The sequence below is a fragment of the Pan troglodytes genome, chromosome X, assembly GCF_028858775.2.
Source record: "Pan troglodytes isolate AG18354 chromosome X, NHGRI_mPanTro3-v2.0_pri, whole genome shotgun sequence".
Classification (NCBI taxonomy): domain Eukaryota; kingdom Metazoa; phylum Chordata; class Mammalia; order Primates; family Hominidae; genus Pan; species Pan troglodytes.
In genome coordinates, this window is record NC_072421.2 from 150,794,953 (window position 1) to 150,854,944 (window position 59,992).

Genomic DNA, 59,992 nt, shown 5'->3' on the forward strand with positions numbered 1-59,992 from the left:
GTGGTGGTGGTGGCGGTGGTGGTTTGTTGTCTTAGTAGACAACTAAACTAGCTAAACTCACATGAAGTCTCCTCTGTATTGGGTACCAACTGCAATCTCCAGACTCCGTTTCTTTGGTATTGGGCATCAGCTGAAACCTCTGCTCAGTTCTTTTCTTGGACTCAGCCCTGTGCATGCATGGCTCCAGGGTCAACCAGAGATTTGGGCAGAGTGTATAGGCCAAACATGGAGCTCCTCAACACAGTGCTTCTCTACTCCCAGGTATTGCCCCTCCTGCTTTCCCTCTGCCATGGCCACCCTAAAATCTGCTCTCTGGGTCTCTGAGTTTTAGCCACCCTGCACAGCATCCTCTGTGGCCCACACTCACATGCAGACAAGCAAGAAACTCACCTTTGCAGAGAGGAACAAGATTACAAATCTCACCGCAGTGCTCAGCAGTTCAGGCTCCCCTGTGGCTCCCACCAATGACTGGGCAGACATTGCAAGACTCGGGATGCTGCCAAGAGAACCATGGCTACCAGTGCTTCTCAGGGAATGGGTGGCACAATGCCTGCCACCAGCAGCCCAGCCTGAGTGAAATCTGTGGGGACCCTGCTTCTTCCCACCTCGGGCCTCAGACTCAGTGGATAGTAGGTTCATATGATTGGTGGAGCCTGAGTTAGGTGCCCATGCTGTAGCTACAAGAGAAGCTGGGAGAGTGAATACTAACCATCTTTGAGATCTAGAGTGGGAGGCAAACTCTACTTCATGGGATAGGGCAATGCCCCAAACAATGGTTAATATAAAAATGATTGTCATTGTCTACTTTATATGGTATTAAATGGACAGAAGAAAGAAGAGAAACACAGATTAAGAAACAAATAAAACACACTGATTACCAATATCAGGAATCAGGGTGGTGTTATCACTGCAGATAATAATAGAACATTGTGTACAATTTTATATTAATAAATTTGGCTACTTACATGAAATGGGCAAATTTCTTGAAAGATACAAATAGCAAAGCTCAGTCAAAAAGAAATAGATACAAGCATACCTCTGAGATAATATGCCTTCTGTTCCAGACCAGGGCAATAAAGCATATATCACAATAAGCCAGTTACCCAAATTTTTTGGTTTCCCAGTGCATACAAAAGCTATAGCCTGTTAAGTGTACAATAGTATTATGTCTGAAAAAAATGTACTCATCTTAATTTTAAAATATTTTATTGCTAAAAATGCTAATGATCATCTCAGAGTTTGGTGTGTGGTGAGGGCCTTCTTACCATGTCCTCATATGGTGGAAGGCAGATGCAAAACAGCAAGCTAACCAGATGCTGCATGAAGCCTCTTTTATAAGGGCCTTAATTCCATTCCGAGGGAGTAGCCCTCTGGTCTAATCACCTTTTAATAGATCTGGGTCTCTCCCTCTTCTTCCTTCTGTCCATTTAATACTATATAAAGTAGACAATGACAATGCCTCACCTCTTAATAATATCACATTGGCAACAGCTGAATTTTGGAAGGGATACATTCAAACCACAACATCCAGTCTCAGGCATTTTTTCATGGCAGTGCAAATGGACTAAGACAATTTCCAAATAATTTTGTTGAGTGAAAGGAACCAAACACAAAAGAAGACTTATTATAACATTTTATTATATAAAATTCTAGAAAATACCCTATAGTGACAGAAAGCAGATCATTGGTTGCCTGGGGACAGGAGAGGAGAAGAGAAAGGGATAGTCATGGGCATGAGGAAACTTTGAAGGTGATGGAAATCCTTATTGCCTTGATTGTGGTGATGGTTTCATACGTGTGTGTGTGTGTGTGTGTGTGTGTGAAAGCTTATCAAGTTGTTTAGCTGAAACATGACAAATTCACAGTTTATTGTCTGTCAAATATATCTCAGTGTAAACAGACAACCTACACAATGGGAGAAAATCACCTGACAAAGGTCTAATATCCAGAATATAACCCCATCAAAAAATGGGCAAAAGACGTGAACAGACACTTCTCAAAAGAAGACATACAAGTGGCCAAAAACATATGAAAAAAATGCTCTCATCACTAATCATCAGAGAAATGCAAATCAAAACCACAATGGGACACTATCTCACTCCAGTGAGAATGGCCATTATTTAAAAGTCAAAAAATAAGAGATCCTGGAGAGACTGTGGAGAAAAGGGGATACTTATACACTGCTGATGGGAATGTAAATTATTTCAGCCACTGTGGAAAGCAGTTTGGAGATTTCTCAAACAACTTATAACAGAGCTACCATTTGACCCAGCAATCCCAGTACTGGGTATATACTCAAAGGAAAATAAATCATTCTACCACCAAGACACATGCACCTGTATGGTCATCACAGCACTATTCACAATAGCAAAGATGTGGAATCAACCTAGGTGATCATCAGTGGTGGATTGGATAAAGAAAATGTGGTAGGCATTCACCACAGAATGCTATGCAGCCATAAAAAAAGAATGAAATCATGTCCTTTGCAGCGACATGGATGCAGCTAGAGGCTGTTATCCTAAGTGAATTAATGCAGGAACATAAAACCAAATGCCACACATTCTCATTTATAAGTGGGAGCTAAACATCGGGTACTCGTGCACATAAAGATGGGAACAACAGACAATGGGAACTACAAGAGGGGTCAGGGAGGGAGGGGTCAAGGGTTTAAAAACTAACTATTGGGTACTATGTTCAGTACTTGGATGACAGGGTCATTCGTACCCCAAACCTCAACATCACACACTATACCCAGGCAACAAACCTGCACATATACCCCCTAAATCTAAAATGAAAGTTGAAAACATAAAATTTCTCAGGAACTACATGTGTGTGTATATATATACACACATACACACACACATATATACACACACATTGCACATAATGGGCTAGCTTTCTCTTTTGTCTCTCTCTATATATATACACACACATATATATACATATATATATACTGCACATAACATTGGGCAAACTACTTGAACAGACACTTTACAAAGAAAGATATAGAAATGGCCAGTGAGCACATAAAAGCATACTCAACATAATTAGTCATCAGGGAGATGATAATTGAAATAACAATGAGATGCCACTTCCCACCCTTTCAAATGGCTAAAAATAAAGGCTGACAACCTCAAATGTTGATGAGGATGGGAAAGAAAAGGAGCTCGCATACATTTCTGGTGGGAATGTAAATTGCACAACCACTTTGGAATACATTCTGGCAGTTTCTTATAAAACATAAAACTATCCTGTGATGTGGCAATTCATCTCTTAGGTATTTGCCCAAGAAAAATGAAAGCATATGTCCACACAAAGATGTGTACATGAATATTCATAGTAGCCTTATTTATAATCGCCCAAACTGGAAACAGCCCAGATCATAACCTGGTGAATGAACAAACCAACTCTGATATATCCAAACAATAGCATACTACTCAGCGATAGCACATTCAACAACACAGATAAATCTTAAAAACATCACGTTGAATGAAAGAATCCAGACACACAATAGTACATACGATCTGATTCCATTCATACAGAATAGTGGCTTTCCAGTCTTCGCCCTCAGTTCCCGACCCTTCACTCCCCCCACCACCATCTTGAAGATGCCCAAGGGGGAGAGGTCCCTTCCATTCCTTCGTTCCTTCCTTCGTCTGCTGGTCGATTTGTTCGCTCGTTCATTCATTCATTCGCACGCTCATTCCACTCCTCCCCACCTCCACCCAAGCGTCCAGCCCGCGCGCGCCGCTCCCCCGCAGGCTGATCAGACTTGCCTGGCCAGTCCGCGCCCGCCCAAACCCCGCCCCCTTCCCTCCACGCCCCCTTCCCGGGCCAATCGGGGACGAGACTGGGGCCGGGGCGGGGCCTCGCTCCCTCAGAACCCCCGGCGGCGCTCACGGCTCCGGAAACGCGCCGCGGGGCTGTTAGCTCGGCTGGGCACGGGCGGCTCCGTGGCGCTTCCTGCCACGCCAGGCCTGCCTGGGCCGCGCCAGCGCCGCTCTACCGAGGGCCGCGCGTCGGCCGCCGCCGGGCCTGGGTGAGTGTGCGGGCCGCGGGAGGATGTGCGGGGGGCGCTGGAGGGGCCGCAGGGCGGAGGTGATCGTGGGGGCGGCAGGAGGACGTGTGGACCTGAGTGAGAGTGCAGGGCCGCGAGAGGATGTGCAGGGGGTGCAGGACCGTGTGCGGGGTTGGAGCGAGTGTGCGGGCCGCAGAAGAGTGCACGGTGGAGGGAGGGGGCGTCTCTGGGCAGTTGGAGAGCTGCTCGGCCTTGGGCGGGCCAGAGCAGGGAACGGGTCCCGGATGACGAGTACGAAGAGGCCGGAAGGCCTTCCCGAGGCGGGCGGGGGGCGGCGATCCCGGGTAGGAATCGCTAAAGTGTAGAGGCCTGCTCTGCTCTTTGGGGGACGCTAGGAGATGGGAACCGCTCAGGGGCGGAGAGAAAGGACCCCTGCCCCTAGCTCCTAGGAGCCCGATCTGGAGGGGGCATTGTAGGGGTGGGGGTTAAAGGACTTTTCCCTGGTCTAGGGGAGGGGCTGAGCCGCAGTCTGGGAGCTGGGAGGGTGGGCCAGGTGGGAACAGTTCCCGCTGGGGAGTCCCTCCTTTCCTTTTGAGTGGGTGGGAGTGGGGGGGCGGTTAAGCCTCAGCTTGGTGGGGAGAATGGGGGCCGGTAGGTAGCCTAGAGAGAGAGCTGTGGAGAGGCAGGGGAAAGGGGGAGGTGAGCCGAGCTCAAGGCCCTCTGTCTGAACCAGTCTTTTTCTGTCGCCCTGCTGGGGGCCGCCATCTCCCACTTCAGTGCCCCCGCCCCCTTAAACTCCTTTGCTGGCTCCTCCAGTCTATATTTGGGTGATTAATTATATATCTTTTCCACACACACCCCCCACTCGCCTGCCGCCCAAAGTCCATGGTCCCTTTCAAACAACCCCCTGCCCCCATTCCTGGCCCACTTCCCAGAGGTCCCACCCTGCCACCTTGTTCCAACTGAAGCCCTCCAGCCAGCCTTGACCTAGCTGGGCATGCGGCCCCCTCCAGTCTCCTTAGTCAATGAAACATTTCCTCTTCAACCTCAGCCCGACATTTTTCCTTTACAAGAGAATTTCAGATGGGATTGCTGGAACAGCACCTCCCCTAGGTACTAATGCTGCCTCAGCCCCTCCCCACCCTCACCTTCCCCCAACCCCGCAACATTGGACCTTCAAGTAGAAGCCACTTGCACAGTATCTGGCCCAGTTCAGTACATCCCCACAAAATGTTACTAGGGGGATGTACTGAACTGGGTCAGACACTGAGTTTTATATATAGAACCCTATTGAGCAGTGATTTGCAGCCTTCTGTCTGTGAGGGACCCCTTGGAAATCTACTAGAACATGTGAATTCTCTTCTAACCATCAGCACAGACTCAGAGATAGTGGGCTCCCATTTCAGCAGGTTCCTGGGCAGGAATCCTGTCAGTAACAGAGATTCTGAGAGTTGGAGAATCTGGGAACCTCCAGATTCTAGACAGGCCCAGTGTTAAGGAGGTGCAGCTCTGCATCATAATCTCCTGGGGTGCTTGTTGAAAAATGCAGACTCCTTGGTCTCTCCCAAACCTGCGAAACTCCCACATGAGTTCTTAGTGAACTCCACACCAACTTTCTCACCCAGTGATCCAGCCCTTACCCAAACCTGCCTGGGCTCCTTGGATGGCCCTGGGCTCTTTGCAATTTGCATAGCATCCCACCCCACCCCCAATTTCGAATCCTTTGTATCCAGGCGGTGTTACCTAAAGGAAGCTATACTTAAAATTTATTTCGATTTTTAGTAAGATGCCATGAATCTTCTTGGAGAAATGGGAACACAAAGCTTTCCTCAATTAAGTACAACAAACACTACAAAATCCCCTTCTGGTCTACCTTCTGGCTTTTTATAGAAAGGAAATAAGATAGAAACCCAAACAGAAAGAGACAGGTGCCCAGGCAAAGTGAGAGGAAACAGATGCCTTCCCACCCACACATACAGAAAAAGGCACACACAGACACAAATACCCCAAGAGAGACAGACTTTCCTGGTGAGACACCCTCTCTTTAGGCCCTTCAGGATTCTGCTACTTCGAGTAGCAGCCTGTTTGCTGCTTTGGGACGGGACGGGATGGGCCCACGTGGGGCCTTCACTTCCGCCTCCTGGCCTGTCAGGTGGAAAGAACATGAAGGCCAGGCTCAGCGTGGCCCAGGGCTTGGCTCAAGGGTTGCATCCTGGCCTGGCTAGGGTGGATCCAGATCGTGGCAGTATATATTCAGTTGAACCCTGTATCTGGCCCAGTTCAGTACATCCCCCAAAATGTGGGGGACATGTTCCTGGGAGGTGCACACAGGTCTGCTTCTGTTCACCTGAATTATTGCAATCCAACAGATGGGGCCTTACCTGCCAGGCTGATCCCTTGGAGTAGTTCTGAGGCATGATGAGTCATCCGTGTGTGTCTCTTTTGGGTAAGTCTGGGTGTTTATGCATGGTGTCTGCTGGCCTTGACGCTGGGCATGCTATCAGAAGACCCTATAGGTGGGGTTACAACATGGTGAGGAGTATCATTTTGGTTCCGGAAGCACTTATATTTTCATCTGTGCCACTGTTGCTGAACTGTCTTTGCCCAGAGACAGTTCTCTCAATCCAAGCAATACAACTCACAGGAGAAAAGATATTCAGGAAAGAGAATCTGGAGTCTAATCTCCCTTTTGGATGGGAGAGGGAGCTGAAGGCATCCATCTGAATTGGATCTCTTGTGAGTGGAAACCTTTGAAGACACCCGTTGCTCTGGCCTAGAACTGAGCAGAACACAAGCCACCTGTTGTCTTCTGGGTAAACTCAAGCTTTAGGGCCTGAGGACATTCTGCTCCAGGTCTTTATTTAGATGCTTCAGAGAGTCCAGGTGTTTCTGGCACCCCTTGGAAGCTTCTGGAACCTTCCAGAGGAGCCTTATTTGGGTGGTCTTGCTGCCTTTCCCCTGCCCAGGGAAGGACAGCGCACCTGTTAGGGAATGTTGCTTGGCTATTTGTGCGATAAAATCAGTTGAATGCTGGTCTTTAGGCTCAGAAGCTACCGTTAGCCAGTAGCCAAACATCCAGCAGTGAGGCAGGGATGTTCTTAATCCAAAGGCAACCAGAAAACATCTCATTATTACTACATTTTGTGACGTGGGTTGTTTTTTGTCTCTGTTGAGTTCAACTCTTCATTTCTGTTCTTCCACATCAAAGTGGAATGATTATTTTGAGACTCTTAGTGTTTTCTGCTTTCATGCAGTAAATTTGATTTAAATAAGTTGGTTAAAATTTACATTGTGATCTAAAGCACGTTAGCAGGAAGATTTGTTCACTCACATGAGCTTTCATGTTTTAGAAAGCATAATTTTTCAAATTATCAGGCAGTAGGTTGACATTGACATCACTATTTTCCATTTATTCTAGCAGATGTTTGTTAAACAGCTGCAGTGTAATGGCGCTTGCCTAGGTCCAGTGTGCAATTCACAGCTGACCTTGACAGGGCCTTTGCTTTCTGGGAGTTTATAGTCTTTAGACTATCTTCAGATCCCATTGAAAGAAGGAGAGTAATACCACTTACGTTAAGGGTTGGAAATGTGTTTTCCCACAGTATTTCTTTGAGCTTTCATATTTCCCAGTTGTATGTAGGAGTGCACCCTATGAGATTCAGGACATGCTTTTGTGCTGTGAGTGAAAGTGCCTCACTTCAGGGTCAGCATTACCCTGTGTGTCCATTGGGTGTGCATTACAATGATTTTCATGTTCTGTCTGGAATTCCTTCGACCTTGATTCCCCAAGATCCACTGTCAGAAGGCAGTGGACACCTGCGTTTGTCACTTTTGTCACAGCATCTAGCTTCTTTTCCTGATTAGTTCCACCATTTTAAAATAGAAGAGTTGTGCAACATGGACCCTAAATGATCCGATTGTCTCTAGGATTGATGATAATTTTATTTTGAACTGCAGTAGGGATTAATGTGTTATCTTTTTTTAATGATCTTCCTTTGCTTCTCATGCAGCTCTTTTACCTGATATACTTGATTGATTAATTATGCAGAGTTTTGTTTCCTTTTGTGGAAGCAGGGCCCACTTCTTTCCTCCCATTTTTATGAGTACCTTTTAAATGATCTCCGTGTCCAGGGCTCTGTCACTGTGGGTGGTGATCACGCAGCCACTGAGAGCTAAAGTACTCTCAGGCTAAGTCCCCTGTGTGAGCTGCTACAGGAAGGGGCACTCCTGTTGCTGCACAGGAAAGGATTATTAACAATTCATTTGGGGGTTGTGGCTCCAGGATTTCAACAGTTAATCATGCCAATTAAGTAAAAACACTTCAGTAGGATTTGCCCGATTAAGTTGAACACTTCAGGAGGATTCACTCAATTAAATGTGGGTGGCTTGGGAGGACTGTGTGTGTGTGTGTGTGTGTGTGTGTGTAAGAGACAGAGAGAGACGAAGAAAGAGAGAGAGGAATGGCATGTCTCGTTGTGCAGTGAGGGCATGTTAACAGGATGGTTTAAAGGCAGCACCCAAACACCCATATATACCATTAGGCCTAGATGACACTAAGCCTCACCCCCAGTCTGTCTTCTGGCTGTGGCGTGGTGTTATAGGTTGGATATTATTTCACTCTTTTCTGGTGTGGTTTGAAAAGTCTCAAATCTTGGGAGCTAGATATTAAGCAAGTTTACCTCTTGGAGCCCTGGTTTCCTTCTCTGTGAATGGAGGCGGTAATAACCCCAGGATGTGGTAAGTGAATTACAGGAAGGGAGATGCATGTCTCCAAACACGTGTAGTGCATGCTCCAGGGATGGAAGTGTGCTCCATTTAATATGCCCCTCCCCACACACATTGATTCAGTCACCCCGCAATTTATCACATACCCACTCAGGGCCAGGAGCTGCTGCAGACACTGGGGACTCAGGAGTGACCAAGAATGAGAAAGTGCCCCTGCGCTGTTGGAGCTCCATTTCTCCTGGGGACTGTCAGTTAGAAACAAGCAATTTCATTGGATAGTTTTTAGTTAGCAAAAGTGTTCCAAGTAGACTATGACGGGGACTAGAGAGTGAAGGCATTCTAAGGAGGTGACATTAGAGTTGAGGCCTGATGTGGGCCAGGCGCAGTGGCTCACACCTGTAGTCTCAGCATTCGGAGATTGAGGTGGGAAGATGGCTTGAGCCCAGAAGTTCGAGACAGTCTAGGCAGCATAGTGAGACTCCATCTCTACAATTTTTTTTTTAAGTTAAAATATTAGCTGGGCATGGTGGCACGCAGCTGTAGTCCCAGCTACTCAGGAGGCTGAGGCGGGAGGGTCACAAGCTTGGGAGGTTGAGGCTGCAGTGAGCTGTGATGGCACCACTACACTCCAGCCTGGGTGACAGAGTGAGACCCTGTCTCAGAAAAATAAAAATAGAGTTGGGGCCCGAATTCTCAGAAGGAGCCATCCATGAGAAGCCCTTGGTACTCTCAGCAGTTTCAGAGGCCTTGAAGGCCACAGTCTTGGCCTATCGAGGATTGAATGAAGGCCAGTGTGTCTGGATGTCACTGCGATGTGGCAGGGCAAGATAAGGAATTGGGGGGCTGGGCCAGGGCATTGTCAGAAGGCTAAGTTCTTAGGTCTCTGGCCTGAGGTCAGCGAGAAGAGGTCTCTAACAGGTCCTCTTTCTCAGAAGGTGTATCCACAATATCCCCCTCTACATTCCGTTTGGCAGCCAAACGTCAATGTCAATTGGAAGTGAATTTTTTTAAATGAATTGTGTAAGTAATTCATGACCAGTTCATTTTGTACTGGAAGCCAAAGTCAAATCAGACATCAAATGTATACCAGAGGAATCCAACGGACCAGCAGGGCCCTGCCCAGGTGACAGTGGGACAGAGAGGGTGTGGCTGCTGAGCACCCGAGGATGAACACGATCTCACACTGGGGAAGCCCCTGTGCCAGACAGCCAGTTAAAGATGGGAATGGGGCTGCCTTGGACTCTGGGGCTAGATGAGGCCTTCTGCCCGCACTTCTTAGGTGCTGATAGCTTGCAGGGAGGAGCCCAGGAAGTCACAACCCCATGGGCCTGTCTCTAGGCTTTCTGGTCATTTCCCTTCATGGACCGCCCATAGATTCCTGCCAGCCCTTCTCCCCTGCACTTGCCTTGCTGTGTAGGGATCCCAGGAAATGCTGGGTTTTTTACCCAAGCAGAAGGGCTGCTCCCCATTGACTCCTTGGCCTCAGCCCTTGGCTTCTCACATGCTGAGCAGCTTTCTTACTCAAAGTCTTTTAAAAGCAAAATATTTTACAATTGTTATGCTTTTCTGATACCAACAAAATTCAGCTTGGTTACTAAAAATTCTCACATTACAGAAAAAGAAAGCAGATCTTTCTAGACCTTGACTCTCCCCAACTCCAACCCCATGTGGTCACATACACATTAGAGATGTGCTTATTCTAGCTACAAGTCACTCTCACTTTTTTCCTTTTTTCTCCTAAAATGCAAATATATACTTAGCCATCTCCTCCCCTTCCCTTACCCTCTTTAGGTTTTCAAGGGAGAAGTAACTATGTCTGCCTGTATCATCTACGAAGGATTCACATTTTTGTCATCTGCAGCACATCATTCTACGTTGGCACCTGTTGGTTTTATATTGAAACCCTCCAGTTTTCTTCCTGCTGAGTTCTAGGACTCTGGTAGTGTCTCCAGAGCTCTTAGCCACATCTGTCATTCATTCTTTCCCCCACTTTTTTGTGACATTGGGATTTTTTAGACTCTTTCTGTTGGTTCTAGTATCATGTTTTCCATTCTCCATCTGTTTACTTTTAACTTATCTGTGTCTTTATATTTAAAGTTTCTTGTAGACAGTATGTCTTGTTTTTATTACAGCCTCACAATCTCTGCCTTTTGATCGAAGTGTTTAGTCCATTTACACTTACCTTAACTATCCACGTGGTTGGGTTTAAGTTTACCATCTTGCTATTTGTTTTTATTTGCCTCTTCCATTCTTTTTTCCCCTCTTTTTCTTTACCTTTCTTCTTTCAGATTATTTTTAGTACATATTTGATCTCTGCTGTTGGCTTATTAGCATGTATCAGAGTCTTGGAGGACTTGTCAGAACACACAATCGTATGTTTTACTTCTGATGTTATAAACCCCACACTACCTTTTTATTACTTTTGCTTTAAATGATTGATTAATTGTTTTTTAAAAGATTTAAAAGTGAGGTGGGTAAAAGCATTGTATATTTCCCCACATATTTACATTCCTGGTGTTCTTCAAGCCTTTGTGTAGATCCATCTTTCCACCTACTATCATTTTCCTTCAACCCGAAAGATTTCCTTTAGTATTTCCTATAATAGAGATCTGCTGGTGATGAATTCTCTTAGCTTTTGTCTGAAAACAAACTTTATTTTGCCTTCATTTTGGAAGGAAATTTTCCTTGAATATAGAATTCTAAGTTGACAGTTTTGTTTTTCTTTTAGCACTTTAAAAATGTCATGCACTGGTTTTCTGACTTGCACATTCTCTGATAAGAAGTTAGTAATTACTCTTTGCTCCTCTCCACGCAGCAACATCATTTCTTTCCTCTGGCTATTTGAAGACTTTCTCTTTATCACTGGTTTTTCAGCAGTCTGATTATTATGGGTCTTTTAAAGTTTTGCTAGGGGTTGATTGACTTTCTTGGACGTGTGAGCTTACAGTTTTCATCAAATTTGGAAAACTGTCCTGCCATTATTTCTTCAACTGTATTTTTCATCCCTCCCCCCACTTTTCCTCACCTTCTCAGGTTCCAGTTATGTAGGTGTTAGACCACTTTCTCTTACCCCAGGCCATTAAGATGCTGTTTGTTTTTAAAAACTCTTTTTCTCTCTGAGCTTCATTTGAGATCATTTCTATTGCTATGTCATCAAGTTCTCTAATTTTTTTGTGTGGTATCTAATCTGCTGTTAATCACATCTAGTAAAATTTTCACTTTAAATATCATAGTTCCCACCTCCAGAAGTTCCATTTGGTTCTTTTTATATCTTCTATTTCTCTCACTATATTCCTGTTTTTCTTTTAATGCTTGTACATCATTAAACTCGCTGTTATCCTTGTCTGTGAGTCGTCACTGGTCATTTCTGTGTGTTTTTATTAACTGATTATTCTCCTTGTCCTGGCCACATTTCTGTGCTTTTTGGCATTTCAGTAACTTCTGATTGGATGTTGGGTATTATAAAGATTATATTATTGAGTGTCTGGATTTGGGGTGGTAGTTACTTGTGGATCAGTATGATCCCTTTGAGGCCTATTTTTAAGCTTTCTTTGAGACAGGTCTTTTGTAGCTTTGGCTCTAGGAATAGATCAGCCCTACTACTAAGGCCTCTGGATTCTCTGCTGCATGTCCCAGGTGATCACAGAGGACTCTCTATACTGGTTGATCAGACCTTGAATGTCTCCCTACCTTTGTGTGTCCTGAGAATTATTCAGCTTACAGCTTCCTGGTCACCCTTTTCCTGGGCTTTTGGAGTTTCACTCTATGCATGCATGGGCCTAGTAGTCAGGAAAGACTCAAGGGGAGGCTTATACAGATTTTTTGAAGCTCTTTTTACTGCATAACTAACTCCTTTCTGGAACTCTGCTCTGCAACTTCCAGCTGCCTCAGCTGCTCTGAATGCTGGCCTGTGTCTCCTCAACTTGGCGAAGCCACTAAGCTCTATTTGGTTCTCGCCCACCCCAACACACAGTCTCGATCTGGAAATTGCCTCCAGGCAGAGAGCTGGGGCAATGATAGGGCTCCCGTCATCTGTTTCTCTTCTCTTGGGGATCATGATTCTGTGCTTCCTGCTGTCCAGTGTCTGAAAACTTGTTTCACATATATTTTCTCCATTTTTTTCTACTTATTTATGGCAGGATGTGAAATCTGTTCCTTGTTACTCCATCGCAGCCAAACATGGAAGTTTCTGTCCATTCTTTTTCACATAACATCTTTAATTTTATATAAGAGTCTTTCTGGAGTAGCTGGATTTTGTGGGCCTTGAGCCAGTGTAAGAGCCTTCCTTTTCACTGAATTATGAGTTGAATTGAATTGAATTGTCATCACAACAGGAACTGTGTAGCTGTTTCTTAGAATTCACTGAAGTGGGAGGCCTGTGATGCACGGATGCCGGTGGTTGAATCTTTCACATATTTTGCAATTTGGAAGAAGAAGATAATTTGTACAAATCATTCAGCTCTTTTATTTAACAATTTAGTGTTTGAAGATCTTTTCTTTGAGGCTTATTTTTCCAGCTGTTTTGTTCCACTTTTCATTTGGGTTGAACACGTTAGAGAACTGCTGTCATGTGTACCTGTCTCGCTGTCACCGGGCTCCTTGTGTCAGTGGGCTGTGGCTTTTAAGGGCCTCACTGCTGGTCTAGAAGCCCCCATTCCTGCTCTCTTCCCTCCGGCATCTTGATCCGGTTTTTTGTTGCCTCTACAAAGTTGGAAAGGGTCTCTCATTTCCTGGTTATTTCTTCTGATGATCTTGGTGTGCCTCCTTCCTGTGCAGCATCAGCATGGACTTCTAGGCTTGCCAGTCTCCCTGCCCTTGGCTTTCTGTCTAGGTCTGTCTTCTCCTAGCTGTGCCTGGGCTGGCATCTGCTGGTCTTGTCTTGGCTCCCTCTGGCCTGCCTCTGTTCATTCTTTGCCAGGCTACTTTCCCCATTGTTCAAGATGTGTTTTCTCAGGCATCTCCGTGTCCTGGCTCGTCATTCAGCCAGCATGTGAGAGAAGACTCAACAAGATCAGAAACCAAGGAAGAGGAAATCACCAGTCTCTTCCCAGGGGATCCAGGGACAGGGCTGTCGTCACTCATGGCCTTTTTCACTTTCTTTAGTTCCACCTACTCCCCAAGGTCTTACCCTCCCCAGGATGGAGCCCCAGGAAACCAGGTCCTGGCAGTCCCTCTTGAGATGCCAGAGGCCCAGGTGAGCTGTGCTTCCCTCTGCCTTGCTTGGGATTCTCTCACCGCTCCCTGAATCTGGCCTCAGCCTCTGTCTCTTGCCCCAGCATGACACACGGCAGAGTATGAACCCCAGCTGCTGCCTTCCTACCCTCCCTCTGCTTCTCTTCTGGAGGCTGCCAAGGATTGGATGTCCACTGGGCTTGGAGTTCCAATCATCCAGGTGGGGAAGCTGAGTTTCCATCCAGGAAAGTGATTGAATGGAGGTCCCTTGGAAAGACGAGAGGCCAGGTCCATGGCCCAGGGATCCTAGTGCTTGATCAGGTTCTCTTTTCAGGACTTCTTGGAGCTGTGGTTAGGCCTCCATGTTAGCAACAGACACCCACTCCAGACCCTCACCTCTTGTCCCTGGCATTACTGGCGCTGCCCCTGCCTCATTCTAAAATAGATGGAAAGACTGATTAGCCCTGGGAATTCTTTCAGGATTTGGTGACATTTGATGATGTGGCATGGTACCTCACCACAAGGGAGTGGTTTAAGCTGGACCCTGAACAGAGGGCACTGGAATATTATGGGAACGTGACCTCTGTGGGTAAGGATGTCCCAGCCCTTCCTCAAATTCACCACCTTCTTGGAGTGGGGCAGGGGGCACATGGCTACTCCCACAGAAGCTCACCTTCTCCCTGGGTTGTGGGGAAACACAATGGGTCTGCCACACCTGATATGTCAGAGTAGTATGAGCTCCCCCAACTCCTCTTGGCATGGAAAGAACCCCTCTCAGTCTTTTACTGGGAAAGAAATTAGAACACTGCCACTGTAATGTAGAATGCCCTTTTCATTTTAATACACAAATTATGCAAATTGCATGGCCATTTGGTTTGAGTTTATTTGTGAGAAAGGTTGACGTGATCAAGATCTTGTTCACCCATTAGGGGTCTGCATGTGCGCAGTGGGGAGGAGGTTTTAGGAGGAGAGACGTTGGGAGTCAGATTTGGGAGCTGTTGAAGTCCACGTGTCTGGGAAGAGCATGAAGTTAAATGTGTGAGCTCTGAGTGGGTGGACAGAGAGAAGACAGGGTGAAGATCACCTCCTCAGGGTGGCCACTTGATACTCCACAGAGCCTCCCCAAGGTGGGCCCAGAGGCTGCCTTCCTCAAGCTCCTGGAAGGAGCCTGACCTTGGGAAACACCTTTGAACTGAATGAATGACTTGCCTAAAGCCTGGTCTTTGAAGATTGAAGGGGGTTCCCCTTCAAAGGCCTTGCCTATGTTCCTCCACTATTCTCATGTCATCTCTGGCTGTCGCCATAACCAATCTCCTTTCCCATGAGCAGGCGTTCCTGTTTTAAATCCTGCCTTGGTCCCTCACCTGGCACAAGGACAAGTGCTACTGGTGTCAGACCCATCGCCCAACACTGATCCTGCTAAGTACTCTGGTGAGTGAAAAAGAAATGTGAGGAAATTGGGGGAGACCCAACCAAGCTGCTATGGGGCATGGGTTAGGGTTGGAGAGCCCAGCTGAGCTGTTAGGCTTCAGGTTAGGGTTGGGGGTCCCAGCTGAGCTCTTGGAATTGAGGTTAGGGTTTGGGGGCCCTGCTGAGCTCTTGGGCTTGAGGTTAGGGTTGAGAGAAACAACTGATCTCTCAGGGGTTTGGCTTAGGGTTAGGGGCCCAGCTGAGCTCTTGGGGTTGAGGTTAGGGTTGAGAGGATGAGCTGGCCTCTTAGAGGTTTTGAGTTAGAGTTGGGGGGTTCCAGCTGAGCTCTTGGGTTCGGGTTAGGGTTGAGGGACCCAGCTGAGCTCTTGGGGTTGAGGTTAGGGTTAGGGGATCCAGCTGAACTTCTGAGGTTGAGGTTAGGAGTAGAGGGGCCCATTTGGGCTCCTGGGGTTGAGGTTAGGATTGAGAGGATCAGCTGGGCTCTCTGGGCATTCAGGTTAAAGTTAGGACCCCAGCTGAGCTCTTGGGGTTGAGGTTAAGTTTGGGAGCCCTGCTGAGTTCTTGGGGTTGAAGTTAGGGTTGGGGGGCCCAGCTGAGCTCTTGGAGTTGAAGTTAAGGTTGGGAGGGCTCAGCTGAGCTTTTGGGGTTCTAGTTAGTGTTTGGGGCCCCAGCTGAGCTCTTGACAGTGAGGTTAGGGTTGAGAGGATCAGCAGGGCCCTTTGGAGATTCGGGTTATGTTTGGAGATCCCAGCTGAGCTCTTGGAGTTACAGTTAGGGTTGGGGGTCCCAGCTGAGCTTTTGGAGTTCTAGTTAGGGTTTGGGGCCCCAGCTGAGCTCTTGATGGTGAGGTTAGGTTGAGGATCAGCAGGGCCCTTTGGAGATTCAAGTTATGTTTGGGGATCCCAGCTGAGCTCTTGGGGTTGAGGTTAGGGTTGGGGGACCCAGCTGAGCCTTTGGGGACGTGTGTGGCTGCTCTCTGGTCACAGAAGGGGTGACCTCCTCAGCACCACTGTGGTAGAGAGTGTCCAGAATGAGGTCCCTCTGCCCCTGGCTTCTGCAGTCCTTGCTTCTGGTGGCTTCCGGGCCCAGGCCACGTGCTCAGTGGCTGTCTCAGAAAGAAAAAGATTCTTGACAAAGGAGAGGCCCTTCCCTCCTTCATCCTCTGCAGACTACACTGCCTTGTGTTTATCGTTTCAGAAAGCACCTCCGCGACCCGACACCAGATGAAGGGGGAAGATGCCCAGCCACAGGAGATGGCGTCCACAAGCTTCCCAAGGGCCAGTGGTCCCAGTCCTGAATTCAGACAGCACGGGGACTCTGACGGGAAGAGAGGGAGCCCACAGAATCTGCCCATAGAACATCATTTTGCTTGTAAAGAGTGTGGGGACACCTTTCGGCTTAAAGTCCTGCTTGTCCAGCACCAGAGAGTCCACAGTGAGGAGAAGGGCTGGGAATGTGGCGACTGCGGGAAGGTCTTTAGGGGGGTGGCGGAGTTTAATGAGCACAGGAAAAGCCACGTAGCTGCGGAGCCCCGGCCCGGCCCCAGTAGGGCCCTGGAGAATGCCGCGGAGAAGAGGGAGCAGATGGAGAGGGAGGCAAAGCCCTTCGAGTGCGAGGAGTGCGGAAAACGGTTTAAGAAGAATGCAGGCCTGAGTCAGCATCTGAGGGTCCACAGCAGAGAGAAGCCCTTTGATTGCGAGGAGTGCGGGCGGTCGTTCAAAGTCAACACCCACCTCTTCCGACATCAGAAACTTCACACTTCGGAAAAGCCTTTCGCCTGCAAGACGTGCAGCAGGGATTTCCTGGATCGCCAGGAGCTTCTCAAGCACCAGCGCATGCACACTGGCCACCTGCCCTTCGACTGCGACGACTGCGGCAAGTCCTTCCGAGGGGTCAACGGGCTGGCCGAGCACCAGCGCATCCACAGTGGGGCCAAGCCATACGGGTGTCCCCACTGCGGCAAGCTCTTCCGAAGGAGCTCAGAGCTCACCAAGCACCGGCGGATCCACACGGGCGAGAAGCCCTACGCCTGCGGCCAGTGCGGCAAGGCCTTCCGCCAGAGCTCCAGCCTCCTGGAGCACGCACGCATCCACAGTGGCGAGCGGCCCTACGCATGCGGCGAGTGCGGCAAGGCCTTCCGTGGGCCCTCTGACCTCATCAAGCACCGGCGCATCCACAGCGGACTGAAACCCTATGAGTGCGACAAATGCGGCAAGGCCTTCCGCCGGAGCTCTGGCCTCAGTCGCCACCGGCGGATCCACAGTGGGGCGCGGCGCTGCGAATGCAGCCAGTGTGGCCGCGTGTTCAAGAGGCGCTCGGCACTGCAGAAGCATCAGCCAACCCACCACGAGTAGAAACGCCCTGTGGTCCCGCGGGACAGGGACGGAGTCCCCAGAGGGGATGGCAGAGTCAAAGGAGATGAACAGTTTTGTAGCGCTTATATATTTTGTCTTCCAAAAGGTTGAGACCGATTTATACTGCCACCAGCAATTTATAAGTGTTACGTTATGCCCATCAAGAGTAGCTTGTACCATTTAACTTAGTTTGGCTAGTTTAACTGGTAGGAAGTACCATCAAGGTATTTCAGTCCACATGCCTTGAATCCAAGAATGAGAGACGACAAATCTGGATGTGGGGTAGGGAGGGGCTTAGAGGTCATCAACTCCAAGCTCCCCCCGCCCCAGAGAAACACACAGAGCTATTCCACGATGGCGTCCTCATAATGTGATCCCAGCTTTCCTGAAGAGAACGTTGCCCTCATGATTTTTGGCCTACTTGAATTTATAAATTTTTAGGGATGTAAATAGAACACTCAAATGTCTTAAAATATTTAATTTATTAATTTAGTTATACATACATACTGTAAATCACATATTATATAAAATAATATATTAATTTAGAAAATACCCCATTTTTGCCACCCTCCCTTTCACGAAATCATTTTACTCTGACTCCTCACCGTCTTCACCAACATGGGAACCCTGTTTGAGTCATCAGACAGTTTCAAGACACACCCAGTCACTTCCATCCGAGCTCTGCACGGTCGCTCAGTGACGATCCCTTCATGAGGCTCTCATTAGAAATTTTCTCCCAAGCCATAAGACCATATTTGCAGAACATTAGGACGATTTCTCTTGTCGTTTTTTAATCTGTCCTGTGACTGTACAATATAACCACTTAAGGTCATACTTTTTCAAACAACCTTTAAACGTCTTTTCTTTTAAAGCACCCAAAATGTCATTGTGAGGCCAAACGCCTAGTAACAGTTACTGAATCTGGGTTAAATGTCTGTATCTTTTTTTCTTAAACCATTTCAATTTGGTGTCCCCTATACATATCCAAAATTAGCATCGATTGGGGTTGTTTTGAACTAATGGGTCTTGTCCTCAAGCAGCGCTATTTTGTTCAAAATAAAATAGTTGAGAGCATGCCCCTAAGAAGAGATACATCTCAAGGACTCAAGTGCAGGGTGACGCCTCCTTTTGGAAACGAGCCTCTCCTGGTATCAGGCCTAGATGGTACTTCTCCAGCCTTCCGTTTCTTGTTCTATAAAACGGGGGTGATCACAGCACCTACCTCCGAAGGTTATCACGAGGACTGCCATCGTGGCTGCAGAGTGCCAGGACCACCAGCCTGGCATGGAGGTACACACTCAGTGAAGGCCATCTGCTGTCATTGTCATTGTCATAGTTATTGCCGTCATTCTGTGGCTTGTCAATTCCAGAACTGGGGATAGGCCCCAGGCCTCCTGACCACCAGTCTCATCTTTCTCTTATGCGATGACTTAAATGGTGTTTCTGTTTTTTGCATGCAAATGGTCCGTTCATCTCCTTTGACTAGTTATCAACTTACCTTCGGATATATTAACTTTATGTAGCAGTTCTTTCTATATTGATGGTGATGTTCTCTTTTCCAATTTTATTGCTTTGCTCTTTGTAGCAGTTTTATTACGTTTTTGTTGTGAAAGCTTTTAATTTTTACATATCCAAGCATTCATTTTTTGTCCACTCAGTCATAACTTTCATTGCTTCTGTAGCTAGATATGATGACATTTTCTCTAGAATTTTAATTACAAACAAAAAGCTGCAACCCCGGCCCATCAGAAGGTGAGTACACCAGGTGGGCAGGCTGGATGGAAATGGGCCAGAGAAGCAGGCTCTTTCCTCATCCGAGATGCGGACTCCGTGTCTATCTGTGGGCACCACTTGACTATCCAACCTGGCCACTGTGGCACACTGGAGATGCTCCCATCATAGATTAGCCAGAACTCTGTGACTGCTCATCATTATAGACCCCTCCAGCAGCAGCGGGGCTTGGCCTCACCTAGATCAATGGAGTGGTCCAAACTTGGTCTGGGAGCAAGCAGCCCAGCCATCCTTTGAGCTCCTGGGAGCCTTGGCAATGCTCCGAGTGGATTCAGTGACTGAGCAGCAGATTCACCCAAGAAACATCTCCTTGGACACAAGAAGACTTGCCTAGACCACATCCTCCTTTCAGCCGGTGACTCTAGAACTAGAAAGAGATTGGTTCATAGGCTTCTGCTGTGGGCAGCTAGGGGAAAATTCACCCATGTGTTCTGGCATCACTTCCTATAGCCACACCTAAGTGAGGGCAACAGAGCAGAGGCTCGGAGAGGAACCCTCCCCTCCGATGGCTTGTGCGTTATGCTGATAGAAGCTGGCAGCACTGCCCTGGGCTATGATTTGCAACAGCCATGCCCAGGAGGAGCACTAAAGCAAAGGTTTGGAGGGCAGTGGAACCCTTCTGAAACCCTGTGTGGCATAGAAGTAGAAGCTGGTCCTCCTGGGTCTGAGCTACCATTTCCAGCGGGCTCCCCCAAGAGGAACAGCAGCAAGGGCTAGCGAGGAACCTGCCCCTCCAGTGGCCCACAGAAGCCACAGATAGAAGCCAGCCCCACCAGGGCTGTGCTGTGACTTCCCAGCAGCTGTGGCTGGGGACAGGGACACTAGGAGGGCCTGGCAAGGAAGTGTGCCCTTCTCGTGGGCCCACCAAGGCTGAGGCAGAGCTTCCTAGCAGACACAACTTGGAAGGGCTTCTCAGGCACCCATCCTGGGAAGCAAGGTCCTACAATGACCCCTGTGACCTTGGCCAGAAGGTCCTCTCAAATGGACCCAGGCCACCACAATGGCACTATGCGACATCTCCACCCTGACCCCCAGGCTGGAGAGGAGCCAAAAGCACTTGTTACATAGTGATTCCTTTTGCCCTGTGGGCCTCAGTTCTTGCAGTAGTTGTGAATCTGTGTCTGAAATCACTACTTTCTTCTCGGATCCATTTTCTCTTTTCGAGTTGTTAGGATGTGTTTTGTACAGCTGTCATTTGATAAAGAAGGTTGACCTCTACCAGGGGCAAGTCTGGCACCTTTACCTAGAAGTACTCTGCCATGTCTTGCCCATTCATTTGTCGTTTGTTGGGTTTCATGAGGGATCCCATTGAAGTAGATCCCTTTTATGAAGGGATCCCATTGAATGCAGCATTAACTCAGAACGTAGCATAAAGTCGTCACTGCTCCCAGCTGGGACGTGGTGTCTTGGCATCCCTTCCTGCCGTCCTTGACTCTTTCCCATCTTCAGTTCTATAATTTTCTCCCAAACAAATGCTCTTTTAGAGTTAACACTAAAGATCTGGTCTTTGCCGTCAAGGTTGACGGAACAGCTGTTCATGGTGTTTGCGGTGAAACCCGTGTTCTCTTTCAATGCAGTCTGTGGCTTTAACGTGTGTCCTGTAATTTCGCCAAGTTCATTTCTTGCCTCTGGTAACTTGGGGGTGGATTTCCTTGGGCTCTCTAGGTGTACTGCTATGTCAGATGCAAAATGTCACCCAGCTTCCTGTCACATATCCTTGTCTGTGCATTCATGCATCTACCTCATTCCGGTTTTCTTTCTAATCTCATGTATTCCTGTTGTGAGGGAATGTGTTCTTTTCCCGATCCTTTTGTAGTTCATACACGTGACAATTGGGTTTCCACGCACGTGCATGAGATGTTCCTCCTTCAAACCTTGTTACTATGTCAGCACATTACCCGCCTGGCATGGAAAAAGAAAAAAAAAAGAAATATGTTCTTTTCCTACCATTTGAAAAAAATCCTCCATTGCTTTTATTAGAGTTTTGAATACTTGTGAAAATTTTCAAAAGAAAGTAATTGATTACCATTTTTGCTGCTTATTACGATGAGCTGTGTCCATTAGCTGTGTCACCCCACTCTTGCATTTCGAGAATAGTCCCTACCCAATTGCAGCGGGCATGTTTCTCGAGTGGTGTTGCATTCCATGTGCTTGATTTTGTCCTAGAACTGGCACAGCGCCTGCCCTACCTGCAGCCCTGGGTTGTGGCCCTGTTGCGTACCATGTGATTTGCCACCCCGCTTCTAGGCCATATTAATTCAGCCAGAACTGAACACCTGATCCAAGGGCAGCAAGCAATCATCAGAGCATAGAGCTGGCAGAACATGATGGACCACGGACACCACCAGGCCTTCCAGATCTGAAATGCAAACAAGGAAACAGAAGCTTCTAGGCATCAGAAGGTGTGGGGAGCAGCACAGTACTCAGAGGAGTGAGGAGCGTGGCGCCTGCTGGGAGGAAGGCCTGGCCATGGTATGTTCTTGGATTTCTGGCAGCAGCCCTCATTGGTCCACGTGCGTCCCCACTACAGACTCCTTGACTTGAGCCAGCTTGAGTGGGTCTCTACTCTTTTCTATTGTGTTTTGCCACTTGGCTGCTTCCTGGCCAAGTCGCACCTGACTGCATGAACACCTGTTCAAACATGTGTTCTCTGTTCTCTAAGATGGGTGAAAGTCGATGCCTTCTAGTCTCAGTGAATTTAACCTGTGATTTTATGTCTAGGTATATTGTTCCTTTACTGAACCCACCACGTGCGGGCCATAAAATGAGTGAAATCACAGTGCACCCTGTTCTCTTATTTTTGAAGTGTTTCACGATTTCCAGCATGTCCATCAGATGGGGGGATTGCTAACTTCTCACTTACTCATGTACTTACATTCTGTAGTTCTCATTGCATCACTTTGGATGTTTACTTTGAAAAGCAGAAACTGTCTCTTTAAACTTGGCCCTCAATGTCATTTGCATATCTCTGAGAACAATAGCTATGTCCCACCCCAGTTTGTATTTCCGTTGGTTGTTGGCACTTTTTTCTCATTCCCCCCATCTCATTACCTTGTCTGTTTTCTGGCACTCACTATAATCAGCCTTGCACTAGAGCTGTTTGTGGACTTGGCTTCACCCCCTCCTCCTCAGCCCTCCCCCACCCATTAAATTGTGAGCTCTTAGAAGACAGGGGTGGCCTTTCATGTCTGATCCCCTACCAAATCTAGCACAGTGCCTTGCATCAAGTAGATTTCAATAAATATATGTTAAATGGCATTGGTCTTCCTTGACGTCTTTTGTCAAAGCTTCATTTACCACTTTCCTTGCTCCTTTCTCCATGCCATGGGGTTCTATACTTGTCCTTGCACTTGGAAACTGCCCCCTCCTGGGGTCCAGGTGCTGTTGTGGCCCCTGCTGGGAACGGTTATTCCAGTGCTTGCTGGGCACTTGGAGGGAAGAGGAAGCACCCTGATGGGGAGGCTGGTTTGCCTGGAACTCTGAGCTCTCCCTTGGCAGAAAGGGGTCTTTCACTCAGCCTCCCCTCACCGCAGCTAGGGCTCCCCAAATCGGAATTCCAGGTGGGAGCAGAAGCCAAGGCCAGATCCTCAGCTCCTCCCTCAGGGACTGGGAATGGGATAACATGGCTTTGGGACTTGAGAATCATCCCTAGGCTGCATAGGGGTGGGAGCAGGAGTTCAGTCCTCTTGGTGGCCTGTGGCTGGCCCTCTGCCTGGTGACCACTGCCTCAGAGAAGTCAGGGGCAGGAGCAGGCCCCAGTTTCCTGGCCCTTCTAAATGCCAACGGCTCAGCTGTGGAGCCAGCAGCCCAACTGCAGAAGGACATCCCATCCCTCCGGCTCCGGGATGCACATCCCAATGGGAGCCAACAGGAGGAGACAACATGACTCTCTCCACTGCCCCAGTCTCCCTGGCTTCTGGCAGGGGCCCATGCTCATCACAGCTGTCGATTCTCCTACCCCAGGTGCAGCTCTGGGTGGGTGGAGCGATACCACCCCCCTTGACGGTTGCTTCCTACTTAGCAAGGCAGCCACCTCCCGGTGCGTCCACCCCCAGCCAATGCCTGCCCTGGCCTGGCCCAGCACTTGCCGCTTGCAAGTCACTTAGTTGCTGGAAAAGCATCATTATGTGCTTGTTACTGAGAATTCTACCTGTTTGTTTTTTCTTAAAACGTGTGCAAGCTGTTCTGGCAAGTCTCAGATGTGCATGGGTCCATTTGGACAGCTGACACTGCACCCAAGGCAGGAGGGGACAGCATGGGGTTTTCTCTGGGAATCCTATGAGCCCCTAGTAGAGGATTGAGAATATTCTCTCCTGCCCCTCTCCTAGTTCCCCTGCCTGCCTGAGCACTGTAGCTCTTCCAACACCACCCTCTATAGAACAAATGAGAAGGCATCTGAGGAAACGGGATGTGCCTTTTGGCTCTCCTCCCTGGTGGAACATTAAAAAATCCAAGATTGGTGGAAAGATCACATGCTACACCCTAGAAGTCTCTTGCTGGCCTGAGATTCACAGTCCCAAACCCCTAATCTCTGGGCCAGTGTCTGCAGCCCTGATTCCTCTAGCCCAAATTCCCCATCACAGCCCTCCGCCCCAGCCTACCTCTCATTACAGGAAGGACAGGCCAACAGGTAGAAATGGGGGCTTCTGCTTCCATGCCTACTGCATTTTAGCTTCTCCTCCCCAATACTCTCCCAGCTTATTTTCCTGAAGCTTCCAGAGCTGTGTCTTTGTCCACCCTCACTAGTCTCCAGTAGACGTGATGCACCTTCTGGGCTAAAATGCATTTCATTCAAAAGCTCACTGCATAATAAAAACATGGCCTGAAATCTTTTTCGGGCAAGATGTGTCAGAAAAACTCTCTGCTCTGTCATCCCTTTTCTGACCTTTATTCAACAAGTATTTATTGAGCACCTGCTCTGTGCTGGGCCCCAGAGATGTAAAAGCAAGTGACAAGGTCCTTGCCCTCAAGGACAGAGTGCCAGAGAGAAACAGACATGCAGCCAAAATGTCACCACAAGTGGGGCCTATGTAAATGTTCACCAAGCTGTGCTCCTGGGTAGGATTTGTGCACTTGAGTGGAGGCAGGTTACACAACAACTACCAAGCCAAATGCATACAACATTAGTGGATAAATCCCCCCACTCCCTCCTCAGATGCTATGGGGTTTTATTAATACATTCCTCTCTGGCACCTCTCCATCCCTGCCCCAGCCCCGCTCCATCAGCCTCACTGGCATCCCTGTCTCTTTGCCTTGCCTTGCCTTGCCTTTCTGGACCCAGTCCATGTTCCTCTCTGCACCTGTCGACCTCTAGGGGAGGAAGGCAGCTCCAAAGGGGTGGTCCTCACCCGAGCCCAGCAGGCCCCACCGTGCTACAGAGCGTTCTTTACTGTAAGGTCGGCCTGTCACCTCAGCACTTTCAAAGGTGGGTGGGGCCAGCACCTCAGGGTGCTGTAAGCTGGCTGGGCTACGTCACTCCTGGGATACTGTGCTGCTGGTTCTCTGTCCATCCCAGTCCTCTGCCCCATCTCCAACAAGCCAGCTTACCCCACAAGTTTAAGTCTGTTCATCCCTTTCTTCCCTATCGCAAATTCTGCAGTCCTGAGGTGTTTCCTCTGGGCCTCTACAGTCCAAGGGCTTCTGGCACCACCACCCCTTATTGAGCTGTTCGTCATTGGTGTCTACAGGTGTCTCCCTTCCCCCACAGAAGTCTCCTTCACCTTTGAACACCCACCTGCTGGATGCCACAGGGGCCCAGACAGAGAGGGCCCTAACCACACCCTGCCCCCAACCGGGAAGGGGCCCCTCCCTCCTCCCTGGGCTCCCTGTGCTGCCAGACCCTGACCCCACAGCCTGGGAGAGGCTGCAACCCCAGACTTGGAGCCCCCTAGGTAAGGTGGGGCAGATCTCCCTGGACCCCACCAGACACTGGGGCACTGGATGAAGATGTCTTTGGAATTCATGAGAGGAATCAGCTCTCCCACCCAGGGCCATGTCCTTGGGGATGGGACAGGTGGGACAGAATGTAGCCTAAGCCTGGGCCTCCCCTCACCTCCTGCACCCCCAGATGGAAGTGGTGGAGATGATGGATCAGATCATCCATGGGTGTGGGAGGACTCATCAGGACTGGGCCAGCCCCAGCTCCAGGGGGCCCCGGCCACAGAGCCCATGGCATTGTCCACGATGCTGCTGAACCTGGCAGAGCAGCTCAGGGAGGCAGACAAGGAACTGGCAGGCAAATACACAGAGCTGGGGAACTGGTGCACTTGGAGGATTCTGCAGCTCATGCAGGTTGGGGGGGCCTGGGGACCTGGGCAGCAGGGGGCCCTCCACTCCCCAACTCCCCAGGGTGTCCTCGGGCTTTACACACCTGAAGAGAGAGACATGGGGAGGTCCCCACCTGAGGAAGGTGGAGGGCTCAAGGGCTGGAGGGAGGGTGCAGAGCCCTAGGCAAGGCCTGACAGCAGGAGACCCTCCAGATCAAAGTCCCTCCCAGGCCTCTGGGTGGCCACTGCACAAAGGTGCTGACCTCCTGGTTGGAGGTAGCAGGTGAGTGGCAGGTGCCTGGAGAATGGGGATGGATGAGGCCTCCACCATGGCTCAGAAGGTCCCCAAGGTCAGGAGCTGCCAAATAGGAGGGTCCAAATGGTGGAGGTTGGGGGTGTTGCCCCTGAACCTCAAGAAGCCTCAGGGCACCAAGCCCACTTTGGAAGGGCAACAAATGCCAATGACCAAGGCCAAAGCCCAAATTTCACCATCGGGGAATGAACTTCCAAGATTCAGTAATAATTCTGAAATTTATCTCTGGTATGGTTTGGCTGTGTCCCCACCCAAATCTCGTCTTGAATTCCCACATGTTGTGGGAAGGACCCAGTGAGAGGTTCAATTCAATTACCATGGGGGCAGGTCTTTCCCATGCTGTTCTCAGGATAGTGAATAAGTCTCACAAGATCCGATGGTTTTTAAAAGGGGCGTTTCCCTGCACAAGCTCTCTTCTCTTGTTTGCTGCCATGTGAGATGTGCCTTTCACATTCCACCATGATTGTGAGGCCTCCCCAGCCACGTGGAACTGTAAGTCCATTAAACCTCCTTCTTTTGTAAATTGCCCGGTCTCGGGAATGTCTTTATTGGCAGCATGAAAACAGACTAAAACTAAATTGGTGCCAGTAGAGTGGGGTACTGCTGAAAAGATACCCGAAAATGTGTGTGGAGGAAAAGTTAAATATTAAATTTGAACTCAATTGAACATGGACACAAACAATGGTCACCAAGTCCCAGAACAGGTTGTGTGAGCCCCTTGAGACATTCGTCCACTGCTGTGTCAGAGAAATCTCCATTTCAATCTGTTCCTATACATTGAAAAACAATAGACAATCGCAAAAACAAGTTGACCTTTTTGTGTTCCTTGAGCCCAGTCGTGAAGGGCCCTCGTGACTAGGCCTCATGCCAAACAACTCGTTACAAAAAGAGCTAGGGTCCCAGACTGCACCAAAGCTTCATGAGACCTCTCCTTGTCTGTGCACAGATGAGTGACCAACTCTGGAGCCCAGGATGTTGCTTCCCAGTCTGGTGGTGAATCCTCCACAATCTGGTGAGTGTAAATATATATATTCCCTTCTCCCCTTCCCATTGCAATTTGCTTATTGTATCAATATGCTTATGATATCATTTGCTTATTATTATATCACTTGCTTATTATATCTGCATTGCCATTTACATGGGATAAAGGTTGTTTACCCGTAAAGGTATTGTGTGTGTATCTTTTCTTCTCCCTTCACGCACTTCCTGCACAGAACAATGTGGAAGTGACTTTGGAACTGGGTAAAAGGCAGAGGTTGGATTCCAAATTTTGAAGGGCTCAGAAGAGGACAGGAAAATGTGGGAAAGTTTGAAACTCCCTAGAGACTTGTTGAATTGCTTTGATCAAAATGCTGGTAATTATTATATGGACAATGAAATCCAGACTGAGGTGGTCTCAGATGGAGATGAGGAACTTGTTGGGAACTGGAGCAAAGGTGACTCTTGTTATGTTTTAGCAAAGAGACTGGCAGCATTTTGCCCCTGCCCTAGAGATTTGTGGAACTTTGAATTTGAGAGAGATGATTTAAGGTATCTGGTGGAAGAAATTGCTAAATAGCAAAGCATTCAAGATATGACTTGGGTGCTGTTAAAGGCATTCAGTTTTAAAAGGGAAACAGAGCATAAAAATTAGAAAAATTTGCAGCCTGTCAATGTGATAGAAAAGAAAATTCCCTTTTCTGAGGAGAAATTCAAGCTGGCTGCAGAAATTTGCATAAGTAACAAGAAGCCAAATGTTAATCACCAAGACAATGGGGAAAATGCTTCCAGGGTGTTTCAGAGACTTTTGCATCAGCCCTTCCCATCACAGGCCTGGAGGGCTAGAAGGAAAAAATGGTTTTGTGGGCCAGGCCCTGGGTCCCTCTGCTGTGTGCAGCCTAGGGACTTGGTGCCCTGTGCCCCAACCACTCCAGCTGTGACTAAAAGGGGCCAAAGTACAGCTCAGGCTATTGCTGCAGAGGGTGGAAGCCCCAAGCCTTGAGAGCTTCCATGTGGTGTTGAGCCTGCGAGTGCACAGAAGTCAAGAATTGAGGTTTGGGGCCAGGCATGGTGGCTCACACCTATAATCCCAACACTTTGGGAGGCCAAGGTGTTGAGGTCAGGAGTTCGAGACCAGCCTGGCCAACATGGAGAAACCCTGTTTCTACTAAAAATACAAAAGTTAGCTGGACATGGTGGTGCAAGCCTGTAATCCCAGCTACCCGGGAGGCTGAGGTTGGAGAATCACTTGAACCCAGAAGGTGGAGGTTGCAATGAGCCAAGATCATGCCACTGCACTCCAGCCTGGGTGACAGAGCAAGACACCATCTTAAAAAAATAACTGAGGTTTGGGAACCTCCACCTAGATTTCAGAGGATGTATGGAAATGCCTGGATGCCCAGGCAGAAGTTTGCTGCAGGAGTGGGGCCCTCATGGAGAACTCTGCTAGGGCAGTATGGAAGGGAAATGTGGGGTCAGAGCCCCCACACAGAGTCTCTACTGGGGCACCACCTAGTGGAGCTATGAGAAGAGGACCACCATCCTCCACACCCCAGAATACCCCAGAATGGTAGATCCACTGATGGCTTGCACTGTGCACCTGGAAAAGCTGCAGACACTCAACACCAGCCTGTGAAAGCAGCCAGGAGAGAAACTGTATCCTGCAAAGCCACAAGAGTGGAGCTGCCCAAGTCCGTGGGAGCCCACCTCTTGCATCAGCATGACCTAGACATGAGACATGGAGTCAAAGGAGATCATTTTGAAGTTTTAAGATTTGACTGCCCTGCTGGATTTCAGGCTTGCATGGGGCCTGTAGCCCCTTTGTTTTGGCCAATTTCTTTCATTTGGAACAGCTGTATTTACTCAATGCCTGTACCCCCATTGTATCTAGGAAGTAACTAATTTGCTTTTGATTTTACAGGCTCATAAGTGGAAGGAACTTGCCTTGTCTCAGATGAGACTTTGGACTGTGGACTTTTGAGTTAATGCTGAAATGAGTTAAGACTTTGGGGGACTGTTGGGAAGGCATGATTCATTTTGAAATGTGAGGACATGAGATTTGGGAGGGGAGAGGGCAGAATGCTATGGTTTGGCTGTTTCCCCACCCAAATCTCATCTTGAATTCCCACATGTTGTGGCAGGGACTCAGCGAGAGGTAATTATTCAATTACAATAGGGGCAGGTCTTTCCTGTGCTTTTCTTGTGATAGTGAATAAGTCTCACAAGATCTGATAGTTTTTAAAGAGGTGTTTCCCTGCACAAGCTCTCTTCTCTTGTCTGCTGCCATATGAGACATGGCTTTCACCTTGCACCATGATTGTGAGGCCTCCCTAGCCATGTGGAGCTGTAAGTCCATTAAACCTCCTCCTTTTGTACATTGCCCAGTCTTTGGTATGTCTTTATCAGCAGGGTGAAAACAGAGTATTACAATCTCCAAACCTAACTGTTATTATAATGTAATGATCCATTTTCATCCTCACTTTCAGAGCTGGCCCTCTGGTGCCCAAAGCAGACTCCTGGGGTCCCTGTATTGGGCACTTACCCACTTCCTGCTGGCCGCAGCATGACACCTGATGCTCCTAGAGCAGCCAACTGGATTCCAGAAGAAAGGCTTCAGCGGTGTGTCTTCCAGAAGGAACCTGGCTCCTAGGATTAACAGTTGGGTCAAATCTCAAAAACTCTTTGCCCTTAACTACTGAAAACTGCCAGCATCTATAGCAGTCATAGTCACAAGATTTCCTTTAAATTTTTGAGCAATTGTTTTCCTAAGGCATTCTGCAAAGTCTGGCTTGAAGTTTGTTTAGTTGAGATAAAAATGTGTTTGACTGCACTCCAGCCTGAGAGACAGAGTGACATACTGTCTCAAAAATAAATAAACAAATAAGTTTTTTAAAACATGTTTGAGAACCACATTTTTCTCCGATGCTTTATTTTTTTCTTTATATTTTTATATTCTTTATTTTTGGGGATTAGAGACAATTTATCAAAGACACAATTGTACACAGCTTTGGAGTTTTTCCTTCTGGAGATTCTTTTTTTTTCTTGCAAGATGAGAATTCCCCATGGTGCTCTTTCTGAAGACACTTATGACTTAAATGGAGTCAAACAAGTAAAAACTAAATTCCATTCTTAAAGTTCCTTCATTCAGTGCTGCAAACACTGGTGTGCCAAATCATCGAGTGAGATTTTTTATCCTGTTCTGTGTTATTATTAAAAATGTATGAACAGGCCGGGCACAGTGGCTCACTCCTGTAATGCTAACACTTTGAGAGCCTGAGGTGGGCAGATCACTTGAGCTCAGGAGTTTGAGACCAGCCTGGGCAACATGACAAAACCCCATCTCTACCAAAAATACAAAAAAAAAAAAAAAAATAGCTGGGCACGATGGCATGCACCCATAGTCCCAGCTACTCAGGAGGCTGAGGTGGGAGGATCACTTGAGCCTGAGAGGCAGAGGTTGCAGTGAGCTATGACTGCACCACTGCACTCCATCCTGAGTGGCAGAATGAGACTGTGTCTCAGAAAAAAAAAAAGACTATCGTCTATTTTATATTCATTTTAATTACACAAACAAAACATGAATATAATCTCATTTTAAAATATTAAACAAATACGAATAAAATAAAAACCCCGGTTAGTCACTGTCTGGCCCCTCCCAATCACACCCCCCTTTCTGAGAAGATCTGTCCTGATGTTTTTCTGCATATTTACCTGCATATATGTACACACACAATAGACAGTTTATCATGCCAGCTGTTTATCATGCAACTTACTTTCTTCACATAACTAAGCGTGGGAGAATGTTGTTGGGAGAGTGTTGTTAACTACAGGTCAGTATTTCATAGCATGAGCATAGTGAGGTTTATTTGACCCTTCCCCTTCTTGGTGAATATTCAGGTATTTTCCAGGGTTTTGCTAATAGAAACAATGCTGCAAGAGCCTTGCTCAGATCTCTTGTGCACAGGTGTGAGCTGTACAACAGATGCTGAGTTAGGTAGAGTGACACTACATTGCTTCAACAAAGAGATCTGCAATAAAGCAGTAGCTTAGAGAAAATTGAGGATCATTTCTCATGGAAGTATGAGCCATGTAGTCCTGGTTGTTGGGGCAGCTGTGCTCCACACAGTCACTCACAGACCCCAGCTCCTCACATTGCCTTTTTCCTCTCTTCTTTAGGACAGCACTTCTCAAACGGTCTATGGTGAAAAGCCAGTTTATTTCATTCAATTGTGGAGTGAAATATTTTTTAACTTGCAATAAAGATGCCATGGTGATATTCTGTTACTATAAAAGCCTTAATATCTGTACTAACCCAATGTAAACTAAAAATAAAATCCTAAGCCCCCAGCTGACTGAACGGACCCCCTCTTGGCCAGGGGGACATTAGAAAACCTTAAAAATGAGTTCACAGCCATGATGAGACAGCAGGTCAGACATGCCTCCCTTTTGGAGATTAAACACAACAACTAACCTGCATTGGTGTTAAAATAGAGATCATAAGACTGACAGAACACACTCTTGATGACAATTAGATGTGAAATTATAAACAGGACCTAAGGCCATGCCACGCAAAGGTTAAGTCCCATACCCCTACACTTACAGAATGAACTGTGCTCTCACTGCCACAAGTTTTTCTTTTTCTCTAGCAGCTAAACAAGCACTGGCCTTGAAATAAGCAAGATTATAAACAATTGCAGCTCAGCCAGCTTCAGACATGGACTAACTGAACCCCTGTTCCACCAGGCATAACTACAGCTTTGATTGGACAAGAGATTGATTTCAGTAACTTTCTCCTGATAAGACCAGCAGCCACATGCTTGTTCTTGCCAGTTTACAGAGATTTCATGCTTGAGTGACTTCATGTCCTGAAAAGACCTTTGGATGTATAGGACCTAACTGTAATACATTTAAATGTTAAGTCTCCACCCCAAAGTGAACATGGGTCATATGTTACATGCATGTTTGTTCAGTACACATGTGTCAGGACCCCCTTTATGAATATTCATAGCTCTTCCTGTAACCTGTTGAATATGTATGTTTAGCTAACCTGTCCAGCACCAAGATCCTAGCCCAACCCCTCCTCCTTCAAAGTGCCTGTCTCTTGTCTTGGCCAGAGGCACGCTTCCCAGCCTGCAGGATGACCACCTTGCAAGCTGTAACCCTTAAAAAGAAGTAAAGTCTCCTTTCTCCTTTACAAATTTATAGATTTGTTTAAAAGTTAATGCTGGTCATGGACCCACCACTAACAAACAATTTATGGGTGCACAGTGGTTCAGGGACCCTGCTATAGCAGCTCCACTTGAGGAGGAGCTTGAGTGGGGAGTGGGCACCACACTCACCCCAAGGGATGCTGGGCAATCTCGTCTCACTGAGCAGCCTAGCACCCATGAATAATAGCCCTTGGGCCAGAGAGACAATGAGCAGTCTCACCCACAGATCCCCAGAAGTGGCATTTACTGGGTTCAAAAGGTACAGGCATTTTAAAAGTAGATTCTGGCAACTTTCCCTCCAAAAAAGCCTGTACCAAGTGGCAAGAGTTCCCATGTCCCCCCACCCTAGCCAAAACCAATGGGCAAAAATGGCAGGTACTTCCTTATCATTTGCACTTCCCTGATTACTAGTGCAGTCAGGTTGAACATCTTTTTACTATTACAGATCATTCAATGGCATCTTCTGTAAACTGCTCTTTCATACTCTTTGCTGATTTCCCTATGGACATGCAGTTCTTTTTATATGCTTGATAGTAACCCTTTGTTATGTACATTGTAGATGCTTCTTCCGCAGTGTTTTTTTGTTTTTGTTTGTTTGCTTGTTTGTTTTTGTTTTTGTTTTTTTGAGACGGAGTCTCGCTCTGTTGCCCAGGCTGGAGTGCAGTGGCGCGCTATCGGCTCACTGCAAGCTCCACCTCCAGGGTTCATGCCATTCTCCTGCCTCAGCCTCCTGAGTAGCTGGGACTACAGGCACCTGCCACCACGCCCAGCTAATTTTTTGTATTTTTAGTAGAGACGGGGTTTCACCATGTTAGCCAGGATGGTCTCGATCTCCTGACCTCATGATCCGCCCGCCTTGGCCTCCCAAAGTGTTGGGATTACAAGCGTGAGCCACCGCGTCCGGCCCCACAGTTATTTTTAACTTAGTTAATGGCGCATTTATTGTCCTGTAGAAGTTATATTTTTCACAGTTATGTCCTCAAATGTATCAGGCTTTTCTTTTATGGTGTGTGCATTTTGTGCCTTACTTAATAACATCTTCTTTATCCTCTAGTCTTGTTTTTATAAATTTGCTTGTATAGTTTTCTTTTTTATAGTTTTGTTTTTTATGTTTAGACTTTTTATTAATCACTCAGGAATATTGTCTTTTCTATGATCTATAGTTAGAATCTATTATTTTGTTTTCCTTACATGAATAGCCAATTGTCCCAACACCATCCTTCCCCTGATTATTTGAAATGCCAAGTTCATCACGTAGAAAGTAAGCTCCATGCTTCCATGAGGGCAGAGGCTTTCTTTTCCTCACCCCTAAAATAATGTCTGGCACGTCATGATTTGTCAACTGAATGGATGGATGGATGAATGAATGAATGAACGAATGAATTCTAAATAGCCAAATTTTCCTGGGTGTGTTTCTGGAATTTCTGTTGTCCTATCAATTAATATGATGATTCTTGCTTCAATACTCTACTGTTTTAACTATTGATTTATAAGTTTTGATATCTAGTAGGTTCTTTCTTTTAAGATTTTTTGCCAATCTTGTACATTTCTCTTCCAAATTGATTTAAGATTTGCCTCACAGGTTCTATTGAAATCCTTTGAGGATTATTATTGGGGTTGCATTAAAGTTATAGATTAATTTCAGAAGAGCAGACGTCTTTCAAAGTTGAATCTTTCTATCCAATAACATGATATATCTTATCATTTATTCAGGCTACTTTTATGTCCTGTAGTGAGTTTTTATATTTTTCTTTATATCAGTCTTATGCATTTTTATACCTTTTAAGTTCAAATGATTTTATAGTTTGCGTTGTTCTGGGGATTACAAGGTTTTTAAAAATAGTATATTGGTTAATTGGTCATTGCTGGAAAGGTAGAGCCTGTGAAAACATCTCATATGAACACTAAAGATTTGTCAGGTGCTTCTTTTAGATTCTTTAGAAAATGAGCACAACATAGCTGAATAATTATAGTCTTTTCTCGTCCAACATTTATACTCTGTATTTCTTTCTTGTCTCGCATTGATCAGGCTGAGTCCATTACTAAAAGTTGGCAAGGATGCTGTAAATAGATGCTGAATTTTATCAAATGCTTTTCCTACATCAGTTGAGATAATATATTATGTTTTCCCTTTAACCAGTAATGAAGTGAATTACATTAATAACTGTGTTAATATTGATCTATCTTTGCATTATTTGAGGGAACCCGTACTTTGACATGATAAAGGATCCTTGTAATGTCCTCATGGATATGAGGTATCTTTGTGCTTTTGTTCATGAGGAAGATTGATCTACACAGTGCTTTTACTGTGCAATCTGATTCCAATTTTGGTATCAGGGTTATAATAGCCTCATAAAATGGGTTTGGATGCTTTCCATCTTTTTCAATGCAGAGAAGGGTTTGTACAATATGAGAATTACCTATTTCAATTCAGATTTAGCAGAATTTAACCATATAACCACCTGGGTCTGATGCAATATTGAAGCATAGATCTTTGACTATCTTTACATTTCTTCTACAGATATTGGTTTATTCTGATTTTCTACTTCTTGACCAATTATTATAATTTGTATTTTCCTAGAAAATTTTCTATTTTATCTATATTTTCTAATGTATTCATATAAAACTATATATAGTATTATTTTTGTGTGTGTGAGACAGAGTCTTGCTCTGTCACCCACACTGGAGTGCAGTAGCACAGTCTCAGCTCACTGCAACCTCCGCCTCCTGGGTTCAAGTGATTCTCCTGTCTCAGCCTCCTGAGTAGCTGGGATTACAGGCATGTGCCACCATGCCTGACTAATTTTTGTATTTTTAGTAGAGATGGGGTTTCTCCATGTTGCCCAGGCTGGTCTCTAACTCCTAACCTCAGGTGATCTGCCCACCTCAGTCTTCATTGCACCTGGCCTATATATAGTATTCTCTTACAAGTTTTAGAAAAATTGACTCTGCATCTGAAGTTTACTCCCTGTCCTGTTTCTTATTATATTTATTTGTTTTTTCACCTTCTTTTCTCCTGACCAATATCTCCATGAATTTGTGCATTTTTAAATATTGGTGTTTTCAACTATTCTGGGCTTTTTGCAATTTATTTATTTTATTAATCATTATTTTCAGTATTGGGGGCTTTCCTTTGGTTACTAATTTCTTATTTTAGTGTTTTGGATTCAATAAATATGATTTCTGCCTTTGAACTTGAGATTTTCTTTGTGACCAAATATGTAGTCAGTCTTGGATAATGTTTCATATACTTTTGAGAAGAAACTCTGCGTTATCTGATTGTCAGATGCAGTTATACACACTGTGCACCTCTTACGTCAAGCTCCTGACTTGCGTTATTCAGATCCTCTATATACTTATTTATTTTGTTGTTTCCTTGGTCTGTCAGTTCCTGAGAGAAGTATAGTAAGTCTCTTTCACTCTGACTACTAACTTGTCAATTTTTTCTGAACTTCTATCAAGTTTTTGTTTCACATGTTATGAAACTATATTGGGCACCAAGCCTTTAAGCTTGTGTCTTTTACATATAGGAATAGTCATATTTGTCCCTGATAAAGTTTTTTGCTTTGGGCTCCATTTTACATGATAGTAGTATTGTTCTACCTGCTTTCTCTCTGTTAGTATTTTCCCGGCATTTTTTAAATCCATTTATTTTGACTCTTCTCATTATTTGTTTTGTAAAAAGACCCTGAGTTTGTTGGGAGTAGTAGTGTTGCAAGTTTCAAATCTACATTTCCCATCCTTCCTTGCAGATAGGGGTGGCCAGTAAAATGAGAGTGAAAGTCACTGGGTGGAGCTTCTGGAAGGTTCCTGACAGTGGGCTGAATTACCAGGAGCTGCCCTGTTTGATCCCCACACTTTCTCTTTTTCCTAACCTAGAACACATATTTGATGGCTGGAGCTTCAGCAGCTATGTTGGTGTGGATAGAAAAAAAAAAGCCAAGAAAATCGTAAAGATCTCTCTTGACATCCTCAAGCAACTAACAAAAGCCAGCAACTGCCTACTTCCTTATGTCTCCATACGTGGAAAAAATAAACTCTTTTGTGTTTAATTCCCCATTGCTGGTTTTCTGTTACTCCATTGAACACAGTTCCTAATTAATACATTGCCTGTGGAGGCAACCAGTATTACCCAGTTTTTGTTTATTCTTCTAGAGATATTCTTTTTACTGTCATCACTTTAAGTATATTTTCAACTTTTTATAATGGGCAATTTCAGACATACACAATAAATAGCAAATGGTATAATGAACCTCCACGTACCCACCACCCAACTTCAACAATTATCCATTGACATTCTATGCATGTACATGCACACACACACACACACACACATTCCTATTTTATACAAATGCTAGCATGCTACTCACACTGTGCTTTACTTTTCTTTCTTAAATTAACAATGTGTGTTGGAGATGGTTTATATCAGCACCTAATTTCTTCATTCTCTTTAATGTCCATCTAGTATTCTTTTATCTTTTCACAAAAATATATCTGTAGAATCAATTCCTGCATGTGCAATTGCTGGGTCAAAAGGTACACAATTTGTAATTTTGATAGATGTTGCCAAATTACCCCCACAGAAGTCGTACCAGGTCCAACTCCCAAAAGTAACATAGGACAGTGCCTATTTGCCCACACTCTTGCCAACATTGGGTACTATCAAACTTTTCTACTTTTGCCAGTCTGATAAATGAAAGCAGGCAGTTTTGATTTGGATTTCTCTTATTTGGAAGTCATTTGTATTTCTCTCCCGTGAACCGTATTCCTAGTTTATGCCTGTTTTGCTATTGTGTTGCTGTCATTTTTCTTACTATTTTGTAGGAACTATTAAATAATAGGAAAACTAGCCTCCTTGTCTCTAACAGGAATTGCAAATAATTTTCCCGGTTTAACATTTGCCCTGGACTTTGCTGGCAGGAAGTTTCGTGTTGAAGAAACTTTTCGTTTTTATGTACTGAATTAATCAAGCTTCTCTGTTTTGGCTTCTGTCATACTTTAAAAGGGCTTCTCTCTTCCAACATATTTTAAATGTCCCATATTTTCTTCCAATATTTTTATAGCTTTATTTTTTTAATCTTTAAATCTGATCCATCCAGAATTTAGTTGGTTGCACATTATGAGGTGGGATTCAACTTCACATTTTTCCCAGATGGCCACCTACTTATCCCTACACCATTTATTGAATAACCCATCTTTCCCCAAGGAACTGAAATAACATTTCTATCATATTCTAAATCCTCGTTTGTATTTGGATGTATTTTAGACTTTCTGTTTTTTCTATTGTTCTGTCTTCTATTCATATATTAGTACTACACAGTTCTTTTAAATTACTCTCAATTTATGTTTTAATATAATAAGTATTATATTAAATATTACATCAAACATAATATTATGTTATAGTAAGTATTATATTAAATATTACCTCACACATATAAGTGTTGTATTAAATATTACATCAAACATATGTTATAAGTATTATACTAAATATTACATCAAACATATAAGTATTATATTAAATATTACATCAAACATATATTATTATAAGTATTATATTAAATATTACATCAAGCATTTATTATGTTATAAGTATTATATTAAATGTTATATCAAACATATATTATTATGTTATAGTATTATATTAAATATTACCTCACACGTTATAAGTGTTGTATTAAATATTACATCAAACATATATCATTATAAGTATTATATTAAATATTACATCAAACATGTTATAATAAGTATTATATTAAATATTACATCAAACATATATTGTTATAAGTATTATATTAAATATTACATCAAACATATATCGTTATAAGTATTATATTAAATATTACATCAAAATATTATGTTATAGTATTATATTAAATATTACCTCACACATGTAAGTATTGTATTAAATATTACATCAAACATTATGTTATAAGTATTATATTAAATATCACATCAAACATATATTATTATGTTATAATAAGCATTATATTGGTAGGACTAGTGCCCCTCTCATTAGTCTTCCTTTTCAGAATACTTCTGGCTAATTTTACTCCTTTAGTTTTCTACACCAATGTTAGAATCATCTTGACGAATTCCAAAATCTTCTGTGGTTGTGTGTGTGGGATCATCTTTAATTTAGAGATTGATGTAGGGAAATTTTGCTTCTTTATGAAGTTGACTTTTTCTATCTGAGAACATTATAGACCGTTCCATTCACTCAGGCCTTTTTTGATGGCCCTGAGGAACATTTTAAAATTTCTTTACATAGATCTTGCACATTTCTTGTTAAATTTATTTCAAGGTATTTTATTGTTTTTATTAAATGGCATCTTTTCTTTTATTGTATGTTCTAACTTATTGTTTGTCTCAATGATTTTGTACCCATACAACTTACTGAATTCCCCTTACTCTTCGTAACTTTTTTTTAAATTTGTTTTTGTTGCTGTTGTTGTTGTTGTTGTTTGTTTTGAGACGGAGTCTCACTCTGTCGCTCAGGCTGGAGTGCAGTGGTGCGATCTTGGCTCACTGCAAGCTCCGCCTCCCGGGTTCATGCCATTCTCCTGCCTCAGCCTCCCGAGTAGCTGGGATTACTGGCGTGTGCCACCACACCTGGCTAATTTTTTTGTATTATTAGTAGAGACGGGGTTTCACTGTGTTAGCCAGGATGGTCTCGATCTCCTGACCTTGTGATCCCCCCGCCTCAGCCTCCCAAAGTGCTGGGATTACAGGCGTGAGCCACCGTGCCGTGCCCGGCCCTACTCTTTGTAACTTTTTTAGTAGATTCCCTTAGATTTTTCCTGATGCAGAGACATATATATAATAGATAATCTGCAAATAATCATTGTTTGAATTCTGCTTTCTAATGTCCCAACTTTTCAGATTGTGAAATACAGCCTAGATACAGAGGACTGTGTAAATCATATATATTTTTTACATGCATTTTCTGCACTTTAAAACTCTACAGTTATAAAGTGAACATACTCGGCTAACCCCCTGGACCCCAGATCAAGGGCTAGAGCCTTGGCCGCCACCCCAGCCCAGAGTGCGTCCCTTGCAATCGCCTTCTTATTAAATTTTTCGTAATCTTTTCCTTGCTTTGCATCAGAGTTTTGCCACTGAAGCACACATCCATCCATAAATCATATGATTCCACTTTGCTGTTTTTGAACTTTACATAACTGTAACTGTAATGTATGTTTTTTGTGTGTCTTGCTTCTTTCATGCATCACTCTGTCTTTAAAATCCATCCTTACTTTAGCATACTTAGAGTGTATTCCTTTGCATCCCGGTAGAGTATTCCATTGTACAACATTACCATGATGTATTTATCCATCCCACCCCTGCTGAGTATTTGGTTTATTTTCAGCCACCAAATGCTGTGATGAACCATTGTACAATTTTCCTGTGGCTGCTGCAACAAAATACCACAAAGTGGTCGACTTACAATAACAAAAATGGATTCTCCCACAGTTCTGGAAGCTGGAAATCCAAGATCAAGGCATCAGCAGAGCCACACTTCCCCTGAGGGTTTGAGGAGAGATTCTCTTTCTTGCTTCTTCCTCCAGCTTCTGGTGCTCCAGGCTTGAGGCCACATCACTCCACTTTCTACTTCCATATTCACAAAGCCTCTCTCAAGTGGCCTCATGCCTTTCTCTTATAAGGACACTTCTCATTGGGTTTAGGGCCCACGTGGATAACCAAGGATGATGTAATCTCGAGATCCTTAACTTAATTACATCCACAAAGACCATTTTCCCAAATAAGATCCCATTCTTGGTGCCTAGGGATTAGGACGTGGGCATATATCATTTTTGTTGTGGAGTAGGAGGCACCATTCAATGTATTGCAACCGTCTACACTTGCTTTCTGGGGCCCACATACACAAGTGTCTCTAGGGTTTGTATACTTAGCAGTGGAACTGCTGGGTCATAGGGGAAGTGTGTCTTCAATATTACTACGGGATGCCAACCCTTTTCCCAACGCACACTCCCACCAGCAGTGTGGGAAGTTTCCATTGCTGCACAGCTTCGCCACCTTGCAACTGTGATACCTTTTGGTTTCTGCCAGTCGGGTGGGTGTGTAATGGTATCTCCCACTAACGTCAACTTATAGTTCTGAAATGACAAATGAGGTCGGGCACTTTTCATATGTTGTGAAGAATTGTCTGTTCAAGACTTTGGCCCATTTTTCTATTGTAGTCTATGTATTTTTCTTATTTTTTGTTCCTTCTATCTTCTAGTTACGAGAACTTAGTTACATGTTTGTTTCCCTTCTATTCTCCAAATCTCCCATCAGAATCTCTCATGTTGCCCATCTCACCAAAACCTATAAGAAAGGGAATTCTGGAAAACATAGTTCAGGCTAGCCAAGTTGACACATTACAAAGCCACCTCAATCCATTTCTTGAACTCTCCTCAAATTACTCAGTCTGCACGTGACAGTCATTTCCTGTCAGACAGCTGACTGTTACAGACGTGTAGCATGTTTTATCATTCAATAAAATATTTATTAATTCCCATGTTACTGTCCTTGAGCCCTGGATGATTTCAATGTGCATTTCTTCTTTTCTAAACACGTGGGGATTTTTCTAGTTATATACAGTGAGCTTCTTCCTCTCTGCAGTGAGGGAGATGTGAGCCATCTCAGAGAAAGTACGTTAGAAAAAAACCTATTAGATTTGGACTTTTGTGGGGTATTTTGAGGAGGGTCTGAGGAAGCCAGGGTTTGCTCTAAACACTGTCAGAGAGCGAGGACAAGTCTATGATTGGGTATCTTAGTAAATCTTTTCTCTGGGGAGGGCAGGCTAGAACAAAGCTAAAGCTGTAATTTGTAAAGAAGCAGCAGTCACCCACACTAGCCAAGCAGGAGGAGGACGTTTGGTATTTTGTGGGTTGCACGTTAACCTTGTTTTTATCTGCACTTAGACAAAATAATGAAGTGGCCTTGCTTTGTCTCATTTTCTCATGGTCTCCAAGTAACCTTGTCTGAGGTTAGTATTCTGGGAGATTGTTTATGTCCAATAGGAGAACAGCATGGCCTCCCTGCAAGGGCCAGGCCAGCTTCCAAATGTCAGGGTCTGCTGTTTATTTTCCCTTTCTCTTGGGTTTCTAGCTTAATGACACTGTGGTCAGAGATCACGCTCTGAATGATTTTAACCCTTTGAAACATGGTAAGATTTGCTTTAAGTTCCAGTTTGTGGTTGGTTTTTATAAATATTCCATGTGTGCCCAAGAGAATGTGCAGTCTGCAGTTGGGTGTGATGTTCCACATATGCCCATTAGGTTAAGCTGCCAGTTCCTGTTCAAAACCATATCCTAACTTGTATTTTGTTTGCTTGATTTACCAATTACCGACAGAGGTGTGTTAAAGTCTTCCAACACTACATATGAATTAGTCTTGGAAAAAAAAAATGAACTCACATCTGATTAACCTTCTGAATCCAACTACCAACACAGAAAATACAGAGTTTACTACCCTACAGGGCTGCAGCCATTAATATCCAGACTGTGGGGAATGCCACAGTATGAATAACACTGTTTTATTCAACAAATACATTGCAAGGGGAAAACAAGAAACAGAGGCAGAACCTGTAGATTAAAAGACACTTAAAACCAGGCCAGGCACAGTGGCTCACTCCTGTAATCCCAGAACTTTGGGAGACCAACACAGGAGGATCAGTTGAGCCCAGAAATTCAAGACCAGCCTGGGCAACATAGCGAGATTCCATCTCTAAAACAAAAAATTTTTTTAATTAGCCAGGTGTGGTGACACACACCTGTGGTCCCAGCTACTCAGGAGGTTGAGGTGGGAGGATGGCTTGAGCCTGGGAAATGAAGGCTGCAGTGAACCTGGATGACAGCCTGGGAAACAGAGCAAGACTCTATCAAAAAAACAAACAAACAAACAAACAAAAACATAAAACCACTATCAATCAATTTATGAACCTCAGATGGCTTCTTATCCAAACAAACTATAAAGGAAATATGTGACAATGGAGAGCTTGAATACCAACTGGCTATTTGACAATAATTAGAAATTATCACTAATTCTTAGTGTGATCATGTCATCATAGGATGTCTGGACTTTGCCTCAAAATACTTCAGGAAATTCTGGGAAGATGGCAGTGGCATAGCTCTCTAATCTCCCCAAATCCTTGCATAAAACAGAACCGGTGGCAGAATCAAAACTCCAAAGACAACATTTACAACAGTGCAAGCTGGAAAGGTCTTCCTAATGAGCTCCAAAATACAAGTCGGTGGGTGCAAACCACCAAGAGCCACAAAATCCACAGAGCAGCCTGAGTGCAGGGTTCTGTTTTATGTGAGGATTTGGGGAGATTAAAGATTCATGCCACCGCCATCTTCCCAGAATTTCTTGAATTATTTTGAAGCAAAGTCCAGACATCCTATGATTTCTCTCATAGATTGTAAGTGTGGGCCTATAAAACATACTCTATTAACATAACTACAATGCCAAGATCATATTAAGCCCAGGGAACAAAAGGACAGGTGACTGACTTGAGAACAGGGGACACCAAAGTAGTCAACAGGTGCTCATTGGAAAACCAGGCAGGCCAATTTGAGAACAGCAGCTCAATCTGGGAGGGGTTTTGCTGAAGGCAATGGCAAGTGAACAAAAGGGGCCCTCAGTAAGGTCTGGCCTCTGTGAGTACCTGAAACCTGCCAGACAGTGCTCCCTTCTAGGATAGAGCCCCACACTGGGGGAAACTGCTGGAGAGAAGCTGAAATCAAGGAAAACACAGAGAGCAGAGCCAAAAGAAAGAGGAGATCTAGCTCAAGGTCAGCTGGAGGAATTGAGCCAGAAGTTTCAGAAGGCACACCACCACATTTTTGATCATTAAAAGAAAACAATGAAAGAAAGAGGGAGATGGGTGAAGTTAGAAAAGCTATCCTGAACCATGCCTCCTTCTAAAAGTTAAAGAAAAATAATTTCACATGAAAACTATCGTGATAAAATCCCATACCTTTTCTTATAATGAAAGCTGTTTGGAAAAAAAAAAAAAAAAGCTGTACTGTAAGAAAAAAAAAAGCAAATAAAGGACAGATTCCTATCTATCTGAAAAGAACAGATTCCTATCTGGAAAGACAGCAAGCACACCAGAAAGTTATGTCCTCAAAACAAATCCAAACTAGAATTACGATTTCCCAAACAAGCAGAAAGAAATTAAGAAAGTAATGCAAGACATGAAAGAAAAACATAAATCAGAATTAGCAAAACTCGGAAATTAGGTGATAGGACTCAGGAAAGAATTAGAAACAAGATTTTTAAATGTTAAAAATGAAAACTAAATTGGAAGGAACACAAAAACACAACAGATAATGTATTGAGGGACATAAAAGGTGAAAGCAAGGACTTTTTTTAGCACAAGAAATAATGAAGAAATAGATTAAAAGGATTTGAGACAAAGTGACAAATATCGAAGTGACCTTATGGGTAATCAAGTTAAAATCATCAGAGTGGACCATTATCCAATATGAGTCATGTCCTTATAAGAACATAACAAGGAAATTGGGGCACAGATGATACACCCAGAGGGAAGATGATATGAAGAGATACAGGGAGAAGACGGCCATCTACAAGCCAAGGAGAGAGGCTTGGAACACATCCTGCTCTCACAGACCCCGGAAGGAACCCACCTTGCCAATTAACCTGGATCCACTTCAGTTGTTGAAGCTCCCAAGTCTGTGGTATTTTGTTATGGCAACTGGAACAAATCCATCCACTCCCAAATCTGAGTGAATCCCAATTTTCAGCTCTGTCCACTCTGGTGTTTCACTCATCTATTAAGATTTTATTTCAATGAGCATTTTTACTTTCTAAGATTTCACCTTGGCGTTTCTTATCTGCCTATCTTTGTTCTGTGACCTCCCAATTTTCTTCTATGGGGGCTAGTCCTCCTTTCTTTCTTTGGAATTTCCCAGGACTCTCTTTCAGGGCACTGGACTCGTGGTGTGTTTTATGCTTGCAGTGTGAGAGTTTGTCCTCAGAGGGAGAGATTTTCCACTGGGGTCCTGAGCATGCCTGGGTGGTGTGGTAGTCCCCTGCTTATCTGCAGTTTCACTCTCCACAGTTTCAGTTACCCGTGGCCAACCTCGGCCCAAAAATATTAAGTGGAAACTTCCAGAAATAAACAATTCAATTAAATAAACCATTTTAAATGGCGCCCCCTTCTGAGTAGCGTGATGAAACCTCAAGCCTGCTCCATCCTACCCGAAGCGTGAGTCCTCCCTTTTATCCAGCCATAATTTCTGCAGCTTCAAAAACTAGCACAAATTTCTTATTCCTTCTTCACAGTTTCATGGATGGAAGATTTGTTCTTACTGCAGCTCTTAGCAACCTCAACGTGTATTTTAAGTAAAAGAAAACACAAGCACTGTGATACCAGGAGAGTCATTCTGAGAACCAAGGTGGCTACTAAGTGGCTAATTGGCAGGGAGGCATTGACAGCGTGGAGCCACTGTACAAAGGGAGGATTCACAGGCTGGACAGGACGGAACAAGACTTTATCATGCTACTCATAGGGGTGCACAATTTAAAACTTTTAATTATTTCTGGAATTTTTCATTTAATATATTTGGACCACAAGTCGCTGAAACCACAGAAAGTAAAACAGAGGAGAGGAAGAGACTACCGCCTTTGGGAAAAGGGTCTTTGCAGATATAATTAAGGTAGGGATGTCGAAAGTAGGTCATTCTGGATTAGCGTGAGCCCTAATTCAACGACAAGGGGCCTTGTAAGTGACAGAAGAAGAGAAAGACATACAGCAGAGGCTGGAGTGAGGCAGCCATCAAGCTCAGGATGCCTGGAGCTTTCTGGAGCTGGGAGAGGCAGGAAGGAGCCTTCCCTAGAGCCTCTGGGGGGAGTGTGGCCCTGAGACACCTGGATTTTGAACTTCTGGCCTCTAGGACTGGGAGAGGATCCACTTTCTCTGTTGTGAGCCACCCAGTTTATGATGCTTTGTTCTGGCAGCCACAGGACACTAAAGCCCATAGTGTACCAGGCAGAGTGGGATGTCTACCTGCCAGAGCAGCCCAGCCCAGTGAGAACTTTGAGTAGGGAGAAAGGCTGATACTATGAGGAAGGCTGCCTGCAAGAGGTAGAATCAGGCCAGATCCTGAAGGAAATGAAGGCTTTGATCAAAGAAGCATGAGCAAATGCTGAGATAGGCAAGGATGGCATGTGTCCAAGGCACATACGTGTGTCACCCTGGTGGCTTCTGTGCACACAAAGGAGGGGGCAGGTGAGGCTGTGGAGGAGTCAGGCCAGCTCTGCCACCCCTGGAAAGCATGGCCCTCTGGAAGCGTGCCCCGTTCCCCAGGGTGGCTTTAAGCCCAAGAGGGCACATATGGCTTGCAGCGTCCAGGGCTCTCAGTGGCTGCAGGCAGAGGGGTTTGGAGACTCTGGCCTGCCAGGCAAGCTGGGAGAAGGCAGTTGGGGTGGTCCAGAGGAGAGAGGGCCAGCCCAGTCAGGAGACCTGTGGCAAAGTCAAGTCAGCCAGGTGGCTGGAGAGGAGGTGGGAAAGAGATCCTCAGGCCTGAGCCACCTGGCCTGGGGAGTGCACACAGCCCTTTGGAGACCAAGGAGTGGCCTTGATTTCATATTGAAGCCAACATGGCTTAATGTGTACTCATACAAAATAAGCAGAGAAAGCAAATGAAACAGGAAACAGGACAGTTATGAGAGCGCTTCCTCAACCCCTAACTGGCTGGGCCCCAGGGTAGTTCCTGATGGACAGATCCATCTGCCATGTCACCCCTCTAGGCAGCTGTAGCAGGCCTTGCCCTCCGTGGGCTCCAATTTGGACTCAGTGGTTCCCAGCTGGGCCAGGGCCTTTCCAATCCTTCCTGTTCCCAAATAAGCATAATTAAGTCCTGGATACATGGGACTCGGCTGTTACAGGGATTAAAGCCTCTAGGCTTAGTTCTGACATTCCATTCAGATTGTGCTGTAGATCCCTGCAGAGAGCAGAATTTTCCAGAGGGGAAAACTCACCCCTGGCTGTGCTCTCAGGCTTCTGTCCCTCATGTAAGGCTCAGGGTCCATGTGGCCAAGTCCACTGGACATGCGATGCCCCCCAAAAGATGTCCACGTCCTCATCCCTGGAACCTGTGAATGTGACCTTATATGGCAAAAAGAGACTTTGCAGATGGGATTTAGTTAAGGGCCTTGAGATGAGGAGATGAGTGTGGATTTTCTGGGTGGATTATCTAGGTGGACCAAACACAGTCACACACATCCTTATAAAAGAGAGAAGACTAAGTGATGGAACACAGAGAGGTTGGAAGGTGCTGCTGGCTTTAAAGACAGAGGGAACAGTCAACAAAGTGAAGAGACAACCCACAAAATGGGAGAAAATATTTGCAATACATAAGGATCTCAAAAAACTCTACAGGAAAAAAATCTAATAATCTAATCAAAAACAGGCAAAAGATTTGAATAGACATTTCACAAAGGAAAATATAAAATGACACACAGGCATATGAAAAGATGTCAACATCGTTAATCATCAGGGGAATGCAAATCAAAACTACAATGTGATATTACCTCACCCCAGTTAAAATGGCTTATATCCAAAAGACAGGCAATAACAAATGCTGATAAGAATGTAGAGGAAAGTACACTGTTCATACGCTGTTGGTGGGAGTGTAAATTAGTACAACCACTATGGAGAATAGTTTGGGGTTTCCGCCAAAAAACGAAAAATTGAGCTACCATATGATCCAGCAATCCTACTGCTGGGTATATACCCACAAGAAAGGAAATCAGTATATCGAAGAGATGTCTGCACACCCATGTTCATGGCAGCACTGTTCACAATAGCCAAAATTTGCTAGCAACCTAAGTGTCCATCAACACAAAAGAATGGATAAAGAAAATGTGGTACGCATACACAATGGAGTACTATTCAGCCATAAAAAAGAATGAGATCCTGTCATTTGCAACTGCATGGATGGAACTGGAGGTCATTATGTTAGGTGAAATAAGCCAGGTACAGAAAGACAAACATCACATGTTCTCACTTACTTGTGGGATCTAAAAATCAAAACAATTGAACTCATGGAGGTAGAGAGTAGCAGGATGGCTACCAGAAGCTGGGAAGGGTCAGTGAGGGGCTGGAGGGGGAGGTGGGGATGGTTAATGGGTACCAAAAATAGAAAGAATAAATAAGACCTACTATTTGCTAGGACAGTAGGGTGACTATAGTCAATAATAACTTAATCGTACATTTTAAAATAACTTAGAGTGTAATTGGATTGTTTATAACTCAAAGGATAAATGTTTGAGGGGATGGATACCCCATTCTCCATGATGTGCTTATTTCACATTGCATGCTTGTATCAAAACATCTCATGTACCCCATAAATATATACACCTACTACGTATGTACCCACAAAAATTGTTTTAATTATGGAGGAAGTGTCCGTGAGCTAAGGAATTCGGCTGGAGGTGCTGGAGGTGTGAACTGGAGAAGGTGTGAACAGGATTCTCCCCTGGAGCCTCCTGAGAGGGTGTGGCCCTGCTGGCATCTTAACTGTGGCCTAGTGAAACTGATTTGGGACTTCTGCTCCCACCACAGCCCCCTGTATGAGCTTAGGGCCCTTCACTGCACAGACTTCTTCTCAGGTCCTGGGAGGGGTCCCAGAGATTTTGTATTTGTAATTTTATATTCTTTTCCTTAAAGAGGTCCCTCCAAATTCATAAATTTTAGGCTCCATAAACTGTGGATCCACCCCTACCCTGCCTAAACCACCCACCAGCAAATGGAATGAGACCCCCACAGGAGGCTTCCAGTGGTAGGCAGAATTCTAAGATAGCCCCCAGTTCCCCATCCCCTGGGGTACAAGTCCAATGTGACACCCCAGGTGGTGAATCTGAGGGACCATCACCCCTACGATCGGGTTATGGTACATGGCACAGGTGACTTTAAGAAAGGGAAGCTCTCTTCAGTAGGCCTGACCTAATCACATGAGCCCTGGAAATCTGGGTCTGGAGGCCAGAGACAGAGAAGTCGGGGAGTCCAGGCGTGAAAGGGGTTGAATGAGACAACAGCTCTTCTGCCGGCTTTGAAGATGGGGAAGCCCAGAGCGGCCCCTGTTGACAGCCAGCAAGGAATGGGACCTCAGTCCGATAGCCACAAGGAGCTGAATTTGGCCAAGAACCTTCATGAACTTGGAAGTGGGTTATTCCCCAGAGCCTCCAGATAGGAGTGCAGCCTGTGAGACCCTGAGCCTCAGACCCAGCCACTTCATGCCCAGAGCTTCTGACCCACAGAAAGGAGTGTTCGTGACAGCTGCTAAGTTTGCGGTAATCTCTCCCACAGCAATGCCTAACTAATCCCCTTACAATGGCAATTCGGCCCCTGGCGGGAGGGCTGAGCATGTGGCCCCAAGATAGGGGCCCTGCCAGCAAGGGTGACACAGGGTGGGGTAAGCAGCTACCCCAAATGCAGATGGGACCCCTGCAGATTATAGTGCAAATGTCCCTTCCTCCAGGGACTCTTCTCTGCCCTTTCTCCTCCTAGATGACACCAGAACTCCTTTTCTGCTCTCAGAACACCTGGCATTCGCCTATACATCACTGTCACCACTTGTAATTGTCACGTAACTGGGAAGTTACTTTTTAATGTCTAGACCACTGCATCCACAAGGGCAGGAAGGCTGGCAGATCTTGGCTCACTGCTGTACCCCAGCACCCAGCATAGTGCCTGCCCTGGCACACAGTGGGGACTCAGTGAATGGGGGTGGGGGATGGGTGCATTCGCTTTCATCCTCTGCCTGTAGGTCCTCAGTTGCGGTTTCATGGAGCGGCCACGTTGAAGGCAGGGGAACAAGGGGTGGCGGGAAGTGCTGAAGGGGCGGTTGAGGGGCAGTCCTGGAGTCTGCATGGTGAAGAAAGGAGGCCTGGAAGAGGTTGGGGCCAAGGTAGGCGGGGACAAGGGCTGTTGCTCTCTCCCATCAAGGTCACGGGGATGTAGAGGAAGGAGGAAGAGGCTTCCATTGAGAAAGGGTGCTTGGGAGTGGGAGGTCGGGGGGCAGGTCCAGGGTGCACCCATGAGAGTGGGGGATCAAGGGGGATAAACAACAGCAGGGACACTCCAGACAAGCATGACTAGATGGGGCAGGCCTAAAGGGGAGGAGTGCAGTGCCAGACGTGACATCGCAGGGCAGAGGGAGTGCGGCCCCTTCGCATTCCCACTGTGGCACATGGGGCCATGGCCTTGGATGCATGCCAGCCTTGCCCAAGGCAGGAGGTGGAGGAGAAGGCAGACGCAAGGGCCAAGGGCAGGGGCACATTGGGAGGCCTGGGGGAGGAGGAGAGCCCAGGCAAGAATGCAGGGCCGGGAGGGAGTAGTGGGGAGAAGACTGCTGAGTGCCCACCTCCAAGGGCCGGGAGGTAAGGTGGAGGGATCACTGGGGTCACCTGGGTGCAGAGGGTGGGGTGTAGAGGGAGTTTTCCATCTCCTTGGGAAACTCTGAGTTCTATGTCTGTGCCCTGAGCTCCTAACCCGGGGCCAGCCCAAGTGGGTGCTCCACGCATGGTTGTGTCATCAACACCTACTGCACAGAGGCAGAGGCTAAGGGCTGGGGTGCCTCGAGAACCCTCATGGAGCTCGTGGCCTCAAGAGAGAAAGAGATGGGCATCATGCCAGGAAAGAAGTGGGGCCTGAAGCAATCTTGCTGGTGACAGGAGCTCTGAGGATAGCAGGGATCTGTCACAAATCTTGCTGGTGACAGGAGCTCTGAGGATAGCAGGGATCTGTCACAAGCTCTAACACGTCAGAGCCACTCGTGACACTCACCAATGTGAGCCTCTGTTTCCTAACATGTCCAACCATTTCAATCCTGTGCCCCTCTTCTGTAGAACGCTCTCTTGCCTTGCTCAGGTTTCAGATTCAGGGTCACCTACTCAGAGCCCCTTCCTCGAGCCCAGCTGCCAGTCATCTTTGTCCTGCTGGGTCACTTCACAGTACTTCTCCCAGTCCGTTCTTTTTTGATGGCCACCTCCATGCGTCCCCTGGGCTCTCTGGAGCCACATCCACCCAGCTTACCAGTGTGTCCCAGGACCCAGGCCCCGAGGAATCAGCAAAGGGAATGGCTTGTAAGGAGGAAATGAAGTGAGGTGAGGAAAAGCGCCCAGCACTGCATCTGCTACAAAGCGCTTCTGGCATTTCCTTGAACCATGAGATGCAAACAGATTGTAAGTTTAGGAAAGAGGAAAGTTGGTAACCAAAGCAGTGGAGCTGAGAGGGTTTCCTGGCAGGCAGGCTGTAATCCCTGGCCCGCATGGCCACGGAAGCTGCCTGCAGCCCTTCCTGGGCAGCCGTGCACAGACTGGCGGCCCCAGCCTAAGTCACAGGACTCTGAGTTAGAGCATGTTTCTGTTGGCCGAGCTGTCACCCAGGATAGCTGTCCTTGTCAGCACTGGCCATCCTCCCAGTTCTCAATCTCGAGGCCTCGGGGCTCTGCAATAGAAGCCACCAAAGCAGGTGGAAAAGAGGTCAGCTGACCTTCAAGGGGCCACTGAGGGCGGCCTTCAGGCCAGAGGGTGAGACAGAGGTGGCCTGTGAGGGCACCAGGCGCCCAATGGGGATGTGCGCCGGGCTATTTGAATCTTTTGACAAAATCTGTCACCTAGCTCCTCTGGGCATCAGCAGAAGGTGAGGGTGACCTCCCCAGGTGATCTCGGCCTCCTTTCTGGCTGGATACTGGTGACGTGAATACAATGCAGCTGCTCTCACTCTTTCTCTGTCCCCTGGGCCCCCCAGAGACCCATCACCTGCCATTGTCTGGGAGGTGGACTTAAAACTGACTTTCAAGGCCTCAGACAGGCACCAAAGGCCTTTTCTCCTGGGAAGCAACAGTGGGGTTGGAGGAGTCCCAGGGGAGACGGTTCAGATATTCACCTTAATGAAGACCTCACCCCACAGGCTGGAGGGCCCCAGTTCCTACTTCTCTCCTTCAGCCCAAGCCAGAGGCCTTGGGGACTCAGACCCACAGACCGCATAATGGCCCCAAGCCCAAGCTTACCGAAATAGAGGAGGCCCTGCTGCCTCTCTCTGATTTCAGGGGGCCAGAGAAGAGAGGTGTGAGAGCTAGGGGGTCACCAACAGTTGATCTTGGGCTGAGAAATTAGGAAAAAGATCAAATCCTAAATGACAAGATTTTCTTCTAGAACTACCATTCGCCTTTCTTGGTCCACAGTGAGCTCAGATGGACTAGGAGCATCGCAGGGCTTGTTTATATAGGGAAATGCTCCTGGCGTGGATTTGTGGACTGAGCTAAACTCCTGAAGCCAGGGCAGGTGGAAAGGCTCCTGTCATGTGCATGTTTGTCTACCAGTGGCGCCATGTGCCTGGCTGGCTCTGGCTGGCCAGTTACATATGTTGAACTACCAGGGGCTCTGTGTCTTTTAAGGACATGATTCCAGATTCCACTGGAGTCAAACCTATTTCGTGGTGCAGAGTCGCTGGGCAACTAGCAATCTGCATGTGGTTTTCATTGCAAATCTCATCTCCCATGTCAGATGAGTAGTCTGCTGTTGCCGTGGTGAATCAGTATTATACTGTGACCTTGATTCTGGGCAGAAATGTACGTTGCCTTGACCATGATTACACAAAATACGTTGTCTAGGAAACAGCACAGTTCCGAGAACAGGAAGGGCTAGATAATTCTTGGCTTTGCTTGGAAGCCACACAGTGTTACCTTGTACCCAGCAGGGTCTCAGCTTTCCTTGGAGGCCCCTCTGCTGTCTGTGTGTGTGACACAGACAGAGAGGCAGGACAGAGCCAGGGACAGACAGAAAGGGGGAAACATCGGAAAGTCACAGGCTAGAGTGAGCCTCTGCAGCTGCTGTGTGAGAGCTGCTGGGGAGGGGGCCAGACTTCTGGCCTCTTGCCCAGTCTCTGTCACCCAATGCAGTTCCAGGACTGGGGAGGTGTGGCACTGTGGGAGAGCATCACCCACCTCTGGGAAATGTTGGTTGCCTACAGAGAGTGGCCTGGCTCCATCTATGGGAAGCTCTGCAAATACATGCACCACAAACCCCCCAAATTCCCCACACACAAACACACACACCATACACCCCACACACACCACACATGAACACACAAACACACCACACATGAACACACACACACACCACACACCCCACACATGAACACACAAACACACCACACATGAACACCCACACACCACCACACAGATCACACACACCACACACATGAACACATAAACACATACACCACACATGAACACACACACGCCACACACCACACATGAACACACACACCACACATAAACACACAATCATGCCACACACCCCACACACATGAACATACACACCACACATAAACACACACCTTACACACATCATGCACACGAACACACAAACAGCCCAGACACACCACACACACCACACATGATCACACGCACACCACATACGAACACATACACACCACACACATCACACGTGAACACACATATACCACACACACCACACATAAGCACACATACACCACACACACATCACACACACCCCACACATGAGCACACAAACACCCCACACACCCCACACACAGCACCCAAAACCCTCACACACCACACATGAACACACACACCACACACACACACCTCATACATCATACACACCCCACACATGAACACACAAACACCCCACACACCCCACACACATGAGCGCACACACCCCCCACACACCACACATTAATACACACGCACCCCACACATGAACACAAATACCTGACACCCCACACACGAACACACACACCCCACACACACCACACATACCACACATACCACACATACATGAACACACACTACACACATCACATACACTCCTCACACCCCACACATGAACATGCACACACATCACACACCACAGCACACATACACATGAACACAAACACCCCACACACACCACACATGAACACACACACCACAAACCTCACACACATAAGCACACAACCCACACACACCACACACCCCACACACAAACACGCACCATACACACTCCATGAACACACACACCACACACCCCACACAGCCCCACACATGAATACACACACGCCGCACATGAACACACACACCACACACCATACACCCCACACCATACACCCCACACACATGAACACACACACCACAAACCCCAACATATGAGCACAAACCCCACATACACCACACATGAATACACACACTACACACCCCACATAGCCCCCCACACAAACACACACACCACACACACATCCCACACACCACACTCATGAACACACACACCACACATGAACACACACAAACCACACATATCACACCCTACACACACACCACACATGAACATGCACACTAAACACACACACAAGAACACACACACTACATACACCCCCGACATGAACACATCACATACCTCACACACCCCACATGAACACACACACCACAAACACCCCCACGCCCCTACATGAACACACACACCACACGTGAACACACACACAACATGCCCCACACACATGAGCACACACACCACACATGAACCCACACACAACACAGACCACACACCATACACCACATATGAACACACAAACCACACATGAACACACACACCACACACCCTGCACACATGAACACAAACACCCCACACACCACACACCCCATACATGAACACACACCACACACCTTACACAGCCCCCACATGAACACACACACCACACTTGAACAAACACACCATACACGAAAATACACCTCACACGACTCACACACATCACACACACCACACATGAACGCAAACACACCACACACGAACACACATACCACACCCCACACACCAAACACACCACACACACCCCACACAAGACATATGAAGACACACTGCATGCATGAACACACACACAGAACACACACCCTACACATGAACACAAACATCATACAACTCCCACACATGAACACACACACCCCACAACCCGCACCCCTCACACAGCCCACACCACACACACACCACACACACCCTACATGAACACACACACCACACACAATCCCACGTGAACACACACAGACACCACACACAACCCCCACTTGAACACACCACACCACACCCATGAAAACACACCCCGCACAACCCACACACCACACATGAACACAAATACACCACACACTAACACACATCACACACCACACACACCACACACATGACACATGAACACATACACAACACACACCCTACACATGAACAAACACATTACACAACCCCCACACATGAACACACATACCCCACACCACACAAACCATACATACACCACACATACCCCACATGGACACACATACCCCACATGAGCACACACACCCCACATGAACACACACACCAAATACACCTCACGTGAACACATACACCCCACACACCCCACACACCCCCACATGAACACACACATGAACACACACACCACAATGAACACACACATTATGCATGAATACACACATCACACATGAACACACACCACATACACATCACACAAGAATACAAACACACCACACACAACACACACCACATACACATCACACAAGAATACAAACACACCACACACAACACATGAACACACACACCACACACCCCACACACACCCCATATGAACACACACAACACACAAACACCACACATGAACACACACATCACACACGCACCCGTAGCACACACACTACCCACCCCCCACATGAACACACACACACCACATACCTCACACGCCCCACATGAACACATACACCCTACACATGAACTCACACACCACACATGAACACACACACCACACAGACCACACACAGCACACACCACGTACATCCCACACATGAACACATGCCACACACCTCACATGAACACACACTACACACATCACACATGAACACACACCACATATGAACACACACACATCACACACACCACACATGAACACACACCATACACCACATACCACATGGACCACACACATGAACACACACCCCACACACCCCTCATAAATACACCACACATGAACACACACACAGCACACGTGAACACATACACACTACATACACCCCCCACATGAACACACACACCCCCCATATGAACACACATACCATATACCTCACATACCCCACATGAACACAACCTCCACATAGTCCCATATGAACACACACACCCTACACATGAACGCGCACACACCACACACACCACACATGAACACACACACCCTGCACACCACACATGAACACATACACCCCACATGCCACACATGAACACACACCACACACAGTTCCCTGCATGAACACACACACCACACACACCCCACTTGAACACACACACCACATACACCACACACGAAAACACACCCCACACAACCCACACCACACATGAACACAAATACACCACACACAAACACACACATCACATAGACCACACACACACCCCCACACACCACACATGAAGACACACACCCTACACATGAACACACATATCACACAACCTCCACACATGAACACACACACCCCACATGAACACATACACTACACACACCCCACATGCATCCCCACATGAAGACACACAACACACATGGAAAACACTCCACACAGCCAACACACACCACAGACACCACACATGAACACAAACAGACCACATGTGAACACACATCACACCCCATACACACCACACAGACCACACACACCCTACACACACTACACATGAACACACACAGACACACCCTACTCATGAACACACACATTACACAACCCCACACATGAAAACTCACACGCCCCACAGCCTGCACCCCCTATACAGCCCACACCACACACACACCACACACCCCACATACACCACACACACCCCACATGAACACACAAACCACACATGAACACACACATACCACACACACCCCACATGAACACACAAACCACACATACCACACATCCTCACATGAACACACACACCACACATGAATACACACACCACACATGAACACACAGATCACACACACACCACACATGAACACACCCCACACACCCCACATGAACACACACACCACAACCACACCCACACATGAACACATACACCACACATGAACACAGCACACACATGAACACACACCACACACCACACAGACCCCCCACGTGAATACACACACACCAGACACACCATACACACGCACACAGGCACACATGCACCCCATGCCAGGGGCAGACTGACACGAGAGTAGCATCAGGAGCCTGGAGTCCATTTCTCTCCCCTTATAAGGCATTCACTCCCTCAACGCTCTCCCAGCATGATGGCGGAAGTGAGAGACCGAACCCAGAGGAGAAGGCTGTCAAGGGGAGGTCTGCGCCCTGGCAGAGGCTGCCCACAGGGGGAAAGGTGGTGCTGTACCTGGTTGACTTCCAGTCCAATGTCTTGCTCATCCCCCCGCTCACCATGGGTTCTTCCATGCCAGCAGCCCAGGCTGAACCCCTCAGCGTCATCCAGAAACCCCCACCCCACCAGGCACCTCGCTCATTACTCATGAACTCCTGCTATCTGGGCCCCTCAGCAGCCCCCAACCCATCCACCACTCCTCTCCACACTGCCTGCCACCTCCTCAGACCAGGCCCGTAGCCCCACTCACTCACACGCAGGAGGAGCACAGTAAATACTCCTTGAATCAATAACTGAGAAGCAGAGAGAGACCACCATGAGCCAACTAGCAAGGAAAGCAGGAGAGAGAGTGCAGGCTTGCTAGGGAAGGCCGAGCACCACAGAAAAGTTCAGGGCGGCATTGTGTCCACCCCACATCGCAGCACCTAGAATGCCACCATGAACATCACCCCAGACCCAGGACTGTGAAAGACGGGCTGATGAAGGAACTGGTGGGTGGCAGAACAATTTCCCCAAAATGGGGTCATCCAGTGTGCTCAGTGAAAGAAGCCAGACACAAAAGGCCGCATATTGTGATTCTATTTGTATGATATGTCCAGAAGAGACCAATCCACAGAGATGGAAACAAATAAGTCGTTGCCAAGGGCTGGGGCTGGGAGGAGTGGGGAGTGACTGCCGATGTGGACAGGGTCTCCTTTAGGGTGACAGAAACGTTCTGGCGGTAGATAGTAGTGATGGTTGCACAACTCTGTGAACATATTAAATACCACTGAATTGTGCACTTGGAAAAGATGAATTTTGTGGTATGTATATGACCCATCTCAACAAAAATGGGATCATTATATGTCTATACATTGTGTTTAATCAAAAGTAGTATACTCATCTTATTTGTTAACACTGAGGGCCTGCTGTGGTAGCTCACATCTGTAATCCCAGCACCTAGGGAGGCAGAGGTGGGAGGATAACTTGAGCCAAGGAGTTTGAGACCAGCCTGGGCAACATAGTGAGACCCTTGTCTCTACAAAAAATACAAAAATGAACTGGGCACGGTGGCATGCACCTTCAGATCCAGCTACTCAGCAGGTTGAGGTGGGAGGATCACTTGAGCCCAGGAGGTCAAGGTTGCAGTGAGCCGTGGTTGCACCACTGCACTCCAGCCTGGGCAACAGGGTGAGACCCCAGCTCAAAAAATTTTAAAAAGAAAACAAACTGAAATAAAGCTGAAAGGATTGTTGAACTTGTAATAAATGTTTCTTCACAAGTATTAGTTCCCAAAAAAAAATCCCACTAAAGGAATAAAACTATGAAAAATGCTAAGCTATTTGAAATATTCTGTTTATAATAATTGCATGTTCTGGCCGGGCACAGTGGCTCATGCCTGTAATCCCAGCACTTTGGGAGGCCGAAGCGGGCGGATCATGAAGTCAGGAGATCGAGACCACCCTGGCTAACACAGCAAAACCCGGTCTCTACTAAAAATACAAAAAATTAGCTGGGCATGGTGGCACGCGCCTGTAGTCACAGCTACTCAGGAGGCTGAGGCAGAAGAATCGCTTGAATCCAGGAAGTGGAGGTTGCAGTGAGCCGAGATTGTGCCACTGCACTCCAGCCTGGGCGACAGAGCGAGACTCTGTCTCAAAAAATAATAGTAATAATAAAAATAAAAATAATAATAATAATAATAATTGCATGTTCTAACACAGTGCCTAATGATTCCTTGCTGTAACAGATGAAGACATCTCTCCTCAGCCTCAGTCCTTCACCTGGGATCTTTGTTAATTTTCTAATGTGAATATTTCTCACCTTTAAATTCTATAGGAGGCACCAATGCATAATTCCACACTTGTTTAATATTTGATCTGTATATAAATGGATTCAATGTTCACAATTGTTCCTGCATTTCTGAGTTCTTTTTTTATTACATCTTTTAATTGGCTCAATTTTATTGTCCAGTAGTAATTTTTCCTTTTTGTTTTTTGGATGGCTATAACATTATTGAAGCAAACCGAAGTTTGTAAACTTCAGACAAACTTCGAAGTTGGTAAACCTTGCCCCACTGTCTTCTGGCATTAAGAACTGATCTAGAGAAGTCTAAAGCCAACATGATTCTTTCCAAGTCTGTTTTATTTGGTTTATTTGTGCTGTTTTTCAGGAATATCATGCTATGTACGCAGTGTCTATTTTTCTATCTTCCATAGTCTCTCTTCCGCTTTGTATCATGTGACTTCTTCAAGTCTTGCCACGAAGTCCCCAGATGACCAGTATGTCTGTGGTTTAGTTTCCTGAAATTGTCATTGCTTTGCATGGGATTTTCATCCTGGTAATATTTTTATTCTTTTCTTCCATTTTTTTCCCTGAGCTCTGCGACCTTCATTTTATTTCCTTCTGTTTTCTTGTCATCTCTTCTCTGAGCACTGCATCTCTCCTTTAAGCTGTGTCTTTTGTTCTGAGAGTCATGTTTTCAGGACTTTCTCTGAGTCTATGGAGCATTTTTTTTTTGTCTGGGGGCTTTCTGCGTTTTCTCGTAATTCCTCCTTGTGGTTTTCATCTGCTCTTAGCTCTCCCTTCCACCTATTGTTTTTGCCGTTGTCGCTGTTGCCATCGTATGTGTACAACCCGCGTTGGTTTGCAAAGGCACTGGATTTCACCAGCATCTTCCCATCGTCTCCCTCGTCCGCATCATCTGACCGGGATGTTCTGCCACACCAGTGGCCTGTGGCCTTCAATTTCATTAATCTAGTCAGAGATTTGTTTTCAAGTGTTCTATTACTTTGGGGACAGTGACCCTTAGCTTGGGGGCGATCTGATTTCTGCCTCAGTTCTGAGGAGGCATTGCCGGCTCGGCTCGGCTTGTTCTCTACTCCCTGTCCAGACTTAGCAATGTGCGACTGGGCCTCTGGCTAATTTGTGGTCTGAGGTTGTAGCAGTTTTCAATGGTATTTTTCTCTTTGAAGTTGTATTTGAAGCAAGGCCAGCCCATCATTTTTCTGTATAACTAAAAAAGAAAAGTGCCAAGACCATGAAGGAATGTTGTTTCTTTAGTCTGTATCTTTTGCAAGCAGATAACATCATAGGCCATGCCCATATATAATATATAGTGCTCAGCTCCATCTGTTCCCAGACTATGTCAGTCACTGGGAGGCAAACTTCCAGGAGCTCTGGACTGGGGAGGGGGCATCTGTAGCTCCTGCTTGAAGGCTACTCCAGGCCAGGAAGACCCAGCCTATCTCAGCTGGCAAGATGAGGCTTTTCAGGCAACTCTGGACTGTTTCTTAAACTGTGACCTGGGACATTGGATCAAGGACCTTCAATCCACTTGGGAAGACGTTAAAGAGGAT

General features: G+C 46.2%; 1 protein-coding gene, 1 long non-coding RNA gene and 1 other non-coding gene across 5 annotated transcripts; all 3 read left to right on the forward strand.

Moving 5' to 3' along the window:
• Positions 1 to 3,879: 3,879 nt before the first annotated feature.
• On the forward strand, positions 3,880 to 22,749 carry ZNF275 (zinc finger protein 275). 3 transcript variants are annotated; one of them, XM_009439791.4, is made up of 4 exons: positions 3,880 to 4,039; positions 6,388 to 6,464; positions 15,245 to 15,346; positions 16,544 to 22,749. In XM_009439791.4, the coding sequence occupies exons 2-4, from the start codon at positions 6,434 to 6,436 to the stop codon at positions 17,698 to 17,700; spliced, it is 1,290 nt and encodes a 429-aa protein (XP_009438066.1). In that variant the 5' UTR covers positions 3,880 to 4,039; positions 6,388 to 6,433; the 3' UTR covers positions 17,701 to 22,749. The 3 variants fall into 3 exon arrangements, with proteins under 3 accessions (XP_009438066.1, XP_063660588.1, XP_016799982.1); XM_063804518.1 differs by lacking the exon at positions 6,388 to 6,464 and having other exon boundaries at positions 3,907 to 4,039; positions 16,544 to 21,422; XM_016944493.4 differs by lacking the exon at positions 3,880 to 4,039 and having other exon boundaries at positions 6,343 to 6,464; positions 16,544 to 21,422.
• On the forward strand, positions 21,296 to 21,399 carry LOC112207235 (small nucleolar RNA U13). Its single transcript, XR_002941686.1, has one exon. It is a non-coding gene; the product is annotated as a small nucleolar RNA U13 (small nucleolar RNA).
• A 4,267-nt stretch (positions 22,750 to 27,016) lies between the features above and the next one.
• LOC134809330 (uncharacterized) lies at positions 27,017 to 29,945 on the forward strand. The gene is made up of 2 exons (XR_010154784.1): positions 27,017 to 27,082; positions 29,535 to 29,945. It is a non-coding gene; the product is annotated as an uncharacterized LOC134809330 (long non-coding RNA).
• Positions 29,946 to 59,992: the final 30,047 nt, after the last annotated feature.

Bases quoted from the DNA above. Each gene is read 5' to 3' on its own strand.
- ZNF275 (XM_009439791.4), top strand. From the start codon at position 6,434: ATGATGAGTCATCCGTGTGTGTCTCTTTTGG. The intron at 6,465-15,244 runs GTAAGTCTGGGT...TCCCATGAGCAG, and splicing joins TCCGTGTGTGTCTCTTTTGG to GCGTTCCTGTTTTAAATCCT. The intron at 15,347-16,543 runs GTGAGTGAAAAA...TTATCGTTTCAG, and splicing joins TGATCCTGCTAAGTACTCTG to AAAGCACCTCCGCGACCCGA.